Source organism: Nymphaea colorata, chromosome 1 (genome assembly GCF_008831285.2).
Source record: "Nymphaea colorata isolate Beijing-Zhang1983 chromosome 1, ASM883128v2, whole genome shotgun sequence".
Lineage (NCBI taxonomy): Eukaryota > Viridiplantae > Streptophyta > Magnoliopsida > Nymphaeales > Nymphaeaceae > Nymphaea > Nymphaea colorata.
In genome coordinates, this window is record NC_045138.2 from 23,373,127 (window position 1) to 23,436,330 (window position 63,204).

The 63,204-nt window shown below is 37.2% G+C and overlaps 1 protein-coding gene across 5 annotated transcripts; it reads left to right on the forward strand.

Moving 5' to 3' along the window:
• Window positions 1–19,309: 19,309 nt before the first annotated feature.
• Window positions 19,310–56,423, forward strand: LOC116248166 (uncharacterized). 5 transcript variants are annotated; one of them, XM_031620808.2, is made up of 19 exons: window positions 19,310–19,448; window positions 19,582–19,678; window positions 21,652–21,705; window positions 21,817–21,872; window positions 22,907–22,940; window positions 24,179–24,266; window positions 25,704–25,795; window positions 31,201–31,275; window positions 32,279–32,364; window positions 40,745–40,877; window positions 48,754–48,843; window positions 50,137–50,202; window positions 51,127–51,218; window positions 52,886–52,951; window positions 53,040–53,100; window positions 54,138–54,226; window positions 54,318–54,438; window positions 55,591–55,676; window positions 55,754–56,423. In XM_031620808.2, exons 1-18 carry the CDS (start codon window positions 19,393–19,395, stop codon window positions 55,636–55,638), a joined length of 1,404 nt encoding a protein of 467 aa, XP_031476668.1. In that variant the 5' UTR covers window positions 19,310–19,392; the 3' UTR covers window positions 55,639–55,676; window positions 55,754–56,423. The 5 variants fall into 5 exon arrangements, 4 of the variants coding, with proteins under 4 accessions (XP_031476668.1, XP_031476676.1, XP_049931684.1 ...); XM_031620833.2 differs by having other exon boundaries at window positions 19,418–19,448; window positions 21,656–21,705; XM_031620816.2 differs by lacking the exon at window positions 50,137–50,202.
• The last annotated feature ends 6,781 nt before the right edge of the window (window positions 56,424–63,204 follow it).

Here is a 63,204-nt window from a genome sequence, read left to right on the forward strand (position 1 = left end):
CACGAACAAAGCGAAAAATACACAAAGTCCAATATGAAGGAGCATAATTACAAAAGAAATATAGAGAAATCGTAATGCCGCAAAAGCTTTAGGATGACAAATAGAGAACGATGATGTCCATCCGTTCTAATAAGAGACATTTACAAAGAACGACGTTTTATTAAAACGCTTCTTTGGATGCACCCAAACATGCTGAAAAACAATGTTTTGGAGGCAAAATGGTGTTTTGACTCCAAAACAAATGTTGTTTTGAGCGTGCATCCAAACGACCCATAAAGAGTTTCTCGCGGTCACTGTCACTGTCAAGTGACTTTTGGCGGTGTGTTACCTCTTTGAGTTGTAAACAGTAGCAAACACGACACCCAAGTCAATTGGTTCACTCAAACTGAAACAAGTCAAATTTTCATGAAGAGTTGTAAACAGTATTAAACAAGACAGCCAAGTCAATTGGTTCACTCAAACTGGAAACAAGTCAAATTTTCATTTCATGATTGATGGTTTGCGTTTGATTAGGATTTTCATGCTAGGAAGATACAACAATAGCATTTTGGATTATGGAGGTTTGATTTTTTGTTCATTTCTAAGACCCCACAGATTTTTTGGATCAAATGTTTCCCTTACTGGATTTTTTCTTTTTAAAATTTCTCTGACCTTCCCTTTACCTTTAGCTGACTTCCGTGTCTCTCTCCTCCTCTTGATCTCTCTCTCTATCTCATGCTCATTCCTTCCACCATTATGCATGGCTGTCATAGGCCCCACCATCACCGACCCACATGCATGGCCATCACTGTCGGAGTCAGATAGTTGGAGGGGCACATGTTTACAAATCTATATATGTATAAAAGTAATATTAAATTTATGTAAAAATAAAGAAATTTTGAAAGAACTAATGTGGGCAACTGCCTACCTACACCAGCCCACATGTAACTACACCACTGGCCATCCACTGTGCTTACCATATTCGGCCTCCCATGAATCCCTAATGCTATCAGCCTCCTTGCAGAGGGTTTTTATTTAATTGGCTCTCTCTCACTTGTGTTATGCCTTTCTCTCCCTTCTTCTGTCTTTCCCTGCCCCTCTTTCTCAAGTATTTATTTGTCTCTGCTCCTCTTTCCTCACCACAAATTGATTGTCGCTGTGGTTGTTGCCCTCTCTTGATCTCCACTTTTTCTCTCGTTTCTTGCATCTCATCGCTGGTGATTTTTTTGTTGTATTTTGATGTCTGTTCCGCCTTTTCCATTCGAACAAGGAATGTCAAGAGAAAGCAGCTGTTGAAGTGAGAGAGAGAGAGGCTGCTATTATGGAAGGGACCACTAATGCAATGGTTTGAGAGCTTAGAGAATAAGCTCGTCAATGTTGAACCTTAATTTATCAATTTCAACAGTCATGGTGTTGATGGAGCGATCCGCTCTACTTGGGATCTAATTTGTCAAAAGATTTCATGATGGATCTAAGGAAAGTGTTGTACTAAAACTACTAAATGCAAGGGTTGTAGAGCACAGCCCAAGTGCACTCTTTTACATTTGAAAGGGACTATATATCCAACTTGTTTTAGGTAAACACAATTTTTTTGCGCAAAAGAGCAAGTGAAAATGCAGAAAACCATTGCATATAGCACTAGATGATGCAACAGGTGCATATATTTGAAGTTTTTCTAAGTTCATGTAGTTTTTTTACACTTTACTTTTATTATCTTTTAGGAGGCGTTTGATATAGCCAGTACGAAATTTTAGAATCAAAATGCTCAATTTTTAAAAAATTGAATTTATTAAACAAATAAGGTATTTTGTTTCTATAATTAGGAAACTGAAACCTCCAATATGATTCTATTGCAGTTTGAGGAGGAATTACGGTTTTGGAATTTTCACTTGAACCAAAATTCCAAATCATCAATGCATAGATGAAGGGTCAAAACATCTACATGTAGGACACAAACCGGCAAACAACTACGTGGATCTTTATTTTGTTTTCCATGTAAAATTATACACATTGCATATGTATGGTAGAGAAGTACTTTTTCAAATTTCAGTTTGGATTTATCTTTTTTTCATTTTCTGCTTGTCAAAATTCTTTTGCTATTTTATTTTAGTTAAACATTTAGGTTGTTCTGTTAAACTTTACCTTTGTGTTGCAAGAAAAGTTAAAAAAAAAAACATTATGTTTCGTGGCAAATTGTATTGAGTTCAAGGTAAGCAACTTTTCTATTGGTTCAATGTTCAAATAATGAGGAATTGTATCATAAATGAACCATTCACTAAACTTAAGAAATGAAATCAGCTTCTGATTCATTCTTCTAACGTCGATCCTTGTATTCTTTTTTGCAATTAACAAAACCATTTTATGTTTTGCCATTGTGAAACTTACAATGTAATCATGCATATATGTTTTATAGTAGCATAATTCACTTACTTTCGATAGTTAATCTTTTTTTTTAATTTATTTCTCAAAAGATAATATAACGGGCTATTTACTCTGGCAACTCCCATTCAATTGGCAAATCATACATTTAGGACCTCTGTTTCAAGTAGGAAGAGAGATTGTTCCATAATTTTGTCTTTATTCATTTGGCAAAAAAGAAATAGAATGAATTTAATTGTACTGTGGAGAAAAAGTAATAGTATATAAGTTATTTGTTTGATCAATACAAATAATGAGTAGCGACTTGATACTCTGATCTGTATATGCAGAAGAACAAAGTGAAATGACCTACATCCTTTCTAAAAGTAATGTGGACTTTATATTTATGTAACTTTTCTATCTTTAAGGGTTAACAATGTCAAAAAATGCATGTTTAATATATTGTTGGAGAGCTAACATACTCGGAAAGCTTAACCATCACTTGTACTTTAATAGATATTGGCATTTTAGTATGAAAAATTAAGAAATCACAGTACATGGTTCTAAAAATCACATCAAATTATATTCAATTTCTTCCAAATTTCGTATGTAATATATACACATAGATTATTCGACAAACAGAATTTCACATAAAAACTTGAATGTTTGCCGTATGAAATGTATTTTGGTAATGGACACAAAGTTTTTAATTTTTACAAGATTGAAGACAAATACGTACATAGTAGGGGCACCTACCTTGAAACACCAAAGCAGACTTGAGGAAAAAGAAGGTTGTTGGGAGCCTCTCATTCACCCAAAATACGCGTATAAATATAGATTGCACATGAGAATGACATCTACCATCCCACGACCTAATGACTTATTAAAAAAAGAAATTAAGCAACCTAAATTATACATTAATCACTCAATAATTACATGACTTAACTCAAGAACGTGTAAAAAGGCCTAGCTTACCCCACCCGACTCAACGTAAACCACTAAGTGCGCATGCTACATGAAGTGCATGCACATGTAACTATACATATATAAAATATTATGACTAGTTTATGAAATGATTGAGTTAACATATGAAGAAATACTAAATGCATGCTTGTGATAAAAATGCATTACATGAGATGATATGTATGATGCATGAAGGCAATGAAGACATGGTCGGCATGAATTGGAATGCTCTGACATGTGACATGATGCTAGACACAACATGATGCATGACATCATAACACGATATGACATGTGACATGGTGCAGGATACCGTCTGAGACACGTTAGTATACCTAACTAAACTCTATGCAAGTTAGTATACCCTAGCTGCATGAAAATATGCATGGTATATGACATAAACTGTGTCAGTTAACTAGGTTAATGCTTTATTATTTTATTAATTTTGATTAAACAAAGCCCGTGAGATAGAATTACTGACTTGGGCGACTGGCCACTGGCCAGGCCCTAAAAGGGTCCACATTAATGCCACAACATCATGTGGGGGCCAGCCACATGACAGATCTGAATGTGAAGGCCACAAGGAAAAACCAAAACAGGAATAGATCAGAAAAATATTTCTGCTACTTATGATGAACAATAAAATTGTGGAATTAAATTTTCTTAATGAGATGTTTGATGGGGCCGAAATTGCAGAATTCTATAATTAAGGTTCTCATTTTAATGAAACAAGAATTATGTTACCAAACAAAGGAATTGATTCTGGAATTATGGGTTTATTCTTGAATCAAAATTCCAGAATTGTGATTCTACCTAGAAGGTGGAATTATGATTCCAAAATTTTGGAATTTTTTTATCCTCTTTAGGGTACATGTCATGAAAGTTTTAATTCATAAATCCTAGAATTTTAGTTCTTGTTTTATCAACCATGGCATTTTTAATTTTGGAGTCAAAATTTCATACTACCAAATACAAAGGAAAACTTGAACTTAAATGTTTATTCCAATTCTAGTTTGAGGTGATATTTTATCTCTAGAGTTTTAATTCTATAATCAAAATTCAAGGTCGTCAAACGCTCCCTAAGCAAAGAAAATTGACTGGCAGCATTTCTTCCTCATCTACCAAATTCCTGTACACTAAAACAAATAAAAATCGAAGACAAAATAGCATGCAGGAATCAAATGTGGTGCATGCAAAGGATTAATGGGGGTGAGTAACGATGAACAATCGGCTGCACCGTATGTGCTGCACTTGAAAGTCGAGCAATAGAACGGATGGAGGTGACGAAAGAGGTGAGAAGGATCACGACCTTGACTAAGATTACCTTCCCTCACGTACCAAGATTAAAAGGCCTAAGCACCCTTGGGCTTGTGATTCAGCGACTGTTCTTCTAGTTCTTACTGTAAATCTGTCAAAATAACAACACAAAGTAAAGGAAAACACCAAAGCACAAGGTAAAATGAAAAACTCAAGAGAAAAAGATTGAGAGAGGGACACCGGCTGAGAGTACCCTCCTGTGCCGAGTAGATGAAAGACACCACCTGAGAGCATCCTCCACAAGTGGCTCTTGGAAGACAGAATAAGGAGATCATCGCCACACCCCACAAGTGACTCGTAAATGATTTTTTTTTGTTTTGTTTTTTATTTTCAAACGCCTCATAAAATTATCTTAAATTCACAAAAACATGATTTCATAAATTAAATGACCGTTTAAGACTAAAAAAACCTTTTTTTGAAAAAAAATGTTAAAAATGAAAAACCGCAAAAAAGGAGCTTTTTCACATCTTTTCCCTTTTTTTTCATTTTTTTCATGTTTTTTTTTACTGCCAAACAGTTTTGTTTTTTCATTTCTAATTTTTATTTGCTGCAAAACTACTTATTTTTTTATGTTTGTATTATTAGTTTCTGACTTATTGTATTTTTTCCTCTTTTTTAGTTTTTTAAACTTTTTAAAAATTTACTGTATTTTTCTTATATTTTTTTTTCACTTTTTTTCATGCTCATTGTATTATACCTAAGAAAAACATTTCCATTTAAAGCTCAAGAAAGTTATTTATGACTGTTGTTAGAACCCACAAACAATACCATATATATATGCTCATATATTATGCAGGGTCTTGTTTTAAGCTATAATATAATTATAAAATCTTCAATGAAGGGAGTGTCTGGGGCTTTGTTCAACTTTGGATCCATCAGTTGACTTGTTTTAACCTTTGCATTTTGATTTTGATCTATTTTTGCAGTGAGTTTGCTTCAAAACACCAAAAACTCAACATCTTCCTCATTTGTCCTTGAAATTTATACAATTCCACACATTAATTTTTATCACTAAAACAGTGTAAAAGATGTGATTTAAGTAAATCAATTCAATGATGAATGCATGAAAAAAGATAATAAAACAATATTGGTGCATTCCATGTATCATTAGTTTGCACATATTGCATTTGTAAATGAGTTTAATGTCTCTTCAGTTTGAATTTGTAAATGAGTTTAATATCACATAGTTGTGCTTCTTAGAGGTGAATTGGCATAAAGGCCCATGCGTGCATGTATGTTCTATATGTAAATGTGCATTCAATGGGCTATACTAAATGGATGTTACACATGATGATCGCAGGGTTCTTTATATGTTTATGAAATATGAAGGCTGATCACCGGTTGTAAATTTATGAACAGATGATAGGGTTGTTACTATATGAATGCTTATGACATGGTTATTAATTTGTTTACATGTGAGCAGGATATCTTCTTCCTGCAACAAGGTTGGTAACATGTGAGCAGTATTTATTAATATAATATGTGAATGCTAAGACAGGGTTATTTAAGTTGTCAATATGTAAGCAGCATTTGTTGCTATGTGAATGTTGTCCCATGGGCTGGGAATGTGAATGCACTGTGATCATGAATGAAATGTATTAATTTTTAATTATATGATTTAATGCTTATTTTTTATTTTGTATTTGTATAGTTCAAATGGGTCACAGTTACGAGTGAATAACGAGTAAAGTTAGCTCGACTCGACTCGTCAAAGCTCCACTCGAGCTCGAGTTCAAACCGAGTCTTTGGGCTCATGAGTTGCGCTTGAGTTTACATCTCGACTAGTTTACTTTTAGTGAGTCGAGTCACCAGTTTATAAAACTGGATTTGCATAAGACTCAGCTCAAGTTTGGCACTGACTCGACTCTTAAGCCACACTGGTTCACCTTTTGAATTGTGAACCGGTTCAGTCCTAATATCAAACAAAACATGGAAAAAAAAAACAAAGTAAAACATAACGCGAAAAAAGTGACTCTCCTCTATCTCAACGCCCAACGGGCCTCACTGCACACTCCTCAGTGTCTAGAAAAATCCTTGAGAAGAACGTTTGTCTCCTCTTTCAAGCCTCACCACAGAAGGCTGGAGTCGGCAGACCTCACTCAAGAAAACCCTTGTTGTCCGTTGCCGATTGCCCATCGGCTGACAGTGTCAAACAAGATCTGCTTGTTTATTCTCTGCCCAAGATGGCTGAACAACGGGGAATATGCAGTTTCCGTTTTATTCATGTACTTCTCTTTTTTAGTTCATTGATAATCCTGCATCTTAAGCCTGTGCCAAGATATTGATGAAAGTGAAAACAAAGAACTTCAAGGCATACAAGAAATGAAGAAGATCACTCCACTTCTTGGGATGAAGAATCAGACATGAAGTTCTTTGTTTTCACTTCCATCAATAAGTTCTTCTTCATTTCTTGTATGCCTTGAAGTTCTTTGTTTTCACTTTCATCAATATTTTCCTCTTTTGAATCTGAAGACAAGCTCGTCGTCTCAGTATTTAAATTTTCTTCTTCAGAAAATGGGTTCACCTGTTCAATGTAGATAGAATTTGCATTGGTCTTCTTCAATTCTAGAGCCATGCTTTGCAAATGCATATTCATTCTAACGAAGACCAAATTTGTTAATCTTGATGGTGCAAGATTGTTTCTTTTCTTCGTGTTAGAAGCATCAAATGCACTCCAATTTCTTTCATATGCGCTGCATGGTTGACTTACTTAAAATTTTGATTGCCACACTTTGAAGCACAAGAACAAAAGAACCGAACATCTCCCACCAAATCCTTAATATAATTAAAAAACAAAACAAAATTTAAAAGTATGAGTGCATAACCAATAATCAATGTTGAAAACTTAAAAAGAAAAGCTAGTAAATGAGACACTTACGTGGATGTGCAGTATGAATAACAGTCATGGCTAATCCCTCGCGAAACAATATAGGATCTTTATTATGATGTTTGATCAACTCATTAGCTATTTCAAAATAACCTTCACGAGGAACAAGTTTTTTTTGTCACTATGTCCAAACCCTCACAAACTTCTTCATCCATTTTTACCATTTTATTCCAGAATAAATGAGTATTTAAAAAAACAGCTGCAGCATGTATTGGATTGTGCAAGTTACGATTCTATCTCCTGTCAATTATTTTCCAATATGACATATATTTTTTCTTATTGTCCTTACTTGCATTCTTTATAGCTTCTTTAGCTCTATCAAGTGCCTCATACAAATATCCCACAATGGCTCCTTCTCCATCTTACCATTTTCAATATTTTCACCAATGATTCAACAAACATGATTATTTCTTTTCCCATATTCCAAAATTTTCATTTTGAATAAGATATGTAATCTCTCTTAGATGATATTTTTCCACTTCTTCTAGAAGTCTCCAATCATTGGAGGCAACCATGAACCTCAAATTTTCTTCTTGTTTTAAAATAGAATGTAAACAAATGAAATGAGAAGCAAACCTTGTTGCACCTGGCCTTTTCAACTCTTTTCCCTTTGTGTAAGTTCTCATCATATCTAAAGTTTGTTGCTTATTGTATATGAATTTGACAATTTGTCTAGCTTTTGTCATGATAGATGCTACATTTTCCGAAGTATCAATAACTTCAAGCATTAAATCAATGCAATGAGCAGCACATGATGTAGTGAAAATATCTGAATACCTTTTTTCAATGATAAGTTTTGCCTTTCTATAATTGCTTTCATTGTTTGTCACAATCTGTATAACATTTTTTTGCCCTATTTCTTCAATAGCTGAAGATAAAAATTCATAAATTCTCCATTTTTAGGAACCTTTTCTACATGTTTTGCTTTTCAAAATATCATACCTGTTGGACAACTTACCAACAAATCTATATATGATCCGCTTCTAATTGTATCCTTCCAAATATCTGACATATGTTTCAACCTCTTTCCTTGCATCATCTAGTATCCTTCTTCTCACTGTTTCACTACTTGGTGGGAATTGTCATGGGCCATGTGAAACAACAACAACAAAATTCTTGAAATCATTCAACTGAAGTAAGTTGAATGGTAGATTGTTCATAGCCATAACTTTAAAAAGGAGCCTATCAATATCATCATTTTCTTGTTTTTTGAACATGTTTGATCCTCCTCCTTTAGTCAACGAGTTTGAATTGGAAAATCTAAACATGCTCTAGTTGAACTTATTTGGTAGCTTTGCATTTTTCTCTTGTTTGTAGGCCTCTCGTTAATACCTTGACAAGCTCTTAGTGTCATTTGTTTGATATTTTATGACATATTTCTGACATATGACAACCTCATGACATTGAAGGCCTGATAAATGATACTTAAGCCGAGTGATTCCTCCTCTATAATGTTCTCCACAGAAATTGCAAACCAATTTTTCTTCTTCCTTCAATTTTGTATGTTTCCAGAATATGTCTTTGCCTTTAGGCATGATCAAAAATTCACCACCACCACCTAAACCATTCAACAAGTTAACAAATTAAGAAAGAATCAAACAAACTCGTTTAAAGGACTTGCAATTACAAAGTATATATATCTAATTAGCCTGTTACTGCACGATTCTAAGTTTCTAACATAATAAAAGTATAAAGCAGAGCTAGCTTATGTCCCAACACCATTAATGTTCGACTAACCAACAAACAAACATATTATATATTTAAGTGTAAAACAGAGCTAGCTGAACCGTTGATGCTCAACTCCCATCAGCCTCCGATTATTTCCGTCGATCGTCGACACCCGTCAACCTTCGGTGACTCCCGTCGACCCCTCTCAGCGTTCGTCCGTCCAGTGAATCCCCTCTCAACTTCAAAATTTACTTTAAAGTTTCACCCGAACGAGAAAACGAGAACGAGGATTTCGATTTTAACCTAAGCCCTCTTTTTCTACCTAAAAGTACATTTTTGCCATTATTTTAAAAACACATCTCGTGCTTTTAAAAAAAATTGTGTGATAGTTTAAAAAAAGCGAAAAACATGTATAATACGCATATAATATGCGTTGTTTATTTTTTGACATTTGAAAAAAACATGCGTCTTATTGCCATTTTATTTGCTAGACTGCTTTTTGGTGTATAATACACGTTTTTTGTGATTAGTATGTGTTTTCTGTGACAATGGTTGAAAGTAAGTATTTATTTATTATTATAGCTATTTGTTTATGATTGCTATATTTTTTTCATGTTAATGATGATCCAGAATCATGTGAATATATAGCTTTATTCAATTTGATTTTCTATTTCATATTTGGTATGTTTATTTTGTCGTTTACTATCCCTTACTCCAAAATTGTTATTTTAGTTAGAGAAAGGGTTGTTACTTATTTGATTGTTGCTATTTGTTTTTGAAGGCTTATGTGCAGCGATTAGATAACAGTAGAACAATGCTAAATCGATTAGAGTAAGAATTCTATAAAGCAAGATTGCAGGTTAACTTCTTTTCACCGTAAATTATTAATTCTAATATTTCAATTTCTAATTCATTTTTAATTCTAGCTTTCTGGTTTTTCTCATATTTAATTTGTTACATTGTCTTGTAGGTAGTAAGTGATAAATAAACAAAGAAAATTCAAGTCTCTGCCTCCTTCATTGCGAAGTTGCTGGTGGATTCATTTGGCGATTTTATGTAGTCATGGAAGCTTTTTTGCTTTATTGTGTGATGCAAGTCTTACAAACTACCATTGTTTGTTTGGTTGTAAAAAACTTGCATTGGTTAATCTATCCTTTATATTGGATATTATCACTCTTTATCCTCATTCACACAAAAACATAGACAATGACACATGCTTGTTTTACAACATTTTCTTTTATGTCACTTTAAAGATCCAGTATTACCTCATCTTGTTTTCCTCTATCCCCACAATTATTATTGCTTATTATTTGCCCTCTCTCTCTTTTATATATATATATATATATATATATATATATATATATATATATATATATATATATATATATATATATATATATAGAAGAGAGTTGTTGTCTTGCTAATATTGAACCTTAATTTTCTCCTTTTGTAGTTTTTCACGAATGGTTCTTATTCACGGATATGGTCATGCTCTTTTGGTCTGAGTTAAATGTACTAGGTTTGATTGGTGGCTGGTTGCTTGTGTGTTAAACAACTTAGAGATTGTGTCTGGTAAAGGGAATGCTTCGTTCTTTCAATATGAGCTTGACCTGGACCTTGTGAGATATGTAAGCCAAGACATTTATAAATGAAATGCATATATAGGAGATTTTTAGTTTACAACATGCAGAGAATCTAGAGATTGACGTGAATGTTGATGGATATTGATCACAGACATGGAGTTACTTTCCAAGGGAGATGGTGACCAGAAAGGTAGAACACTATAATTGTAATGGATGTGGGGTCTCAAAATGAGGTGACAAGGAGCGAGTCAGTTCAATTGCAAATTTTCATTTTGAAATATTCTACTTCGCAATTTGTGCCTTCAGGACTCCATGTTACATTTCCAAATCAAACTTCTATATCTTCTGTGCCTTTAGTAACCACATGTCATATGATGACTGATGCAGTTTGTGACACCATGTTGGTCTATGGGTCATGGAGGTTTGGTGAATCTACCTCTTATAGTTCTGTTAACCTAAAATGCTGCCACTGCCATGGTCAAAGTTAGTGTGTTGTTATGGTCTCTTTGTTATTATTTTATTTTTTCACTATCCTTGTTATAATTTTCTGTTGGGATTTCTCCCCTTTATGCATATACAAAACTAAACGTATATACCCTAAAACAGGATCATGCTCATGCTAAATTATTGAAATAAACAAAACCTTAAACTGAAGCGAAAGCATACCTGAATCCATCTGAAGTGCACGGACAGTAGATCGCGGTAGGATCTTCCACGGTAAGTGCAGTGCACGTTAGGTCTCTCTCAGATGGGGAAGAGAAAACCCTAGAAACCAAAAGCAACTGTTCTCACGACTCCAGGGACCACTACCATTATATAATGAGGACAATTATAGATTCGACCCATCAAAGAGTCCGTAATTACGTACTGGTATCTATACATTTCAAAATTACCCCATACCATCTAAAATGACGTAATATCCAAAATGCAATCACTTAAGCGGATATTTACGTTAAGACAGCTATAATGTTTGAAATTTCTTATAGACATATGCCGGCCCACCAAATGATCTTACAATCTCCCACTTTGGCCAAATATGTCTTTATACATTCAGACATTACATAAAACCTTAGAAGCTCATAACTGCTATCTTATTAAACGTCATTTTCACCAATCTCGTCCATGATCATATCAACACAGAACCAAAGCGGCTTTCGTTATAATAAAATTAGCTAAACCTTCAATGATCACAAATCTTAACATAATCAATGACATAGATCTGATATGGATGTATAGTATGAGAATTACATGCAATGTGATTACAACATGTCTATTCTCAATTGGTCCAACTTTAAAACCTTATGGAGATCAAAACACAAACACATAAACACAGAATGGAACCAAAGAACTTTAAACTTTATTCTGCAGAAAAAACTGAATATGTGTCCATGCATAAGAGCAAACAAAATACAAACTCCTACTAAATCAGCACATCATCCAATGATAACACCTCCATATGAACAACATGTTCGTGAAAGACCTTATGTGTTAAACCCTTAGTAAGCGGATCCGCAATCATAGAGTTTGTCCCAATATGCTCTAGACACCTGACCATTCTGTATCCTCTCTTTAACAGCCCAAAAAACTTAATGTCGATGTGCTTCGACTTTGACAAACTGTGGTTGATTAGAGTACATGATTGTTGAATTATTGTCACATAATAACTTTAGTGGTTTTTCTACACCATACATAATGCGCAGCCCCGTGACAAAATTCCACAATCATAAAATATGATTGGATGCCTTGTAACATGCTATGCTACTGTCTTGGCACCCAGTAAAGTCAGAATCTAAATACCCAATGATCTCCTACTGGTCTGACTTCCTGTATATGAGCATAAAACCTTTTGTTTTTTGTAAGTCCCTCAATACCCTTTTGGCTGCTTTCTAACGATCCATACCAGGATCACTTAAGTATCTGCATAACATTCTAACAATAAATGCAATATCCGGACGAGTACAAACCTGAGCATACATAAGGCTTCCCACAACATACAAATAGGAAATCCTTTCCATTTCCTTAGATTCGATTTCACATTTAGGGCACTGTTTGAGACAAAACTTGTCTCCTTTAGCAACTGGAGTATTTCCTGGTTTACAATCCTTCATGCCATATCGCTGAAGCACCTTATCAATGTAGGCCTTTTGTCATAATCCAAGAATACCCCGAGAACAATCTCGAAATATTTGGATCCCCAAAACAAAAGATGCACAACCAAGATCCTTCATGTCAAACTTTGTTGACAAAAATTTCTTAGTTTCATGCAATATGCCCACATCATTACTTGTCAGCAATATATCATTGACATATAGAACCAAAAAAATAAATTTATCCCCACTAAACTTATGGTATACACATTCATCAACCATATTGGTCTCAAAGCCAAATGAAACTATAGCTTGATGAAATTTGTAATACCACTGACGGGAAGCTTGCTTTAGCCCATAGATGGATTTCTTAAGTTTGCAGACCATTTTCTTTGCATTTCCTAAAACAAAGTTTTCTGGTTGCACCATATATATCGTTTCATCAATGTCTCCATTTAGAAACACTGTCTTTACATCCATCTGATGCAGCTCTAAGTCAAAATGAGTCACAAGTGCCATTATGGTCCTGAAAGAGTCTTTCGACGAAACTGGAGAGAAAGTCTCTGTATAATCAATGTCTTCCTTTTAGTAAAGCTCTTTGCAACAAGACGTGCCTTATACCTTTTGATGTTTCCTAATGAATCCCTCTTGGTTTTAAATATCCATTTACAACCAATGAGTTTCACATCTTCAGGCAAGGGAACAACATCCCATACGTCATTGTCCATCATGGACTTTATTTCATCACTCATGGCATCTATCCACTTATGAGATTTGGAACTCTTTATTGCTTGTTGGAAGTTAATAGGATCATCTTCCATTAAGCCCATATCAACATCATGTTCTTGAAGATAGACAAAATCATTTGAAATTGTATTTCTCCTCTCTCTAGTGGATCTCCTCAGTGGCACTTCTACTTGATTTTCTTGATGTTGTAGAGTTTGTTCTTCAGTAGGGAGATCGACATCATTGCCTTCTTCTGAATATGTTGATGAAACAATGGCAGAAATGAATACCTGACTATTGCTTACAACATCTGTATGAGTGGACTCAGGTCCCTCTTCAAAGACAATGTTTCTAACCTGATCACCTCCCCCAAACTCAATATCCTCAAAAAAATGGGCATTTCCCGTTTCAAAGAAGGACTTACTGGATGAATTATAAAACTTATAACCCATTGACCTTTCAGAATACCCAACAAAGTAACAGCTAATCGTCTTATAATCCAGTTTTCTTTCGCTTGGCCTATATGGCCTTGCTTCAGCTGGACATCCCCAAATATGAAAATGCCTTATACTAGGCGTTTTGCCTGTCCACAATTCATATAGGGTTTTTGGTACTGCTTTTGATGGCACTCTATTTAGAATATAAGTTGCAGTCTTTAATGCCTCTCCCCAGAGGGACTCTGGTAATGTAGAATGATTAATCATACTCCTTACCATATCCATAAAAGTCATGTTTCGTCTCTCAGCTACACCATTCATTCTGGGAGAACCCGGCATGGTGTATTGAGGGACTATACCGCATTCCTCTAGGTACTTAGCGAAAGGCCCTGAACGTTGTTCACCTGATCCATCAAATCTACCATAGTATTCACCACCACGGTCAGATCTAACGGCTTTAATCATTTTGCCTAATTGATTCTCAACTTCGGCTTTAAATGACTTGAAAACGTCTAAGGATTGAGACTTCTCATGAATCAAATACAGGTAGCCATAACGAGAGTAATCGTCTATGAACGTAATAAAATATTGTTGTCCATTCCAACAAGCCGTAGGGAATGAACCACAAACGTCCATATGAATCAATTCTAAGACGTCTGAAGCTCTACTTGCACCTGTTTTCTTAATGTTTATTCATTTTCCCTTTATACATTCAATGCAAACATTAAAGTCTGCAAAATCAAGGGACTCAAGAATTTCATTTGACATAAGCCTTTTATTCTCTTTTCAGAGATATGACCTAAGCGCCTATGCCATAACATAGCAGAATTCTCATTGGCCAATTGTCCTTTAGTACCACTAGACGTAACATGCAAGGTCTCATGATATGAAGCAACTGTATCAAGCAAATAGAGGTTATCGCTACTAGATAAAGAACCAGTGGCAATCAAATTTGAGTGCATAAACAACTTAAATTTACTTCCTCCAAATGAATAATAGTGACCAAATTTGTCTAATGAGGAAATAGAATCTAAATTTCGTCTAAAAGACGGCACTACATAAACTTCTGTCAAATTCAAATAACAACCAGTCTTTAACAATAACCGAAAATCTGCTATGGCTTCAACTTTTGCCTTCTTGCCATCGCTCACATAGATGAATCTTTCAGCATCATTTGGCATTCGACAATTTAGGCAGCCTTGCATAGAGACACTTATGTGAGTAGTAGCACCTGAATCTACTCACCAAGTGTTTCCGGGTACTGAAGTTAAATTAACCTCAAAACAAACCAAAGTGAGAAGTTTACTCTTCTTTTCACGTCATGCGTGAAACTTAATACAATCCTTCTTTATATGACCCTCACCCTTACAAAAGAAGCAGCCTAATAGGCATTCCTTATGCTTCTTCTGTTTCTTAACAGATGATTGGTCAACAGCAACTTCCTTAACAGTCTTTCTTTTCTTACTTATAAGAATCGAATCATTCATCTCAGTAATAGTACTCAAATTTGCAAATATCATGGAAGCAGAATTCACTGTACAAAGAACAAACCAAAGCATGCTCACAATCAATACATGTACAAAGATGAAATAACAAATATAAATGAATTTAAATACAATGGCCCAAAACCCATCACAAGGTACCGGTGCAACGTTAATATCCAATCTTTGGATTGAAATACTAACTACAAGTGGTATTCTTGATCAACAATGAATATAGATAATTAACCCTGTCAAACAACGAGCCCATCTTTGGATTGACTCATTATCCACATGGAAACCTGAAAAATTATCACATATTCATTGCCATGTATACTTAAACCTGACCAAACAACAATCCTCCTTTGGGTTGATCATTGCTCGCATGGATCAAATATACTATCATCTAATGTTCAAAACAGACAAGTTCGTACAACAGAGGTCACTTTGGCGACATATAGATACAAACTTACTCATTTCGAATAACAGACATGGCCAAAGATCAAATTCATAATCCAAACATTCATCTAAAGTACACCCACAACTTTAATGACATGCAAAAACATGATACATAAATTAAAGTTGAATAAAACATTGTCCCTACATTGAATCCAAAACTAAAATGATTCAATGAAATGGTCCCAAAAGAGTCCAAAATTTTATAAACCGGTACCAAAAAAAACGCGCTTAAGTGCGTCAAGAACCACTGAATCGGCCTTAAAAAGGCCCGTATCGTTCTTAAACCACAACTAAAACACCCACATGGCCCTAAATAGGGCTGAACCGGTCTAAAAATTGGACGAACCGGTAAAAAAGTAGACCGTATCGGTTCTAAAACCCACTGAACCGGTTAAAATAGGCTAAAATCAGTTCAAAAACTGTACGAACCGGTCTTAAAAGGTCCGAATCGGGTTCAAAATGAACGAACCGGTTCTAAAACTGAATGAACCGGTTCTATTTTTAAAAAAAAGGCCGTATGGATACGGGTCGGGTCCGATCTAAAAAATCAAACGCGGGCTGGCGGGCGAGCGGGCGATTTTTTTTTATGGATCTGGATCGGGTCTGTCAAGACCCGACCCACTGTCTCCCGCTCGACGGCACGCAGGCAGCGAGACCGCCGCTCGCCCTGCCAAGCACCGAACGGCAGGCGAACGGCGTAACCGCCTCCGGGGGGCTAGGGTGGGCGCCGGCAGGTGGTACGGCGCTGTCCGGCGACGGGGAACTCCGCCGGCGGTGGAGATATGGAGGTGGGCACCGGAATCGGGCGAAGCCCTTTCTCCCGCTCCTCTGCCCTCCTTTGTTTGTTCCTTCAAAAAATAGACAGAGAAAACGAGCAGAGGTGTGTGAGCGCCGACCATCGCCCGAACCGGCGTGCGCTGCCCGCCGTGCCGCCAAAACGGCTGGCCCCAGCCGTTGCCCCTCTCTGTCGTCGCCTCCCCTTTTGTGTCTTCTTCTTCTTTCGTGGTTGCGACAGAAGCCCGACGGCTTCTGTCGCCCACGACCACAGGCTCAACAGCCGGTGGGTCACACCGCCCCTTCCGGTGATAGTGACCTCGCTTGCCGTTTCCCCTCCCTTTGTCCCTTTCTCTGGTTGCGAAGGAAGCCGACGGCTTCCATCGCGTAGAGGTCGTCACCCCCTTTCCTGTTGTTTTTTTTTTCTTCTTTTTTTTAACTCGCAGCCAAGAACAGGAAGAATCGAACGAGAAGACGCACAACATCATCCAAAAAATTCAACGATTTAACGAAGAACATGAGCTCTGATACCAAATGTTGGAATTTCTCCCCTTCATGCATATACAAAACTAAACGTATATACCCTAAAACAGGATCATGCTCATGTTAAATCATTGAAATAAACAAAACCTTAAACTGAAGCGGAACCGTACCTGAATCCATCTGAAGTGCGCGTCAGGTCTCTCTCAGATGGGGAAGAGAAAACCCTAGAAACCAAAAACAAGTGTTCTCACGACCCAAGGACCACTACCATTATATGAGGACAATTACGGATTCGACCCATCAAAGAGTCCGTAATTGCGTACTGGCGTCTATACATTTCAAAATTACCCCATACCATCTAAAATGACGTAATATCCCAAAATGTAATCACTTAAGCGGATATTTACGTTAAGACAGCCATAATGTCTGAAATTCCTCATAAACATATGCCGGCCCACCAAATGATCTTACATTTCCTTGATTGAAATCTTAATTCATATTCTCAGAAAAATTGACAGTTTGAGAATTGAAGTTCTCTTTATTCCCGAATATATGAAGTTGAGTTTGTTTGTGTTGTGTGCTTTGGTTCGAGCCTTAAGGACCCATGCTGCAGTAATAGTTAACGTTATCGAGCTTGCTTAAACAAGATAGACGAGTTTAACAAGCTTCAACGACACTCAACAAGTTAATGAACGGCAAGTTATTGTAAAGCTTGGAAAAGAATTAAGCTATTAGCTCATTGAGCTGAGCTCGAGCTTAACATTCAACTGCCAACTCGAGCTTGGCATTGACTCATAAAATGATAAAGCTCGAGCTCAGCTCAAACTCGAGGTGAACGAAATTAAATTAAATTGGAGCTAAAACGAAAAAACTATGTGTATTGAATATTAGGGCACTGAAAACGGAGTCCATTGCACACGGAGGACAAATTCCAAGTGTTTGTAGCCACAGTGCTTTGAATATTGGGATGGTTAGATTTGTCATGGTTTTTGTAATGAAGGTTATTTACACAATAGTAGTTCTGCATTTTGCTGAAGTAACAGGGCGAGTTCGTTGCACTTTGTGCCTAGTATTACAGTTGCATTTAATGTGGCCTTTGCATGCATTATCATATTTAGAAATGAGAGCATTACCATTATATTGCATGACAAAAGCAATTGATTCCTTTTTCTTCCGACAGACCAATCAGATACGTGTGCACACGTTCAGGCTTTTCATATATAATATTTTTGAAGGACACCCACGTTTGTTTTTTGAGATATGTGAATCCACTAAAACATGGGGTTGGAAGTATGACCGGTGTGGGCAAGCGGAGAAGCTGATATGTGCGGTAAGTTCTTTTAACATAATTTTTGTTAATATATTAGTGAATAATTTCTTCAAACTTTAGGCATTCCTTAATTTACAAAAGAAACATGGAGATGGGATCTGATGCTACAAACATGGAGAACAAAAAAAAAAAAAAGATTGATTATTGAAAAAATAAAGGAAAAACATGCCAGCGGTTTGTTGATTGTATAAATAACTGTTTTTCTTCCCTTCTCCTTATTATAATAATAATACTATGACAATGAGGTTGGGCAACGGGCTGGCCTTACCCTATTCAAACTTGGGATCGAACCGGCCCATGGCACATGCCTGCCTGCTGCCCTAGCCTCAGCCCTGAGCCGGACCATCGAGGTCTATGCCTATGCCCTCCCCGTCTCGATCATTTAAAATATATACATCTAACATACATACGACATTTATAATGAAAAATATAAAAAAATATATACCAGCCCGGCCGGTACACCCTGTGGCCCCTTTTCAATGTTCAGACTAGCCTTGGCTTGAGCTCAGTACACGAAAACTCGTTTATCTGGCCCGACACCCACTCTTACTCATCGACCACTAAAAAACTCGAACTTCAACATTCAATATTTTCCTGAAGTATGATTTCAAGATTAAATGAAATTTCCCCTCTTCCACTTTTTCTAAAAAAAAAAAAAAAAATTCTCCGAAGTTTGGTGTGTAGTTAAAAAGTTAACCAAATCTGCCGCCTCCGAGTACGGAGGTGGTGCGTAGCATAGGTTTCGCTGTGGACCCCATCCCGCGGCGGGAAAGAATCGATGACCCTGAGTCTTGCCATTTCCCTCCAAAAACGTTTGTCGTTCTTGAACTCACTCTCTTCCTCGTCTCCTTCCCGTTCCCAACCTAATGGAGAATTTCGTGATTCGCGAGAGCTCGCCACCCAAAGGAAGACCGCATGCCGGGTATGTAATGCGCTCTTCTTTTTTTTCATGGGTCGTGTCTCCCAAAGGTTTCCCATACACCGCGATCCTGCCCTCCTTTTGATGTCCATTGTTTTGTGGTGGGGATGTTGTGCTCACGTCTTTGGAATTCCAGGCTGCGGTGGAAGCGGAGCATGGTCGAGATCTCGGGGTGGTGTCCGAGGAAGTATCGCCACGAACTGTCGGCTCTTTTGCATCAATCCTATTCTGAGGTGATTGCTCCTTTGGATCATTAGATTCTTTTGCGCGTTCAATTTTTCCTGTCTAATTGGTTTGGTAGATACCTTCTTTGGTAATAGCCCATTTGTAAGGCGTTAGGAAGATGAACCAAAATCAAGGGATTCTCAGCAACCTACGGATTGATAGAAGGAAATGAAATTTGTATGAATCTTGTTCTTGGTGATCTTATCTAGACCCTTTTATGCTTGTTTCTATGCTGGTTGAACTTACTACTTGGGATGTGAGATTGTGGATTTGTTAGAATCTCTGTTTTTGATAAAAGTGTTTGGACACGTTCTTTATCTGAAATGGTTTATCATTGGAGATATATTCCGGGTGGGGGGTGAGGGGGATGATCATCATATGCCTGCTTCAAGGGTTTGAGCATTTTTTAGCTATTTTGGAGAGTATTATGTTGGAGCAGTTCATAATGACATGAATATAATTATAGACATGGACATGAAACAAAACATGACGTCCATATAAAAATTGGAGCGTGGTAAAAACTATTCTTTGGATACTTTAATTTGTATGATTTGAGATTGCTATCAAGATTTTCTTTTAAATATCATAACTTTTTATTTATTTTATGTATGTATACATTCTTTTAAATGGTAAAAACTAAAATACGGACTTCCCTACACGGGTATACACATGTTAATGGTTTTTATCAAGTTTCAATAGGCACATAGACTTTTTAAATGTTCTTGATGAAATATAAACATTAAAGAACAAAGGTAGGGAAGTGATTTATGCCACTAGTGTTAAATATTCCTTCATCTAGGCTGTGAATTGTAAAGAGTACTAAATGAAAAACCACCTTTAGCATCCTCTTTGTCCTGCCTAATAAATTATGGTGGAACTGCAACTCTAGAACCTATCCATCTAAATGCTCAGAAAGATCTTGACTCTTTATAAAAGGAATGATTTGTCTTGTCCAAGTTAGACAATTTGAGCAGTTGAGTTTTTGAGACAAGTTGGTTGAAAAAATTGGAGGAAAGACCAAGTAGAATAATCCATAGCTAGAAAAGAAGTATGGCACACTGAATGAACTAAACCAAGGAATGGAGAAAATGAGTGGAACAAAAGAAAAATCAGAAAACTCAACTAGGTGGACTGGGCAAAGGGTCAGGTTGGAAGAAATAAGAAATACAAACTAGATGCAATTTAAATAGATTTCATTCAGGAGGAAATGATTCAGATTTGATTAGATAGATGCTTAGAGACAACTCAACCATGTGATAAGGGAAGAGAATATGAAATCCAAATAGAAGGGAGAAAAATATTCTAGACTTGGCAATGTTTGATTTTTTGGGTGATACCTTTTGGAAAAAAATGCAGCTTCTCAAAGATAGAGAAAGGACAAGAGACATGATATGAATTCACAGCCGCAATGTGAGGCACAAAGCCGCAATTTATTAACCTTATATGAGGGTTAATCCACACACAATAATACAGTAATACTTTTGGTTTGTAACATGTTTTACTCAAGTAACATAAACATGTAGATCTCAATCATGTTTGAGCTGGTCTCCCAATTCAGACATGTCATGTTTCAACAGTCATCCCTAACAAGGATTATCAGTGCATACAAACCCTCAGTGACGGGTTTGAGGCTTGCAGTTGCAGCCTACTGGATTACTGATATGAAGATATTTGTCTCATAAACAAATCACCTAGTAGTCATGGTTCTGCTTTTGAAACTGCTTTAAGGTTGCAACAAGCTTTGCTACTTTTAACTGCCAAGAACAACATGGTCAAATATTTCCTAATGGTCACTGCCCTATCCAAAGTTATATGATTGTCTGCTTTTCTTTACATCATTGTTATTTTTGATACCTGATATGGCTGTCTATTCAGTATTGTCAGTATTCTATTTCTTGTAGTCACCCTTGCTGTTATTTGCTTATCCTATCTATTAAATTGATATGTTTCACATCTAAATAACTTTGTTATCATGTGCAAGATAGGAGCTTTCAGCCATTCATACACAATTGGTGGACAGGTCTGTTTGACCCAGGTACTAAGATTAAAGAATCTTTTGGTTGCTACTTCTCTCCCTTTCCTACCTTCTTTATTACCTCTTCATAAAATAAAAAAATCATTTCGAAATGTTTTTTGTGGCATGCAGTTGGATTTTACATCACGCAATGTAGCAGTGGATGTTGAGCCAACCAGCATGCAAAGGTAAGTAGATAACTTTTCACTCTCATGTTTTTTTGAACTCATTCAGGCTGTATTATGCTAATCACATGCTTCCTCTTCTGCTATTTGAAAGAAGGTTGAAGCTTCTCTCATGATCACATATATCAATCTGTATGTGTCTATGGAGTTAACTAGTTAATAACTTAATAGCAAGCAGCTAAATGATCTGGTTAGTTGGTATCTACCTAGACCTAGAGTAACTTAGCTAATTGAGAAGTGACTATATATATGCATGTGTGTATATGTGTGTGTGTGTGTGTCTCTCTCTCTCTCTTATATATATACATATATAGAGTTCAGTGCCGCCGTGTGTCGGCTGTTGCCGGATGGTTAAAATATAAAAACTTGTTGCTAGAAAACAGTCACTAAATTGGTATTAGCCATGTCATGATGCGGCAACCGTTTATGGTAACTTTAGCAACAATTTATAGTTTTTTTGGTTATGAAGTTTGAAATTTAGCCATCTGGCAAATATCCGGCATGGTAGCATTGACTTTTCCTACCCACACACACACACATATGTATATCACAATTATTCAGAAAATTATTCTTTAGAATATTTTAATTTTTTGAGGTTTCTTGCGTTTTAATATCCGGCATGGTAGCATTGACTTTTCCTACCCACACACACACACACACACACACACACACACATATGCATTGACTTTTTTTAATTTTTTGAGGTTTCTTTAGAAAATTATTATGAACTTTATCCATGTTTTTATAAGAAAATAGTAGGAAACTCAAATTTTCATTTTTCCATTATTGTTCATACTTTTAAGTTCTCTAGATTTTCTTAAAAAAATTCTTGATTGATACTTGAAGAAAAACCTCACTGATAAAAACCCGAGGTCTATATATATATATATATATATATATATATATATCATGCATACTTACTACCACAATGTGCACATATGATAAACTCTAAAACCTTATTACATTGTCTTTTAATAGGTGAATGGGGTTATGTTTTTTCACCGCCTCTTTCATGTTATTGCTGTCTGTACTTGCAGGACTGGTATCTCTGGACTTGAATTTGACTCTAAGGTGAGTCTTTCTATGCTTTCAGAAAAAGAGAAAAGACCATATTATATTTCATTGCAGTTTTTTATCTCTATAATATTAAGCAGAGTAATTAGTGTACATTGCTCAATATTCTACTTTTGAATACACATCACAGGTATTGCCCTTAGGGTTTCATTAGATTGTCTCACCTGGTTGGTGGCAAGTTCCCTTTCAATTTTCTTTCCTTAGTAATCTTTGTTTCTTCTTACTGGATTAGTTTTGTTGAAGGAAAATATAATAAAAAGAGCACAATCAGTTGATAGTTGGCATCAAATGGTTAGTGTCCATTATTCCAGATGTTTAAATTTGGTTCTAAGGTGACATCATATTTTTTTCATTGTGAACATGTGATCAAGTGCAATTATGTCTTAGGAAGGCTAAAATGCAGAAATATTGAGAAATCATGTATTTCATTACAGTTCTCCAAGAATTGTAAAAGAAACATGGTTATCTACATGTTTTTTTCTTTCATTTTACCACTTTTAATTCTTCTTGTTACTTTGTCTACATGTCTGAGACTCTGAGCTTGCTTGTTTGCAGGATTATAACAGGCCCTTATAGCCATCTGTATAGCCAATAGATTTGCATTTGCAAGCTTTATCACAAAATTATTACACACAGAATTGTCTATGTGTACATAATTCATTATAATTGGAATGAGCACCAGACAATACAAAATAAGGCAGGTTATTACCTAAAACTGTCATGGGGAACCAATTTATAAGACAACTTAATGGTAAGATTTTTCTATACATAGGCCAATGAGAAAATTACTATTATGGACATTACATTCTTATAAGAGGACGATACTTTCGCTCAGCTATACTAGTTTGTTGAGGTGAATGTGGGGAAGAAAGTAGGGATGGAATGGACACACCTATACAGAAAACAGTCAAATGCCTGTGTGAGAGTTCTAACAGACAAGGCTCTTCAAGATGCTGAAAAGTCTAAGTTTTATATTATATGTGATGATTTGTAGGTTGTCATTTGCTGGTCTTTATCATACTTATAAGAGATGGAGGTCTGGTTTTCTCTTTATCTGTGAAATGGAAAAACAAAACCCAAGCTGTGAAAGGATATACAATTTAGGCTGTTTGTGGTTCTCCTAAAGCATGTCTATGGAGTTCATGATCATATATGATGAGTTTCATGGACCTTTCTCTTTTCCTTTTCTTTGATGATTTTTTTTTAATTTCAAAATATTAATTGGGCCTTTTTAGGGGATTTATGTCGCATCTATAACAAAAGCTGGATGTTTGTCTGTCCATGATTTTGAATCCCTCTATTGCCAGACAAAGGTTCTCCCAAGTAAGCAAGCATAAGTTTGATTTCTTGTCTTATTTTTTTGGGTTGTTGAATCATGTAGGTAACTGTATTGTATATATACTTTGCCTACAGGCAAATTCTACTTCAACTTTAAGGAATGCTATGTCCCAATGTTTGAGTTCTTAAATAATGCTGCTACAATTTGCCTTGAAATATGTGTATACATGTATATATGTGTGTTCATGCATGCCTGCATTTATGTGTAGATACATGTGTGTGTGTGTATGTGCACACCTTGTATGTTTCTATTCACGTATGAGTGGATGTGTGTGCTCTATATGCATTAAATCCACTTCAAAATGGCAATGTGTAAGCCTCAACACTGACTTATTTATGCTTAGTCCTCATTTTAAAGATTTCTCATATTAGCATCCTTATTCCACCGTAACAGGTTCGGTGTCTTGTTGGCTGTTGCTTAAACCACTAGTGGAGTCTGTGATTAGTACAGAGGACTAGAGAAGAGCACATTGTCTTTCTGACTTTTCTTTTTCTTAATAATCCTTCCCTTCTTATGGGCCTTCTCTAATGCTTCCTTACCTTCTTCTTAGGTGCTTTAGGCTGAGTGCAAGGTAAGTCCTCTCCTAAGTTTACAAGGCTCACACTCTCCTAAAAGAATTCACAAAACTGCAGCACAAAGGTTTCACATACAAAGCGAACAACAATTCCAACAAACTGAATATTATTAAAAAATGCTTAACAAATGCAATTAAGTACAAAAAATTAAAAGATACAAAATTGACAAAATGTATGTATACATATTTAACACCCTCTCGAAGTTTGTGTGGTAGCTTCTGAATTCTGATGACCTGTCTGAGACAGACACTCAGAAAGACGTGAGGTTTCAGAGTGTTTGTCCATAACCACCGTGTTCATTTGAAGTGGACATGATGTCTAAGACCTTATTTTCAGTATTTTTTTTAGATGATGTAAAGAAGAAAGTGAGATATATTACATGCAAAGGCATAATTTGTTAACATAACGACAAAAAGTGCCAGCATGAATAATGTGTTAAATGTATAAATAAAATTTGATCTGCTTTATACATTTCATAAATTACAAAAGTTTTATTTATTTATTTTTTATAGGGGCAATCTCATAATATATTTTTGTCCAATTATTACGGCAGATAAATGCCTGCATCTCTTTTGTTTCTTGAATTGATTAGCAGGTTATAAACAGCAAGCAACCCTGCAGGCCATTAAATACCTCAAATGCTTTTGCTCAAGCACATGCACCCAAAAAGGATTTTCCACTATTTATATTTCCCATATCTTGCCAAAATATTAATTAAAGCTTTTAGAATAATAACGTTTGTGTTTTTGTCTTTTGTTTCGTTCTCCTTTGGAAAATATCAGCTCTTTTGAGGACATTTGTATTTTAAATGGAGCTGGGCATGACCTGTTTTTTTTTTGTTAACAGGTTCGCTTGATGATGGATCAAAAGAATTGTTGCATCTATCCGTTTCTCAGCAACTTGATGGTGTCAAATGGAATCAGGCTAATGAAGATGAGGTTATTGATATTATAATTTCTTGCTTTTGATATTATAATTTCTTGCTTTCTGTTACTTGGGTATACAATATGAGAATAAGCTTTTTCTCAAAGCTTGCAATCACAATTTTTCTCCAGCTGCGTGTAATGTGTGTAAACTGCAAATGCAACCATAGTCACAGAAAATGTGTGTGTGTTTTTTTTTAAAAACGCGATAAATTAAATGGCCGTTTAAAACAAAAAAAAATACTTTTTTGAAAAAAACGTTAAAAGCGAAAAAACTTGTTTTTAACCCATTTTTAATGCGTTTTTTTTCGCATTTTTTCACTTTTTTTAACTTTTTTCATTTTTTCAGTTTCTTAATGCCAAACAGTTTTTTTGTTTCCTATTTTTTTATTTGTTGCGAATCTACTTTATCTTTTGATGTTTGTGTTATTAGTTTCTCACTTATTTTATTTTTCCCTTATTTTTAGTTTTTTAAAATTTTAAAAAATTGCCCTTATTTTTCCTGTTTTTTTTTCAAGCTCGCCATATTATACCCGAGAAAAACCTCGCCGTTTGAAACTCCGAGACGTTATTTGTGACTATGTTGTAAAGCAACTATAGACCTAATGGGGAACTGATAAAACCTATCTTTCAATTGTACCTTGAAATTGGTGAATCTAGTTAGTTCAATTCTCTTTTGTTTGACATGTTTGTCTCAATCATGCCAATTTGGTAATTAACCACTTTCATTTAAGTATCTTGGGAGTCCAGGCTTATGACTTCTTATTTGGCAATATGTTTATTATGTGATTTATGCTACTAAATGAATCCTTGCGAAACCACAAAGTGTCAGTGTCGTGCATTAGACACTGGTGTTGACACTCACATGCACCATAGCTAGGGCACATGGTTTTTGTAGCATAGAACAGTGCTTAAAAACTTGCCGAGTCAACTCGTTGACTCGCCTTGGCTCGCCCCTACTGGGTCAACTCAGTAGGGGGGCTCGGTTTAAACAAAAACTTGGTAAGACTCAATAGAACTTGCCTTGGACTTAGTTTGACTCAGCCAAGTCACGAGTCAAGGAAGACTCGCCCGAATTCTGTTGAGTTTTGTATGTAGTGTAATACAAAAAAAAAAACTAAAATGTGCAAACGGGGTTTTGATTAATAAAAGCATGTTATAAAAAAGACGAAAACCTAAACCCTCGTTTGATTCTCTTCTTCTCAACGGCAAAAGACAAGGGAGAATGACATTGAACCCTCATCTACTGTTTCCATCCATATTTCCAGCTAGAATGGAGATTCTGACGTCTGCACCCGCGTCAATAGAAAAATCGGTTTCTCTGATATGTTATTCTTGTTTTCTCACTTTATTTTCCAACCTTTCTGTTTCCGAACGATTCGGATTGATTAACTTAACTCTTTTTAGTTTTTCCGGTCACCGCCATTCCGATGTGTTCTCTCTCTCTTTCCAGTATCTCTGTGTCCTCTTTCTTTTCTCCCTCTGTTGGTTCATACTCTTATGGAAGTATTCCCAAACTTGTCGCTCTCTCTCTATGTTTTTCTCTCTGCTCTCTTTTGCAGCCTTGCTCTGCTCCTGCCCCTTTCTCTCTGACTCTTTCTCTCTATTTATCTCTCCCTCCCTCTCAGCGGGGCTCTCTTTGTTCATAGTTCTCATTCTTTTCATGTTTCAACTGAATGCATATTCTGTTTCTCGTTTATTTCTTCTAATTCTCGTCATTGTTTAATTGATACGGTTCTACTATCAACCTGCTGTCTCTCCATTTTTTTATTTTTATCATTAGTTTCAACTGATGCATATTCTGTTTCTATGACTTCATTTGACATTAATTTGACTTGTTTTTTAATCATGTAAGAAAAGTTAAGTCATTTTACATTTTTTAAAATTAAAAAACAAGTTAAATATTGTTATCCTTTTTTAAAAAAGTTAACATAACCCGGTCGAAGCCACCGAGTTGACCCGCCGAGTCACGAGTCAAGATCAGCCAAGTCGATTCCTGAGTCACTGGGTTTTAAAACCTTGGCATAGAATGACAGAAAGTCTCAAATTTGAGGAGAAAAATCAGGTCTTATCTATGGAGAGCAATGTTCTAAACCTAGTGACTTGGGATTTCACTTGTCATTGATTCGTGATGCAACATCTCAACTCAGTAAGTTAGACTAGGTTTCGTTAACTACTGTTTTTGAAAGAAAATCAATATGTAACTTATCATTTAAACATAACGAATTTTTAGGTAACTTGCTTACTTGTATAATTCAGAGATAAGTCAATTACTGTTATCAAATTCCAGCCTGCATTTCTATCAATTAACAGAAGACTCATAGATAACTTAGGTTTGGGTTCATAAGCAGTGATTATCCTATCAGATCTTGCTTTTGCTATGGCTCTTTCACAGATGTTTTGCTAGCAGCAGTGTGTCTTGATCAATGTCTTATTTTTGTCAGGGGACTAGGTCCTTTATTTGATTGAAAGTTGAAACTAACTGCAGAATAGGTAAGGGATCTATGTGGATACAAGCCAAAGGTGAGCTGCTGCTGTTGATCAGGTTTTTCACATTGCTTTGCTTTCACGGGGCAGTTGATGAAGGAGCTTGCCTAAGAAAGGTTGCTAAGCAGCACAGGGGCATTTAGCTTATAGAGCAACCTAAGGTTCAGTGGGGGCATGCAGCCCCAAAGGTGGTAGCTGATCTTTCAATAGCTCATGCAAGTCATGGCAGCAGCAGGTTGAGGGTGACACAGTAGTTCATTAATGGCAGAGACAAAGTACCCATTTTAGGTACGGGTACGGTGACACGGGTACGTGGACCTTACTGAAGTACCCATGTGACTTAGGCGGTGGGAGAAGCAATGGCGACAATACTTGTTCAACAAAAAACAAAAAATCAGAACCTCGTTCGCTTTGATACCATGTTGAAATGTAGAATCGAGTAGTGCAATAGAAATTGAAGATGAATGTAACGTGGAAACCCTCGACTTGAGGGAAGAAAAACCACGAAGGGGATAGTTCTCGCGCCCACTAGCAGCCGGTATCTCTCTCTCTCTCAATTTTTCATGCGAATGAAAAAAATGGGTTACATGATACTTAAAAGGAATACATCAAGACAACGGGTCGGGCAAGATCCAGACCCGGACCCGAACAAACATACATGTCAACAATAAGAAACTAACCATTAAGCTACTTTATACTTGCAAACTTTAACATAAGTGAGTGTCAAACATCACAATAATTAATATTGATGATAAACGACCTATGTCATACAGATGCTGCATTTTCAGTGCAGCACCCGAGTTGACACAACTTGGGTGCGGGTGTGGATGCGGGTGCGGCTCCCAAGGCCAGTCAATGAGAATTGGGTGTGGCTGACCGCACCCGACCAAGATTGTTCGATTTTGGTGCGCACCTGACTCGGGTCAAACGTGAGTCAGGTGTGGTCAATCGTGTCAGTCTACATTTGTTTGTTTTTAGTTTTTTTTTTATCATTTGTTCACAAAACAAAAGGGGATTAGGGCTTCGACTTAGTCGAAAGCCCTTCATTTGCCCTTGACGTGCCTTGCTGTTGTGCGGCGATCATCACAGTTTGCCGGCAACATGAGACCGGCGTGCTATCTTCCAACAACTGGCGGCAACCTTCAACGCATTTCTAGCACAAGGCAGCCAGCGCAAGACCATCTGGTCCATCTCCGTTTGGCGTTTAGAAGCGCTGGCTGCTGGGTCTCCACCCAAATGTGTCAGAAATCAGCTACGAGTCTGCCATCCATCTAGTCGATTTCTTGCTGCCGCTTGCGTGTTTGTCTTTCATTGCTATTTCTCTTTAATTCGATTATTGTTTTTGTCGCCTTTGTCTTTTGGGGATGATGGCTACAACTCCATTTGGCATTTGCTCATATTTGCAGTGTGTTTTACCATTTTTCAGTTCTTTTTCATAATGTTCAGGATTTAATGATTATTTTCTGAAATGTGGAATTGTTTGATCGTTGTTTTCATAGTATGCACTATACATTCTTGAGTTTGACTGTTAAAGTGTTAATGTTTTTTACCTAGATCAGTTTTTTGTTTTGCTGCAATGATGGTTATACTGTTGTTTAATGTTTACTTGCTTAGCATGTTTTTCTGACTAATTTATGTTGGGTTTTGCTGTTTTTGATAGGGTCCATAATTTGATCTGTTTTGCTGCAATGACTGTTAGCACAGAATGTTTGTGTGTGTGTGTGTGTGTATGTATAATAGTAATAATAATAATCATAAATTACCTCGCCACACCTAGTCTTTTTGGAATGTGTCTCTCTGGCACCGGCTCCGGCACCCGCACCCTGCACCTATGTGACATAGTAAACAACTAATCAACTCATTTAACATAATTTTCGTAAAACTGATCCTGCTATTGAGTTGATGCAGTGAGAGGCTGAGCGGAGCTGAGTCAGCGGAGTCATTTTTAAACATTGGTAGAGAGGAACAGGGAGGATAATTTCAAAATTGGGCTTGAAACTAGACATGTCTGTTCCAAGTGAATTAGATGTGGCCTAATCATTTCATTATATATATACTTATATAGCGCCTAAGTCACATGGATACTTCAATAAGGTCCATGTACCCGTGTTGCCATACCCGTATCGAAGGTGGATACTTGAACACACTTGGGTACTTTTTAGATCAAATCCTATCCAAACTGTTTAATTTTACATGATTTAATTTTTTCTAACCTAGTTTTCATTTTGTTTTTAGAGTTATTGTTCATTAACATGCAATGTTTTTATTTAAAATCACTTGTTTATTTAATTGTTGCTGTCATTTTGATTTTTTTGTGTGTTATTTTGCGTGTATACATATTCATATCTTGTCGTACCCTCGTACCCGCTTTTTCTAAAGTTTGTCGTGTCCGTACTCGTATTTCTGTACCCTTACCAGAGTCGTACCCGTACCCATGTGACTTAGATATAAGGTTGACAATATTCTCGATGGATAAAAATGTCGATCAATAGAGACATTATACATACCCTTTATACTAAATATGCATTTGAATGACATTTGTATTCTTGATTTTCATAAGAACAGTATTTTGCTTGATTTTTGCCTTTTTTGGTATTTTTTTTCTAATTTTCTGATTAAAAAAATATAAACTAACATCTTTTAAATCATGTTGTGTTACATATATAGGCATAGCTATTAGTCCAATTGGTGCATGTTATGTTACACACTATACAACATTGCATCTGGCTACAAAAGGTTATTTTGATGTACTTTCTCAAACTGGAAAAAAAGCATGCCTTTCGGTTAAAGATCTACTAGTTTGAAATTTAAAGGTCAAATGCTGGATTGCCTAGCTAATTGTCCTCTTGGTTATGGTGTGAAAATAAACATGTGTTGAAACTCCAGATTGTGCTTCATCTAGAGAAGTTAATCATGGTTATTCATTCTTACAGGTTGCATGTTCCTCACGCAGCAGTGACCATATTCTTTTGTTTGACATTAGCTACATTTCTTCTGAACCGTCTGATGTAAGTCTTTGGCTTTGACTTCATGGATGTATTTTGTGTTAGTGGATGGGAAAGAGATGCCTTTAGTTCTTCTTGAACAGAAGTTGGTGCTCATGCACTTGATTGAAAAAATTATTCCTTGAAGAAATAAAGTTCTTCCAAGGGCATGACGTTTTCTCATTTATGTTAATAGTAATACATACTCATTTTGGATTAGTTAACTACATGGCAGCCCCTTTTGCCAAACTCTATTCTCGACTAGAACATACTGTTATACTGTCACGTGGGCACACCTAAAAGGTAGTCACATCCGTGTGGACACAACATGACATGAGACAGGCATGAGACAATGATTGGATGCAATCATGGGTGCGCTCACTGCATTCTGTGCCCTTTCCTGTTCAATTTTGAACGATCAACTTTGATTGAGTTAAATTTTCTGTTTCTTTGCATGCTCTTTTACTGAACTATACGACTCTTACTCTTTTATAGGTTGAGAGAGAGAGAGAGAGAGAGAGAGAGAGAGAGAGAGAGATCTTCATGCATTTTAATTAAATTAGTAAGTTGTCTCACTAATCTCTTTCTTACAAATAACGTTTTTTTTACATGCTCAGTTACTTTTGCAATATTCATTCATAATGAAAAGTAAATGCTGCTCTCGTTTCTTCCTTTCCATCTATGTCAGTTGATTAAATTCGATGGCTTATTCAATGGTAATTCACTTTCTTGCATGCTCATTTATATTCAATTCAATAGCATAAAGGAAGGAGAAAGCATTCTACATGCACACACACTGTTCCTGCACCCAATTTTTTTGAGTTACTTCTTGCCCACATCCACAGCCACATTGACAACCATTTAGCTTAGCTTGAAACCATTGTAATTTCTATATCTTGAAATCACAGATTAGGGTGGAGGTTTATGTATTTATCATTCTCAATTTTTATTTTTTGGCAGTTTTTTATAATGATTTTTGAGTAGATGATTCTGACTTATTAGCTGCATTTTTTGCAATCGTGTTCAGGTGTTGAAGAAGAAGCCCACATCTCAAGGGCATAAAAAACCTAAAGGGTTATCAGATATTGTGTTCATTCCAAGCAGCAAATCAAGGTTAGCAAGTAGTGAAAGGTCCAAGTGCGTGATGGCTTTTGGCATTTTTTTTCTCTTATTATTCTGTTTTCTCTGCAAAATTAACAAATCTGCACGCTAGTTCTTGCAGTAACATGTCTTCTGCCATGTTTGTTCTCTTCTAGAAATAACTTTTTTGGGGAAACATTGTGCTGAATAGCTGATGCCTTCTCCTTTTCTAGCACGACAGGCACTGCACCTCAGAAGAACTGATAATGATTTGTTTCACTCATTTTATTAATCTTGGACATCTCTAATGTCTTCTATCTTCTCAGTATCTCAATATATATGTGTAATCTTATCGTCAGACGTATTGATCTTTAAAAAATATATATATATATATATATATATATATATATATATATATATATATATATATATATATATATATATATATATATATCTTTAAAGATCAATACGTCTGACGATAAGATTACACATTGATACAAGTGGGAGGCTGCATATCAGGCAGAGGAATGAAACAGAATGTATGTTTTAGTTTGTAATGAAGAAGCATCATAGTATTTTGTATCTCTTAATAGATAATTGTGAATGGCATGACATTGGAAAATTTAAACTAAACTATCTCAGTAAAATTGTGGCATTTGACGATCTTTCTTGTGGAATTCATTAAGTTTTAGTATCATTTTCATTTCTTAAAAAACTGATGCTGTTGAGAGAAAATGCTTTGTTCTTGTAATACAAAGCAGCTTGATTTTAGGTGTCAATCTTCTGTGTCTACAGTAAACTCAGTACTTCTCTCTCTTCCTCTCTCTTTTTCTTTTTTCTTTTGTTTGTTTGCTTACAGACTTCAAGAGCTCATCTTCCCTCATGATCCCTTTTGGTAGTGTTGGCTACCCTGGTGTTGCTGATACAAGGAAAACCCAAACACACGCACACAAAATGCCCTAATCCCCAGATTAGGTAACACCTTCCAGAGAGATTTGCCTCACAAGACTGCTATTGACAACCTCCTAAACACCTGCCCTATGTGTTTATTATATACATGTAGTTTGAGTGCATGCCTATCTTTGTGATGGACATGACCTGTAACTTGACCTGGTGACTATCAATACTCCCCCTCTTTCAACAAACACCTTGTCCTCAATGCGTGAACCCTAAAATTAGCTGCTGACTGGAAAGAGTACTACCTCAGTACAAGTTAAAGTGGGAGATCCACTGCACTAAAATTAGCTGCTGATTGGAAAGAGTACTCCCTCAGTTTCGACAAGACAAAGTAGGAGACCCACTGCAAGTGATGGGTAGCAAAATCATCATCGATGCATGCAAATCCCTTCTGTCCATCCATTCTCCTTGAAGCTGCTGTGGTGCATCATCATTAAGATTCAGTTCAATTTGCTAGTACTCTGCTGCAAGAATTACCCACTCATCCTGTGTTGGAATGAAAATCAGTCATGCATCTATTTGAGGAAGTTCATATCCTGTATTGGAATCATGCTTGCTAGCTGGAAAGATTTTGAGTTCAACTATGTGTTCAATGCAGTGAAGATTAGGATTCTCCCTGGGTAACCATCTAGTGGAGGTTGAGGTCTGGAGCCATCGCCCATGTGTTTTTGTACTTTTGTGATGTGACAGAGAGGTGGGCTCGAGAATATGTTAATCCTAGGGTACCTAAGAGCCTTGCCAATTTTCTACTCTCTCTAACTACAGAAACAATAGAATGTTCATTCCTCAGAAGTTCCATGTCTGCAATTACCTTGAGGTCATTTTTCATTGCATGTGTCCAATGTTGAGGCCACTTATTTTTTAATGGATAAACCAGGCTTCTGTAAGGTCTGAATCTGAAATTTCAAACTACAAGCAGCAAGATCCAAGAGTTCAAATGGGACAATAAAAAATTTAGTTCCGATATTTTTGAGAAATAGATATCAAAATAGAACTCACCAACCTTTTTTCACACTAACAAGAATGAACCTAGATCACCAAATAAATTGCTGGCATTAACATGACCTTCATCCCTAATTTTACTTGTAAATCAGGTCTGAACTTAATGATAGAAACACTTCAAGAATCACACTCTTGAAGATACCAGCCACTCTAAGAAACCACACAAGGAAGAACCACAAACTAGAGGTGAAAAACTTGTATTCAATCTTAAATAATACACAAAAACTGGCCTTAAAGCCTACACAAAGCAAAGGACCCAAGTCCCTTATTTATAGAAGAAAGAAAGGAAGAAGAAGAAAAAGGAGCTAGCTGTTGGGCAGCTCCAACAGCTAGATCTCTAGCCGTTGGAGCAGCCAACAGCTAGTTCCTTTAGCAAATAAAAAGAAATAAAAAAATATACAGAAAAATACACAAAAAATAAAAGGAAAATAAATATAAGAAGGCCTATGCATACATATATCTATTTATCTACAAATCATACATCAAACTGCTAGGAGTTTAAGTATGAAGTAAAGGGGTTTTGACCCCATCATATTTCGGTCTAAGACCAAGAATAAATTTATAAATTTTTCCCTTTGAATTTTTTTTCTCTTAGCACTATATCTCTTGGATGAAACCATTCGGGTTCAAATAAGGCTAGTTCATCTCATAATTGTTCCATCTTTCTAACATACTCCTAAGTAGCTTTATCTTTTTGTTGGAGACTTGCAATCTTCATTTGAAGGTTGCACATGTAAGCTACATCCTTCATAGCATGAGTTTTCTTGAGGAGTTCCCAAGCTTCATAAACAAAGTTATGTTTGGCTATTTGACTCAATTGTAGTATCAACACAAACAAGATCTATGTAATGATTTTGTGGTGTCCTATCTTCCATTCTTCTTATTTTTCTCATATTCATTCACAACTTTATCTTTTTCGATTCCATCTAGTTCATGGGTTTTCCATCCAAGGTTTTGGTTAAAACTAATTGTGGTTCACTTTTAGACCCATCAACAAGTCCCCACAATCCTTTACTTCTAATGAAGTGTTCTATGGCTCTTGTCCATTGAATATAATTAGATGAAGTAAGTTTAGGGAGACAAATGAAAGTAGTTTTCTCATTCATGATGTGAACCTTGTATAGATGTAGTTGAGTTGTTGAGGTCGCACTAAGATGAAAACATCCACAAAAACAACAAGAAGACAACTTGAGGCAATACCAAAACAGTCCACGAAATCAGTCACAAAAATTAGCAAGATAGAAACTTGTGAGAGCACCAAGAACAGCCACAAAAGTCAGCGAGATATCCACGAAAAACAGCCACCAAAGATCAACAAGAAGACAGCTCCTCTTGTGCAAAACAGCAGCCAATCCTTCTGTCAAATAGTTGGTGTGCTTCACAGTTACGAATAGGCAGCAAGGACTGATTTTTCAAGGCTTTGAAAATCAGCAAACGAAAGGCCAAACCACAATTTGATACCGTGTAAAACAGGGCTGAACTTAATGATAGAAACACTTCAAGAAGGTACCAGCCAGTCCAAGAAATCACACATGGAGAAACCTCAAACTAGAGGTGAAAAAATTGTATTCAATCTCAAATTATACACAAAAGCAGGCCTTGAAGCCCACACAAAGCAATGGATCCAAGTCCCTTATTTATAGAAGAAAGAAAGGAAGAAGGAGAAAAAAGAGCTAGCTGTTGGGCATCTCCAACGGCTAGAAATCTAGCAGTTGAGAGTAGCCAACAGCTAGTTTCTTTAGCAACTAAAAAGAAATAAAAAATATACAGAAAAATACACAAAAAATAAAAGGAAAATAAATACAAAAAGGCCTAGGCATACATACATATATTTATATATACAAATCATACATCAAACTACTAGGAGTTTAAGATATATGATAGTACATATAAAAACATATATGTGTACTTACATTTAGAGCCAATCCTTAAATTCTAACATTACTATTATCAAAATTAGAACTGCACCTGTTATCATTCTTATGTTCTTGCTGTCCATGCAAATTAAATCCATCAGGCGCACTGGAATCCACTGCCTTGACAATATCTGCTAACATTGGATAAACTGAAGCTGAATTTCCAAAATCCTAATCTTTCATTTTGTTTGTAGTGTAAGGGACAAGAGCAGCACCTTGTGCAATAGGTTCAGCATTTAAAATGGCATGGAAAATAGCAACTCTTACCCCATATCGACATCATTGGTATTACTAGGCACTTCTGAATGATTCAAGGGCATTTCTTCATTTGGAAGAAGTTTACATTGTTCATTTGGGTCATGTCTATGGCCTTGAACTTCAAGCTGAACCTTTTCTTCTGGCCCATTTCCATTAACTTCCAGTAGGTGTAACAGTTACAATATAGGAGCCACAACTTCCAGCGCTGTTAAATCTAGAATTATCAGCGAGCAAAGGAACAAAAACTCCAAGAAATTTCAGGGCAGAAACACCAGCAGCTCTTGCCACTTCAGCCTGCTCAAGCACTATTTCCTGTGCTCCAGCTTTCATTTTCTTGGCAACTTCCACTTGCATTCTTTGCAGCCCAGAGCTCGTTGATTGCCAAAATGAGTAAAGCAGTTCCGTTTTGCTGGACATTGCTCCCCCAACACCCGCCTGATTGGTAGGACAAGTTAACAATGCCACCAAAGCATGCACCGTGATTACAGAATCAAAGCTGACTATGATAAGAAGAGAAAAAGTCAGGTCACACAAACCTTGCTAGGTACCTCTTCCCAACGGTCCTTTACATTGCATTATTGTCTCTGTTGGTTGAAGTGGCCTCTGCTATGTATGTTGCAGGGAACCAACATTTTGACCTCTACTTGAGCGAGAATTCCCCACCTCTATATTTAGTTTCATCTCTACTACAAGTCTCCTGCCCTCCTTTCCAGCTGGAGCTTTTGAGTGTGGGTGCCACATTTTGTTTGACTTGCAATACTCATTGTAGGTCCTGCAATCTTTTCCCTTAACCACATCCACTGGCTGACACTCTTCTTGTGGCCTCCCTACCACCCTTTTTTTTTTGTTTTTCTTGACAATTAACTACTGCAGTTGCACATTTCCTTGGTCGATTAACATAAGCATTGGACTCATTGTTTTTGTTCAACTCTACCTTGACTGCTATGCAATCCCCATGGGCCAAATTTCTGGAAGTTCTCGCATTGACAGGTTTTTCATGGTCTGCAGCCATGGTGGTTTTCCAGGCTGCCACATCCGTTTCTTGCACCTGAACAAGGTTGTGACCTCCTTCCAACAAAACTTGCTTTAGGAGGGCTCTATAAAAAATTTTGGGGCCTCAATTCTTTGAGGGTGGCAAGGCACCATAGCTGCAGGCAACCACAATGCCTCCGACAACTAGGATCTCCTTCTTGAGCAACGATTCAATGACATCAGTCTTACTCGACACTCTTGAGCCATCGACTATAGCGGAAAATGGTCTTTTCAGATTAGAAACAACAGCAACCCAACAATCGCATTCTTTCTGTATGAGAAACCTGACAACTGAAGGCTTCAAAAATATTGTGACACTGCCTGTTGAAACATATGCAAGGTCTGCAGGTGAAGTAAATTGTTTTGGCAAAGTCAGGGTTGTTCTTTTCTTCCTCCTTATAGGACTCAACATGCTTTAGAAGCAATGCACGTCTCTTCAGAAGAGAAGGTGTCTGCTTCTCCACCTTTGCACCACTGTAGTCGATGGCTGACTCAGTAAACTCATGCCCGACTCCATGGAACTCACCATTTGGAATTGGTGCAAAATGAGTGTGAACTGCTTCACCTGCATTCCCTAAAACTCGTCCACCTCTTCTCTCTTGTTAAGTCTTACTTTTTTTATCTTCCTGAATCTCCCTCTTCATCGCTGCTACTGTCCTCTTTGATGCTCCCTTTAGGACCATTTTGTGAGTGGTAGAAGAGCTGATCTCAGGACCAGTGGTCCTCTATGTCCTCCACCTTGTTAATCTTGTTGAACCACACTTCCATCAGTCCCTTAATAATCTTCTGCCCGGTCATGAATGTTTGCATCCTCTACTCAAGGATTGCAGGATTGTTTTCAAGGTTTTGGAAGCTCTCCTCCATCTTCCTCAACGACCTAATTCTTTAACGTGTAGGAAACTTGGCTCTCATACCAGGTGGAAGTGACAGCTACCCTGGTGTCGCTGATACATTGGGAAACCCAAACGCACACAAGCAAAATGCCCTAATCCCAAAATTTGGGTAACACCTCCCAGAGGGATTTAACTCACAAGAATGCTATTGATAACCCCCTAACAGCTGCTCTGTGTGTAGATACTATATAATATATATACATGTAGTTTGGGGCACATGTATGTTTGGTGAGTGGAACCAACCTGTAACTTGACCCGGTGAGTATCACCTTTTTTATTTTTGCCTATATAAAATACCTCTTTGATGCTTAGCACCTTCTTTTCCTGACTAGAAAAGACAACTTTCTGAAAACAGGATCCACTTGAACCAATCCTCCCTTATGTCTGGTTTTGGGACATATGGGTTTCTTTCCCCACCTGAGGAGTTGACATTTCAGCTGATAGGAACAATAGCATAGGGAACTAGAAGATCTTTCGTGTGACGGTGAGAATAAACAGAATTCACCTGCCTCTGCTAATACTCAATTGCTTCTCTAAAAAGGTATCACTCACAGAAAAAGAGTTGATAAGAGAGAGAAATGGTTGGACTCATGTTTGAAGAAAGGACATAATATAAATATTAAAGTAGTGATAGATGAAAGTTGTTGCCTCGGTGTCTACATCCAAAAAATTGCAAATATCCTCAACCGAGTAATTCTTCTGAAATTCTTGTGAAAAGCAGAAAATGCTTCTCCCTTTCTCTTTCATGGGAAGATATCCCTTCTACAGCAGCTGGGCGGTGTTAGAAATTATGCATATACTTTTATGAGTGTGCGTGTGTGATATATATATATATATATCATAGTCTCAAAAAACACGTTTTTTTTCGAAAAAGAACACGTTTAAACCATGAAAATTAAGATGGCAAAAAAAGCACAGTTTTTTTGAAAAAAAATACCAAAACGAAAAAAACATGAAAATTTTATGTTTTTCCTGTTTTTCTCTTTTAAGGTACTTTTTCATGTTTTTCAATGCCAGACTTGTTGTTTCCATTTTCTAGCTTTTATTTGTTGTTATCTACTTCTTGATGGTGTCTTATTATTTTATCATTTATTTTATTTTTCTTTCGTGTTAGGATATTTTAAAAATTTATCGAAATTACCGTATTTTCCCCTTTTTTTAAGCTCATCGTATTCTGCCTGAGAAAAACCTCGCTGTTTAAAATGTGAAAATGATACTTGTGGCAATGAATATATAAAAACACACACACACATACATAACTATAACTGTATATGTTCCATCCATGTACTTATGTGCTTGTATATAGGGTTAAGTTTGTATTTCTCCTTTTTCTTTTTTTTTTTTTGAATTTATTTTTCAATTTGGTTAACATGGAATTTGACTAGATTGGAGCTAGTCACGGGACTAACTCTCTAAGAGGTTTTCTTCTTTATTTTTTTGTGGTTTGTCTATAAATTAGACAGGAAATCCCTATTGTAAATTTACTATCCTTAGCAGTCTTTCTCCTGATCTTTAATAAAGTTCTCATTCAATTGTCCATTGTGTTCTTGGTGTTCTTTGACTGAAGATTATTTTTGGCTATTAGCATCCTTATTGTTGGCAATGTTCTAGGCTGTTATCAGCCTCATTTACATAGTATCGGAGCTTTGGTTCTGATCTTTCAGCTGGTAATTCGCTTCAAATCATTGACAGATTCAAAGCTGCACTTTTCACCAGCTGTTCAGTGAAATTTCTGTGACAGAAAATGTAGATTCTTTGCTGATTTCTGGACTATAGCCGATCAAAGGTTCTGTCTGGTTTCTTTCTCCATCAAACCTTTTCTAACATCATTATAATCTGTTGATTAGAAGATCGAAAGCTCACTTGATGGAGGAATTTAAGATTTCCATTGAAGGAGAGAGTTACATTGCTCCATACAAGCTTGATGAGGCTGGTAGATTGGCTCACAAAGTTGAGTGGAGGGTTCTGCAATTATACATGCATTATTGCCTTGGAAGTGGAACATAATGGCGGCAATGAATCAGCTTTGAGAACTTGATGGCAATCACATTATTTTTCTCTATAGAATAAACCTCTTATATTTGGAAGATGCATTAGCAAGTCCATTGTCTTGCTTAACTAACATTCTTACTTACAAATGGATAGGGGTATTGAGTTGATAGTAAATTGTCTGATCTTCTCATATTTTGTCATCATCTTTATTCATGTTTAATGCTAGACGGATGCTGTTGATTTATCATGCTTTATTCTTTGGTATTGCTATTGTTGATTGCACTATGGTCTTCACTTCTTGTGCTTAAGCACTGGATGTCTTCTGTAAATATGTTGCTGATATGTCCTCATGCATCTTGTTAGAGTGGTTGCATGTGGTTTAGATGGTGTGCTATATGCCTGGGATAGAAGGATCAGTAATTTCCCATGCTTTGAGCTTAGTTCCTCATGCTGTCAAAGCCCCTTCAACAGCATACAGCTGAGTAAGGATGAACAGGTCAGTAATTTTGTTGTTTATCTTTATCATTTTGGTAGGCTTTTTTTTTTTTAAAAATGTACAATGTGCTTATCAATTTGGTACTTGTATGCGTAAGCATTTAATACAGCTATTTCTGCACATGTGAACTTCTCGGAAAACCTCTTGGAAGTTGCATAGGTGACTAATAGATGAAAATGGGTATCAGTACATATATTATTTTATGACAAAGAGACCACAAAAATCTGTGAGACGCTTGGGCTTGTTTAAATGGTATCTTGGCTTGAGGCTCTATCTCATTAGTAAATAAGACCAGCTTGAGCCTTGCTTAGTTGCACAACCCAAGCGTGGGGCAGGTGTAATGTACAAACACAAATAAAGGAATGGATTTATATCACAAACTCAAAGCTCACAAGGGTAACACTGACAAGAGCAAGCTACACAATGTGCATGAATGCACAACAAGAAACGAAGAACCTTTCAATACAGAAATGATATAGAAGAAAGGAAAAATAAAGACTTCATATATATGTGTGTGTGTGTGTGTGTGTATGAATAAGCTCATCAGAACAAAAAAATTTGTTAAGAAGAAACAAAAATCTACGCGATATGAGGGCCTTATTAAAGATGTCTATTAACTAGAACTTTGAGTAGACATATGGAACTGAATGATCTTCCTGGGAAATCCTTCATAAATATAGTGGCAGTCCATTACAAAAAGCTTGGTTTGTTTGTAAAATGTATGATTGCTGGCTATATAGATTTGATTTTTTGTTGTCAGAACAAAGTTTGGTTCGTTCTTGAAGATAAATGTTGATTTCTGTTAGAATATCTTGTATAGGGAACCGGGTCTGGATATGGACCCGGTCCCATGGGCGCGGGTACCGAGGGTGGCTCGGTACCCTAGGCGGGCCTCCCTCTTATATTATCTCACTTATTGTGTAATTGTTGATTAAGTGAAAATAACATTCTCTCTCCTAGGGTTGCGGTCTTGCCCCTAGGTTAGAGCTTCTCCGTGGTTTTTCACCTCTTACTGAGGTTTTCCACGTATATCGTGTGTTTCTTCTCCATTATCTTCTTGCGTTGCTTGTTTCTACATGGTATCAGAGCCAGCGCGTGTGGATTCTTTGGTGTGATCGTGGAGTTTCCGCCTTTTTTTTCCGCCGCCGTTGGAGTTCCTTGTTTTTCCCGCCGCCCGCCGCTGTTGACGTTTCCGCGGCCGCCGCTGTCTTTTTCCCGCCACTGCCGCTGCGTTTCCGCCGCTGGTGACCTGCGGCACCGCTGTTCTTCCGCCGCTGCTAGGGTTTCTCTCGCCGTCGCCGTCAGGGCTTCTCCTGCCGCCGCCGTCAGGCCTTAAGTCTCTTCTGCCGTGGTTCTTCCACCTTCGCCGCCGCTTGTCTTGTTTTCTCTTGGGCTGGTGCCGCGTGTCCTGGTGTTGGATATTGCCTTCATGTGGGGATTGTGATGGCAGAAGAGATGCCTTGCAAGATCGATGCTGCCTTTGACTCGGGCAGTCATACCAAGAATGAGAACTTGCCTGTTCAAGTCACCTCCATTCGGCTGAACAAAGACAACTATCTCTCTTGGTCTGCTGCACTTGAAATAGGGATTACCAGTCGCGGTCGTCTTCTCTATATCACTGGGGAGAAACCTGCACCTTCTAAAACGGATCCACAATGGGCGACTTGGGCGTTGGAAGATAGCCAAGTTAAAGTATGGATCATTAGTTCTGTTTCCGCTGATATTCAGCCCCTGATCTTGCGTAAGTCGACTGCATATGACATGTGGACTGTGCTTGCAAGGATGTATGGCCGTAAGAAGAGAGTCTTGCGCACGTACCAAATCAAACGTGGCATCTACTCCCTTAAACAGGGTGACTTGTCTGTGGCATCCTTCTTTGCAGCCCTGAAGACTAAATGGGAGGAACTGGACTATCATGTGAATGATGACTGACATTGTGGTTCTGATCATGCCCTGTACTGGGAAAAAGAATGGATGGACCGGACCTTCATTTGCCTTGGAGGATTACGTGATGAATTTGAATCCATTAGGAGCCAAATTCTAAACTGTGACGAGATTCCTGGGATTGAGGAGGTGTATGCCCGGGTAGAATATGAGGAACAACGTCGCCAAGTCATGCATATTGACTCCAGCCAGGGGAGTTCTCCCTCAGCGTTTGTTAGCCGTGCCTCTGGGACTGGACAACGTCCTGTTCGGCGTTGTAGTCATTGTAACAAGTTGGGGCATTCTGTGGATTTCTGTTGGGATATTCATCCTGAGAAGAGACTTGTTCGTGGTCGTCCTCCTTCTAGTCGGCGAGGGTCGTTTGTGCCTGACTCTAGTCAGGGTAATTCATCACATGTTGAAAAATCAAAGCTTTCCTCTGAGCAAATCAAGGAGTTGCAAGCTTATATCAGCCGGCTTTCTACTACACAAGAGGAAACTTCCAAGACCGAGGGAGCTAAGTTAGCTCAAGCTCTTGTGGCCACAAGTGATCAAGGTAATCCCTCCCATGGTGATTGGATTGTTGACAGTGGGGCTACACATCATATGACAGGGGATCCTAAGCTGTTTCAAGAATACAAATTGTCTTCAGGGCAGCAACGCGTGTCTATGGCTGATGGGTCTTCTATCTCTGTGGCTGGAAAAGAGAGTTTGTCCTTGTTAAATAAATATTGTCTGCATGATGCTCTTCATGTTCCCAATATTCCTGTGAACTTGTTATCTGTCAGCAGTATTACCAAAGAACTAAATTGTAATCTGATTTTCTCGGCTGACCATTGTTTTCTACTAGTGGACAGTTGTCAGGTGTGGAAGACCGGTCTATCATTATGCGATGGCACGAGTGTCTTGGACATCTCCCATTCCAGTTGATCAAGAAGTTGTTTCCTAGACTTTTTACATTTGTTTCCATTGACTCCTTCACATGTGAAGTGTGTCAGTTGGCTAAGCATGTCAGGGCTTCGTACCCTATTTCTTTCAATAAAACCACCCGTCCATTTGCTTTGGTTCATTCTGATGTTTGGGGTCCTTCGGGAGTACCCACGTGTCGTGGTTTTCATTATTTTATGACTCTTATTGATGACTGCTCCCGTTGTACATTCGTGTACCTGTTGAAAGAACGTAGTGACGTTCCGGTCATTGTAAAAAATTTTGTGGCTTTTGTTGAGACTCAGTTTCAGACCTCTGTTCAGGCTTTCCGCACTGATAATGCTAGAGAGTATGTCTCTCAATCTCTAGATGATTTCTTGAAGAGTAAGGGTATTCATGAAACGTCCTGTAGTTACACACCTCCCCAAAATGGCGTGGCTGAACGTAAGAATCGCCATTTATTAGATGTCACTCGGGCTATTATGTTCCATCGGCAGCTTCCTAAGCGCTACTGGGGTGATGCACTTCTCACTAGTGCCCACCTTATTAATCGTATGCCTACCCGTGTGTTGCAGGGTCATTCCCCATATTCTATGTTGTGGCCCACTCAGAATCCCTGGCCTCTTACTCCTCGGGTGTTCGGGTGTGTCTGTTTTGTTCATGACCATAGTCCCACCCTCAAGAAACTTGACCCTCGGTCTATCAAGGCTGTCTTCCTGGGGCATTCCTCCACTCAGAAGGGATACAAATGTGTTGATCCTACCACTTCTAAAGTCTATGTCTCCCGGGATGTTACTTTTCATGAGCATGAGGCGTACTTTCCTGTGAATCCTCTTCAGGGGGAGTGTCTAGGGAACAGTAGTGAAGAGTATTCGTCAAATCAATTGATTCAGTTTATGGACTTCTTGGATTACAAGGTTAGTCACAGTGTGGCAGACAGCCAGACACAGTCAGAGATGGTAGAGACAGTCACACGGACGGGGGCCTTGTTGTCAATCAGTCCACAGCTCGTGATCACTTGTTTGGCCAGGTGTACACCAGGAAGAAGACAGATGTGGTTGAGAATGTTGATATAACCAATTCCAATCTTGTGAGTTCCCCAAATGACCCAAGTCAAATCGATGAAGAGCTTCCTATAGCTTTGCGCAAGGGCACCAGGTCATGTACTTCTCATCCTATTCAGAGATTTGTCTCTTATGCGAAACTTATTAAGGATTACAAATGCTTTATTACATCCTTGTCTAAGTCTGTGATTCCCAGGTGTGTAGAAGATGCTAGAGAGGATCCTAAATGGCTACATGCCATGACAGAGGAGATGGAGGCCTTGGCGAAGAATGATACTTGGGAAGTAGTTGATATTCCCAAGGGGACTCATTTAGTTGGTTCCAAGTGGGTGTTCAATGTGAAATACAAACAGGATGGCACCGTGGAGAGGTATAAGGCTCGTCTTGTTGCAAAGGGGTTCAGCAAAAAATATGGTATTGATTACCTTGAAACCTTTGCCCCTGTTGCTAAACTGAAAACTGTGAGGGTCATCTTAGCACTTGCAGTGCAAAAGAAGTGGAGCATGGATCAGCTTGATGTCAAGAATGCCTTCTTGAACGGCTATCTACAAGAAGAGGTCTACATGAGCATGCCTCCTGGATATGTTCAAAGCGGAAAATGTTGTCATCTCAAGAAAGCCTTGTATGGGTTAAAGCAGTCTCCTAGAGCATGGTTTGAAAGGCTGAGGATAGTAATGAAGACTAATGGATACAAACAGGAAAATGGTGATCACACCTTATTCATTAAGCAGAGAAATGGCCTGGTGAGTCTTCTTCTTGTGTATGTTGATGATATGATAGTCACAGGTGACGATGAAGAAGAAAAAAGGAAGATGAAGGAAAGGTTAGCTGCCGAATTTGATCTTAAAGATTTGGGTAAACTAAGGTACTTTCTGGGAATCGAGATTGCTCGGTCAGAGACAGGGCTTGTTATGAGCCAAAGAAAATACACTCTAGATCTTTTAAAGGAGACAGACAAACTTGGATGTAGGCCATTTCTAACTCCAATGGAGTCTGGTACAAAGATAAGCATCAAAACTGGCAACATCCTTGATGAGGAAGGAAAAGGGAGGTATCAGAGGCTGGTTGGTAAGCTCATTTATCTTACTCTTACTCGCCCTAATATTATGTATGCTGTGAATGCGTTGAGTCAGTTTATGCATGCTCCTACTGATTGTCACTGGAAGAGTGCAGAAAGAGTGTTGGGGTACCTAAAGAATGACCCAGGGAAAGGATTACTCTATACTCAGCAAGACCAACTTAATATTGAAGGATACTCTGACGCAGATTGGGCAGAATGCACTGATACTAGGAGGTCTACCACAGGGTACTGCATCTTTCTAGGGGGTAACCTGGTTGTATGGAGAAGTAAAAGGCAAGAAGTTTGCTCTAGATCCAGTGCTGAGGCTGAATACAGGGCTGTGGCTATGGGAGTTACAGAAATGCTATGGTTAAAGATTCTCCTAGCGGATATTGGAGTTGAAACGGAAGAAAAGATGAAGATGTACTGTGACAACAAGTCTGCGATTAACCTTGCAAACAATCCCGTCCTTCATGACAGAACTAAACATGTGGAGATTGATCGCCATTTCATACGGGAACGTATAGATTCCAAGGAGTTCATCCTGCCGTACATGAAGTCTGAAGATCAAATTGCCGATGTTTTGACCAAAGCCTTATGTACATCTCAATTCGAGAAAAATGTGAGCAAGCTTGGCATGTTTGACATGTATGCCAAGCTTGAAGGGGAGTGTTAGAATATCTTGTATAGGGAACCGGGTCTGGATATGGACCCGGTCCCATGGGCGCGGGTACCGAGGGTGGCTCGGTACCCTAGGCGGGCCTCCCTCTTATATTATCTCACTTATTGTGTAATTGTTGATTAAGTGAAAATAACATTCTCTCTCCTAGGGTTGCGGTCTTGCCCCTAGGTTAGAGCTTCTCCGTGGTTTTTCACCTCTTACTGAGGTTTTCCACGTATATCGTGTGTTTCTTCTCTATTATCTTCTTGCGTTGCTTGTTTCTACAATTTCATTCAGAAGACTTTTTATCAAAGAAATCTTCATCATAAGTTGGACTTGTTGAAATAACTAGTAGCATGAATAACATGGGCTGGTTTAGTAATACATTGATACGACAGTTTCCCAACAAGTTAGTAATGAGTAGGATTAGAAAACTTTTCCGACATCAATTTTTGTCTTTGCTCCAAAAGTTTCAGGGATATCAATTTTGTTACCATCAAATATCTCAAATGCCATTTGCTGAAAATTTTATCTTTGAAGAAAAGTATCTTTTATAATGGACAACCTTAATACAAGAAAATAAGTTGGATAACCCAAATCAGACAGGTTTTTTTTCAGAGGCTTTTTAAGTCACTTATTCCATCTATATCACTTCTTGAAATGATCAAGCCATCAACACAAAGTAACAAAATGATGCTCCTGCATGGGCATGAACTAGCTTTTGTGGAGGGAGGGTAGTCCTTTTATATAGACATGAAATAGCTTTTGGAGGCTATCGAACAGCTACAAGTGAAGGTTTCGAGCCTGCAGAGCAGCTTAAAAGGAAATAACGAAATAATACGGCAAAAAAGAAAAGAAAAATACAGAAGCAAAAAAGAATATGGAAATGATAAAAAAGAAAGAGTTAGTACAATGCAGACCTAATATATTTTCTCACCAAATGTGTGTGTATATATATTATATACACACAAATTCACATGATACACATGATCGAGAGATTATGTGTATCACTTTCAAGTTTCAACATGCATAAATAATCATTTTATTTAAGAAGGAAAATGCTAATTTTCCTTCTTTTGTGTATTCTTTGTATTTCTCTCTTTCCTGTCAACACCAGACATATAGTTGAGTCGATCTACATTTTGTTTAAGATCAGATGATGAAGTGGTTGCTATATGTGCGGTCCGACCATGGACAATATTTTAGATATCAGGGCAAGGCTCTTCCAACAGAAAGACTTGTAGTACTTTGAGGCATGATCATAGTGACCGGTATGCTTCAATGAATGCATTAGAACTTCATCAAAATCATTTAGTTGATTCAGAGGAATGAAAGATCATTTATTGCCAAATATTCAGCTGCTAAATTGAAGATCTTTTTGGGAGCCATAATGAGGAGCAATACGAGGGTCTGATTAGGTTTTAAGAAGTATCTAAGATTTTCCTGTCACCTTATTTATTTCTTTATCTGTTTGGGAGATACAAGGTAGGAATGCAAAATGGAAGCAGAGATAATGAGTGGAAGTAGACCATTTCAGCTGAATGCTGCAGAGGATATTATTCACAAACTCATCCCATCTCCATCTTCCATCTTATTTCCCACCCAACACAAAGCCTAAATTTCTTGCAAAATCGCAGGGGCTGAACATGATAAGTTATAAGCTGATCTCTCTGTGTGTGAATTCATTGTTCATCAAGTTGCTGGCTTGCTGCTCATCTTGTTGGTAATGAGCTTTTCTGGGAACTTTGGAATTCATAGCTATATTTAGATATAGAGATCATCAAGAATAAATTTGTAGTTTAGGCTGCGCTAATTTTCCATGGTACGATATGTTACTTTTTTTACTCACTTCTTGGTCATCACTTTTGATACTTCTGCAATGATCTATGGGAATTTCACCATAATGGATTCCCACATATGAAAAATGCTAGTGACATGGAATTGATGACTGTGTGCATGAGATCACTTCTCTAGCTAATGAAATGCTTTTGCAATGCCTCAATGTTAGACATTTTCCCCCAATGTATAGGCAGTCCTTGTTAGGTGCTGAAGGTGGTAACTGGATTCGAAATGCCATACTTCGTCAACAAGTTCAAAGAGCTCTATGCTCATTGTGACAATTTTTTTGGTTCCAGAAGTTATCTGGTTGATCTGTGGCCTCATTGAATGCTTTACATATAATTCAATGCTTATCAAACATGCCATTGATTCTTTTTCCTTCTCTTTTTTCCCTTATTTCAGGTCATCTTTGCAGCAAGTGAAAATGGGTGCATCTGTTTGTGGGACCTGCGGGGTGGGAAAACATCTGCTGCCTTCTTGTCTAACAAAGAGGTTAGATTTTTGTGTTCATGTGGCATGCACATGTTTGTGTGTGCATATGTATGTGTAGGGGTTTCTGGTGCACTGCCATGATCTCCTAGTCCAAGCTATAGTCTTGAAAACAAAAGATATGGTGCATCAGATTTTTCATTCTAACTCCACACATTACTGCACTTTTTTTTAAAAAATGGGGTATTATGACAGGCAAAGTCAATGCATAAGTTATGCCTTTGATGAGATTGCTAGTTCCTTTAGAGGATTAAGTGGTGCACATGTTAGATGCATGCATATTTATATTTAGGCTTTTTGACATGTCTTTTTTGTATATTCAAAGATTAGATATTCTCTTAAGGTTATTTCCTTGATCAAACTAAAATTGCATTTGAGATTATTGATGACCAGGAATTACTGGTGTTAAAACCTGTGAAACTCCTGAAATAGTAGGAGAAAAATTAAAAATCGAATTAAAAATCGATGATGGTGTGCCTCTGATGTCACTCTGTACAGACAACTTATTGGATCCTTGATGGATCTTAACATTACTGTGTGTGCTATTCTCATGCTGTACATGTTGTAAGCCAAATTCAGCTACTTCAACAGCAGTTCATATGACTGCAGTTTTTTGGATTATTAGATAAAGAAATATTTTTATGTTTGCCTTGGTCCCAGACCTGTCTGACCTACTGTTAGCTTTGCTAAAGCAGTACTCAATGGGGGTGGCATAGCACAGCCCTCACTGATGTGAGTGACTGGACACCACATCTCGACCGAAGCAGTTGATCGCCCTCGTGCAGTACCCAAACCTGTTGATCTATGAATGACGGATTGCTTTTTTGTTAGCCCTTGAAGCTTTCCTCGAGGCTCTTCGGGGCTATATTAACTATATATGAACTATAGAAAGTTCTTGGGCGTCTTTCCCTCTCTCTTTCTTTTCCGGTAACCGGTGAGCTACAGCGATGGTACTCTCCAGTGGGTCTTGATCAACGTCTAATTGCTTTCATAAACCTGACTGGATCCCATCCCGGCTGGCTATCCGAAGCAGATTGTCAGTACTGGGCTGGGTGGGCGAGGCTGGGGATTTTCTTTCTTTCGGCCCAACGTCACTTTGACGTCATGAGCACTGAAAAGCTGAATTTAATTTCCTAAATGACTCTGATTAGGGAAGTGACCCAAATGGCTATCACTCCTGTTCTTTTTTTGTTTTCAAGAGAATTACTAATTTCTTCGAGGTGCAATAACAACAAAAGGTGCCTTTGACGGAAAGAGAGAATCTGATGACCCATTTTTCTGGTTCTTGGAAAACAGGTGTATCACCCTCCCTTGTCAATTGTCAAACTAGCTTCTGCACTTGAGAAAATATGTCCATTGAAGGTACAATGGTCTAAACAGTTTCCTTGGTAAATTTTTGTTCTTTATGTTATGCCTTTTGATGTGATGTTTGGTTCTATTTTCTTTTGCTAAAAGCAATTCAATGAATTGCTTTCCATGATGAACGGTTCTCTGGATGAAAACTTTATTTTCTATCATACACTGTGTGCTCTTGTTGTTCAGCCCTCTGTTTGTTGTTGCCACTAGGTGGTTTTCAGATCCTGCTGTTGCATCTTCATGGTCTAGTTGTTATTTGGCTTGGAGACTCTTATAGTGTGCACATGCTATTGTTATTCCAATTAAGAGATTTTAGCATTAATCCTGTGATTTGCCTCATATATTCCAGTTATCTATACGCTGGGCAATCGCCTTAAGCATTTTCTACTAGTAAATCAGACACAATTTGACATATGGTCAGATTCACTGACTTGTCCAGCTATGTTAGGACCTTAGGATGAATCAATAGGCTTTTGCCCCTTTTGGATATGAGGTGGAGTTTCTGTAAATAATATTAGAAGGGAACATCAATCTTAAACAAGCCTTTATTTTTTCTTTCCCATAATAACAAATTGACATTTGAACTTGTGTTAATTGTTACTGCTGAGTGTCTTATTAAGCTTGTAAAATCACATATTTAATTCAAAAAAGTTTCCTTCTAAGTACTAAAGACTATGGTTTCTTCTGCTTTTCTAACTGCTGTTAAGCCATACCAAATACCTAGTCTGGAAAAAGTTTTGAACAGGCCATTTCTCTTCCCTGCTTTTCCACCTTTGGTAGCTCCTGATAGTGCTCACAACAGAGATGCAGTTATCCACTTAATCATCTCTTGTTCCTTTGAGAATGAAAAGCAAAAGGCACATATTTTGGTGAAAGCTGTTAGAAATCAATACTACATTTTAGCTAACTTTGATTTTTGCACTCATGCAGGAGCAATCAGAAATTTTCTCATGGGGAATTCAATCAATCAGCCTTGACCCATCTTGTTCATATCAATTGGCATTCCATCTTGATGATGGCTGGTATCTTCAATACATGGCCATCATGCACGTGTATATGTATATGTATATATATATATTTTGATCCTTGCACGGAATGGAACAGAATCATTATATGCCTGGTAACTGACTTAAGACTATATGAGAAGATTCATGCATGCCTCCAGGTTGAACCATGGATTATATTTTTAAATGTTGGCATCTTATGATTACTTGAAGTTTGAGAATAAGATTCAGTTGTTAATCTGATCCGGAACCATTATGCAGGTTCACATCTTAGTTTAGCATGTCTGGGGCTTGAAAAGAATCCGACTCAATCACATGTAACCTCTGATACATGGGTGCGCTTGTGCACCTGAATTGTCAGTGTCGACTCGCCTGGACATGGGCACGGGTACAGACATGCCTTTGACATTTCAGGTGCATAGGCATACCCATGTATTGCTGTATCTGTAATTATATGTTCAATATACAACATAGAATTTATATATTCAATACATTACAATATAATTATATGCATTGTATTGGATTGTAATCTTAATGAATGTATTTTTCCATATTGTGTGTGTGTGTGTGTGTATATATATATATAACGTCTCGGAGTTTTATAGCCAGCCGTACCCATGTACCTGTGATTTTGAATTTTGTCTGCACCCGTACCCATGTGACATAGCATGTAACTATCCAGGCTTAAGCTGGGAATCTAGTCAACCAAGATCTGGTTAGGTTGGACTCAGAAAAATCTGGGTTCAAACCAAGCTTGAATTATTGACATACCTAACAGCAGCTGATTACTCATCAAACATCTGAATAACATTGTCTAGAGATGGAGCCCATGAAGTAGGAGTGTTTGTTGCATTGATGGGCTTTCCTTTTGGTGGGTACACTTCATATAGAGCTGGAAATGCTGTACTTTCATTTTATAGGTACCTAGTAGTATGTGTACTTACTACTTAATGGAAGAATAATGATTAATGGTACACATTCGACGTTTTGGGAATGCTGGTTGGATGCTAAAGTCTTTTTAATTAATAACACCAAGAGTCCTTCGTTCATTTGCTTGGAGGCTGTGGATAAACCAGAATAGTTTTGATCAACATCAGTTAGCCTTATAGGTTTGCAAACATAATCTTGTTGAAGCTTGTATTTCATGTTTTTGGTGAATAAACATGAGTATGTTGTACAGGGCAGGAAAACGTTCCATGAAGAGCTTATAATCTTGTCATGGGCGTTATTGTGTATGGGAATCAATTTATCTGAATTATCAATTTTTCATAAGCTTTACATCCCAAATGTTTGCAAGCTTGTTGATAAACAGGGAACCACTGGTTGTGGTTTGATGGACCAAAAAGAATGTATGGATAACAAATATTTTCTATCACTATAACAATTATTATGAATTTTCACTATCAGAGCAGAAATTTCAATTTCAAAGGCTTATGGACCATAGGTGTAGTTTGAGTTAAAATATTCCCTCTGAAATCTTTGATCTGTAAATAATTTCCTTTCCTCTTATTTCATCACATATGTATGCGGACTCAAAGGAAGTAAAAAATCTTATGAAACTGAGAATTTCAAGCTCTTTGAGAATTATGATGCCTTCCAGTCTTGCTGTTACTGCTATGTTCTACATAACTTATGATTTACGTGTCAAGTTGCTCGCATAAACTCTGGTATTATTCTTTCCATAGGTCTGGAGTGTTAAATTTGAATACTTTAGAGGTGACTCACATTCATTGCCCTCCCCCAGCATGGCTGTAAGTTATGCATACATAATTTGCCTTCCTTTGTTCAGTTTTAGATATCATGTGCTATATATGCTCACTTAGGTAGTATTGGTAGCAGGGATGGCACAGCAAGCAATTACTTTTCAAGGAGAAAACCATCATATCTGCCAGCGTTATCGGTGTGGTTGGAGGCTCTAATACTCTTTGTTATGTTTATGTCAGGCTACCACTATGTGACTAGCATAAAATTCATAAATCTTGAGCTGTGTCCCTGTCAAGACTAATTTACATGCTCCTTTTGTGGTTTATGTAGTTATAAGGATTACATGTTGTGTGGGCAGTTGACCTCGCTTGGGGACTGGGCAACTTGTCAGTCCCCCCACTAAAGATATATCATTACACATATGAATAATATACAGAGCACAACTAAATGATCTAACAGCATGTAACATACTACACTAGCCTAAAACAGAAAAGAAATGAAGTTTAAATGCTTGCATAGATACACCACACATATATAGCGAGTGAATGATGACTCTGGCTATCCAGAGTCACCCGGCCATCTGATTAAGACTGTCCGTTTGAAACAGATGAATGGTTGAGAGAAAAACAAGGAGAAAAATATATAGACTAATACTAGATGACAAAAATGTCCATCACATTTTTCTCCTTATTTTTCTTATAACTGTCTGTCATGATAGATGGCCCTGATTAGATGGCTGAGTGACTCTAAGTATATATACTTATATGCTAACAACTGTATTTAAGGACCCAAAATGTTACCAATATATTATACTAAGTAATCACTGTTTCATTAAGAAATGTAAGGACATGCTTACTTTGATATCAACTGCACAACAAATACAATACCTAGTGTGGCAAGGGGGAGGAGTTGTGATCCCTTATATATATATATATATATATATATATATATATAAACACACACACCAAGCATAAAGGTGTTTGACTATGCCTAGTTACACTAAGTGAGAGAGCATAGACATGCTAGTCATTGTGGTAGTGAAGTTAGACTAGAAAATGTAGGTGAGTTTTGACTGCATAGATCATGGGAGACAATCCTTTGCCTTAAAAAAGGTGCATTTATGTGTGATTCTTACATTATTTTTTGTCATCCAAACTGTTGTTGTCATCAAGCAAAAGAATTGTCTGCAGACAAGAATTGGGTTTGTTGGTAAATTGTACTGCCACTGTGCAGATCTATGCTGTTCCATCTTCATGTGAGAATGGGATTCATTTACTGGATTTTTATCCAGATGCAAGTGCAGCTTCTCATGTAGATTTTGAGTGAGTTCTGCTTGTACTTCAATTTGAAGTTTGTTGTAGCTCGATGTTTTTCTTTTCATGCTAACCGTTTTCTTTTTCTATTTTTGTGAAGTGATAACACAGAGTCAGGAGCTCAAAGTTGCCATGTTCACAACACTTTTGTGTCTCTTTCTGGCCTTGTTACTGCCTGTGCTGCTCATCCTTTGAATGCCACAATCTTAGCTGGAACAATGGTACATCCATCCCATATAAATGGCTTGCTGGAGGCTTTCATATCCATGTAGTTCACGAGTGAAGCTCACTCTTCATCATTGTTTTCAATCATAATGCTTTGTGATCATTCTTTGTTGCTTCACCTGGCTGTTCTTATGCATGTGGCCATTTAAACTGAGCCATTTTCTTTAAATTTTTGTGCATGATGCATTTTTTCTCGAATATCTGAAGTCTCATGAATTTCTCATTGCTTCCAGTCTGTAAAGTTACAGTCTTAAGAAACACTAATTTTCAGTCATTAAGGCATATCGAAATAGGGACATCATATGAGTGATCACTTACCAGCCAATCTGGATATTTTTATGAAAGCCACGTTAGATTTCTGAGAGGTGGATATTTTTATGAAAGCCACGTAAGTTGACTGGGTTGTATTTGAATGGGGAGTAGGTAACATGCTATGTATGCATCAAGTAATTTAAAGACATTACTTAAGACACTATGTTAGATGCTGCTTCCACAGGTCGTTGATTACATTCAAATTGGGCACTTTATCTATAACATATGCTGACACGTGGTTTGTAATATCCTTTGCCATTTGGCTTAGAAGAAGAACTCAATTTTTAGTCTTTCATTGGCCAAAATAATGAGATCACTTTACCCTTGTTAGCCAAATTCAACTACTACATCATACAGGTGTTGGTTGCAGGTGGGGTGTGAGAGTGGCATTTTTCATGACAACATGGGCATGGTTGCATATATATATATATATATATATATATATATATATATATATATATATATATATATATAAATGCCAAAAATTAACATTAACAATTAATAAATATGATTCAATCAATGGTTCAACCACAAAAAATGGTTGGTTTTGACGCCTCCACTTGAGTTGTCACTCAAGTGCAAGAACTGTTATGATGAGTCCATGTGACCTAGACTAAAATGACCAAGCACTTTGTGAAGCATGACTTGCAGAAGGTGGCAAAATGTAATGCTAAAAGGCTATTATTAAGCTGGTATTTATTAACTGGTCATATGAAGCTAAAATTATAGCAACCACTGTGCTGATAAGCTTTTTAGTTTCATAGTGCTACCATGTTTATCTTCTCTCACAATGTTTCATGACCAAGGCTTTTACTGGATAGCGCCATTTTTTGCAGGAATCTTCATTGATAATGGTTTCTCAGAAACTGGGGTCATGTGACTGAATGTTGTGCACAGGCGTATGAAGGATAACAAACTTCAGGTAAACTAGTTTCCATTTGCCATGGTCCTGGAGTCATAATATGAGTCTACTTAGCAAGGCTTACTGATACATTTCAGGAAAACCCCTATATGGTCAATGGGCCAAGGTCTCAATGCTCAAACTCTCAACTGATTCGAAGCACTATATTGCTGGTCATCCTTTAAAGATTTGCCTTTATAGATTGAGGCCATGAAGTGCTCAAATCTATGAAAAGAGAGGAAAGGTTCCTACTTTTTCTGGTGGAATTGCCTTGTACTGCTAGGTCACCTCTGCATATCCGGGTCAGATGAACTATGCCATTTTGTGAGCTGTGCCTTTCGTTGCAATCCTGCATGAAGCTCTTTGCCTGGACCAGCTCAAGTGAAAAAGATGCATTTTGTTTGGATTTAGTCTGTGGGTTCATTTCTTTGTGTGGGAGCAGAAAAATACCATGGTAAATGGTAATTGATTGAGACTATGCCTAGAGCCCTAGACCCATATACAAGATCGTAACTAACATTGAAGTGGTGGATAGCACGGCCCACTTACCAACAACCATGTCTGCTAAGCTGATGCTGATGATACTTTAATAACGTCTAATTGGAGTTTTGGCTGCTCAGCTAATTTTGTTCACTAGCATGGTCCACTCTTCAACTGCATATGCTGTCCACATGGACTTGTTTGATGTATAAATAAACTATAAAATGCTTAGCATCTTTTGACTGAACTACATGGGTTTGTTAACTTTATTTAGATCTGCTAAAGGTTTTGCCTGAATTCCAAGTTCTCACTTCTATGACAAGGCTAGAACCTCATATCAATCTGAAAAAGGTTAGGCTTGAACTCTTAAAGAAAACTTAACCCTGGATTAAACCCATATTTGCTCGCACTTTGAGAGATTAAAGTAAGATGCCCGCTAAAGGCATTAATAAAAAATGATTGAAATTACTGGAGATTGCTTGAGGCAATGATTGCCTCAAGTGCCAATTCATGACCAAGTTTGGCATATCGTTTTGTCCAGTTTCTAATTCCAGGACAAGAATGATTTGCCATGTTAGATATACTTGTGATATGCTTGCTTTTCTCCAAGGGTGTGACTGAATTGGGCGGCCTGCTTATGTTGCAGGTTGGGACTTCCTAACATTTTCAGTTGGGATGGCTTGCCACCAACCCTGATCCACCTATCTGATATGCTGTGACTTGTGTTGCAGTATGAGTAGAGCAGTAAGTGCAACCACAGAATCATCTAATGCTTGTGCACCTCTCCTTTCTTCCCTGCCTGCCTTTCTGCCTCCCTCCCTCTCTAACACATTGGGCCATGACTCTCAAGGAAGCAGTTGTAGTTCAGCTCTCAAGCGGATCACCCTCCAAGGTATTTTTGACCGCCAGGAAAGCAGATATAGTTTAATTCTCATGTTAGCCACCCACCAAGGTGCTTCCTCTTGTTAGAAGCCATGTCGTCTATCAAGTCGGGATCTGCAAAAATGAACTGCAGCTTATATATTTAATTGTCATCAACAGTTTGTCTTTTGCACATATAGATAATGAATTTTTTCCGTGGGATTGATGAACAAACAAGAGAATCTTTGATAGCAGCTACTACTGAAAATTGAAAACAAACGATCGAGCCAAAAACTCTCGGTTGTCATTAAAATTTGTTTTCAATATGACAATGATTGGGGGTACCTTTGCTCAGATGCTGGGTAGGGGCTTAATCGGTATTCTGTATACAGTGGCAAGGTGGCTTATTGCAAGCATGCCTTAAATATGGAAAGACTAAGACAATCGACAATTGCTCCTTAGCTTAATGAAATGGAGTTTGAGCCCTAAAAATTAAAGTAAGGTTACGCCTCGTCGATCTTCAATGTTCAAGTGAAATTTTAGATTCTTGCATCTTCTTTAAAAAGTTATCGTGTTGGAGTTTCTATGTCGTTTGCAGATTAGAGAATAGGTGAAGCTTTCCCTTTGAGTTGTTGGTAGAGTGGGCTGGGTTTTGGGGCTTCCAAATTGCTATTTGGCAATTTACGTCATCCTTGACCCTTCCTTCTGTGCGGTTGTGTGCTAGGCCTTTCCCTCATGTTTTCGGTTTTCCTCACGCGTTTTCCTGTTCCCTTTTCTAGTATCTGTATGTATACTGTCATGGGCTTGTGTTTTTGGTTATTTCCAGTCTGAGTTAAAGTTAGGCGGAGCAGGTTATCTATTATGGCTAAGCATGTGTTATAGTTTATAAATGACCAAAATGGCATAGACATTCTTCTTTTAAGGGCAAAAATGAAAATCTAATTTTTTTTATTTCGCTTTGCAATATTACAAAAATATTTTTCGGGTTAGGCCGTAGGAACATGGTTTCCCATGTTGGCAGCATAACACATAGATTGGCTTGATCGAATGTTAGAGTGCTGCTCCAAGATTCGGCCAACTTAAATTTTTTCCAAGCAAAGTACAAGCTTGTCTTTTTAAGATTAGGAAAAAAAATGTTTGCTTGCACTTGGAAAAAAAAAGAAGTTTGCCTGCCTTCCTCTCATGCACGGTTGATGCACTCATTTGCTTTGTCTCTGTGCTACCATTTTAGCTTGATTTGGTGTTTGGTTGCGCTTAAGGCAGAAATCTGGCTGGCTCACTCCAATTAAAATTAAAAAATACATTTTTAATATAAATAATGTATAAATATAATTAATCATATAATTATATATTATATAAATCAATAGAAATAATATTAAAAATTAGTTATTGAGCCGAATCAGGCTGAGTCGGCCCAACCTGGGCTGGCCTGACGACTTGTTGGTCCGGCCCTTTACCTAATTTTCAGACTCAAGTCGGCCGGACAGGTACCTGGTCTGATGCCCAGCCGATTTGTTCAGCTAGGCCAGACCGTTGATCAAAATCAATCTCAAACATTAAGTGAACTTGTGTCTCATCCTTTGGACATTAATTTTTTTCGGTGAATGAATTATGCTTAGTAATATTTTGCCACCATTAGCCTTTAAGGTTTATGTTCCCTCTTTCTTTGAACCCCATTTCGACATACTGGCATTTCAGGCCTTCTTGGCAGCCTTATTTTCAGTTTTCTGTCTCCATTAGCAGTGGTGAACTAGAGATAAACAGTCCTATGTATAATCTATCGAAGTTGGACTACTCTTCTTGTTGATTGACTGGCGTAGCGGTAAGTATTGAACTAGTATGTCTACTAATGTGCATTTTTATCAATCAATTATTTGGGCATATCGACATATTTTTTGGTATGCCAGTCAATGATGCTCTCGACATAATTCTATAAATGTTAATTTTTTCTCATAAATTCAATCATATTCCCCACTTATAATAGCCGCTTTGTTCATCTTACATTTTTTTTTTTGGGGCGTTGGCCCTTGAAGCTCCATTGCTTTCTCTTTGTCACTTATTTGATAATCCCTCTAAAGTGTTATGGGGTCTAATCTTCCCTTGGTCTTCTCATATTTTTATGTGGGGCTTCCTCGATTTCTTTAATAGGACTATAATATTACCCTGAAAATGAAGAGTTTCCAGTCTTCTTCAAGACAGAACATACTGTCATAATGAAATGAAGACTAAAGGTCCAAAGTCCATAGTCACAAATATTATCATTAACACGCTTTCAACCGCAAGGTTTTCTTGGTTAGTTTTCAACGAAGTTGAAGTTTCAGGGAAATCATTGGGAAAGTTAGCCCATTTTTTACAAAAGAAAAAAAAATCCTAAACTAAAATAAATGAAAAAATAACAAAAAACATAAAACAAATCTAGATAAAATGTTAAAAATGATCTTTTCATAATGACAGAAATGAAGATGAATAACTTATCTTAAATTTTAAGCTTTAAAGAAATAATAACATGAAAATAATAGAATAAAAACGTAAAAAATTAACATGACATTGCGTTTTTTTGTTCATTTTCATCGTTTTTATCATGCCTCCTTTTGAAAAAAGATATATTTTCGTTACTAGGGTCCGAATTAACATAGTTTTGCTTGGTATCTGGTTTGTAGGTTCATTCAAATAGTAAAAAAGAAAGGGATTTAATGCTTGGGGCCCAAGCATTGAAGTCGACGCTAAGGTGTCCAAATGTCGACAATACCCTAGACATTAAGATAGGTGAAGCTCCATTTCCCTCCCGCCTCCCCCAAAAAGAAACGACAAAAATAAAGAGGTAAAAAAAAATCACCATTTAGATAATGACTAAAAAGCCCTTCATTTTTTTAGAATGACGAAAAAGCCCTCCAGGGAGGGAGGCTCATAAGAATCGACCATCGATTTCAACGGTCAAGCCCAACATCGACGGCGTGAGACCTTCAGAGGAGATCGTAAGACCAATTCTTCTGCAAAGCTATGTTTGGACGAACAGGCCATGTAGTTATAAGCAAGTCAATTCCTTAGATGTTTAAAATGCGGTTGTTTTTTTTTATTACTTAGGCTGATTGAACTTCTTAAATTGTCATATGTCATTAAACTTAGGTTGATTCTCACAGAAACGCTATATCGATGATGAAATTTCCATTTCAAGAGCCTAAGACAAATACTTGATTATGCATGGTGATAACTATTATAATTTCATTTTAGAACTATATGGTATTAATGGAATGAGAATATCTAAAGTTCCTCCTTGTGTCTTTTCTAAAATTTGTGTGTGCGTGTGTGTGTGAGTGTGTGTGTGAATGTGTGTGAGAGAGAGAGAGAGAGAACCTCATTTATAAGCCTCACATAATGTTAGGTGGGCATAAAGTCGAGTGCATAATTGGTTGGGTAGACATTTCAGTAACGGCTCTATGAAAATGTTCCAGATCATAATACGCTAAATATAAAATGAAGGGTTGGAGCAAATAGCAGTTCACGCGAACAATGAAACAATGATATTTAGTGACTTGCAGTTTTTTTTTTTTTTGCTTTCTCCAAATTCATACTTTCCTTTTCACATTCTTCAAATCTATCCTCCACTTTTACTTGCATAATCCCGCCCTTGATGTTGTAAACCACTGAGTTGATTAGAACATGCCCAAAAGGCAGCCTTGCCCTTAATTCGTGGGTAAGTTTAGACATAAATGCATGAAGTGTTATTTATCATATCCGAAAATAAATGATAAAAAATACGAAAGCCTATCTTGAATAATTCTTTTTTTATTAATCGTAATAATTTGATCCCATATATATATATATATATATATATATATATATATATATATATATATATATATATATATAATAAGCTGGTCAATTATAAAGTAGCATTTGATACACCTCTCTCTCGCCCTCAATAATTTTCTTTATTAATTGTAATAGTTTGAATATTATAGACATATCTCTCTTTCTCTAATAGGTGGACCAGTCGTAAACTAAAACTATACATGGATGAATTATTTTGTACATCTCTCTCTCTCTCTCTCTCTCTCTCTCCCGTTAATAACTGTATTTATTAATGTATTGTATAACTATGATGTATATCTATGACCTATAATTAGTGAAAGGCATGTAGAAGGAAGTTCATGTGGAACGGCTTGGATGTTGAAGCATCAGTCATTAGTCTTTATTCCTCAGCAATTTCACTGAATAAGAACAAGTAGCTACTTGGAATCATCTTACACCATCCATTCGAAGGAAATCTGGTGATTAAGTTACAAATATAAAAAACAATTTGTTTTTTCAACATCCAAAATACCCGTAAAAAAAAAACAAGGAATTTCATTTAGGGAAAGTCATTTGCTTCTCTCACACACACACACACACACACATCTTTTGAATGGCATTTCGAACTCTTAAAAAAAAACAGTTTGTCTTCCATATTTGTAACTGAATATCTATTTGATCTCTTTGAATCAACGGCTTAGGTGATTCTTGTCAAGTCGTGTGTATAGGAGGGTCTGTTATTTGTTAACTGAAAAGTAATTAAGAGAAGAGTTTAAATTAATCTAGCAATGATGGGATGGTGCTATATTTGAGAAATTAGATGTGTGTGAAGTCAACCATTTCCCAAGAAAAATTATAAAGTCGTAGGAAGCCACCATTGCTGCTTTCCCGACCAGTTAAGAAGCTTCCTAGCTGTAATATTTTTGGCGTTGAAGATCAAACAAATTGAGACCCTTATGGATTAAATAAGTAAAAGCTATTTTTAAAGCTACCCGTCAGCATTTCGCCTGGAGATGCCCCTTGTTGCAATGACCACAAAAACTTGTGAAAATTTTCAAGTAAATAAGGTACACATTCTGAAATTGATTTTTTTTATTAATTATGAATTATCCAAAAGGCTGATGCTGGTCTAGCCTTTTCCGACGAACTACTGCCAGAAACTAACACAAGAAAAAAACATTTTAAAGGGAGTTATCACAATGCACCGCCGCCGACATCATGATTAAGAAAGAATATATATATATATATATATCCGATAAAATGAAAATGCATAACAAAATTTAAGGACAAAAAGTCTCTAAATACAAAAAACAAAACCGCAAAAACAAAATAAAAGAATTAAATATACAAGACAACAACAAAACAATACAGCAGAATAAAAAGGGTGAAGAGAGAGTTGATAACCATATAGCAAAATAAACATCACCCTACACAAGACACGCCATAGAATCCGGCGATGAGGATATGCTCTCAAAAATCTTGTTGTTGCGCTCCTTTTAAATGCGCTACCAAGATGATATAAGTCACAGTCTCCAAACACGACTCTAGGAAAAAAGCAAGTGAGGGGACAGACAGTAAAGAAAAAAAAGGAGAATGGAGGGCAGGTTTGAAAGACTATGAATAAAAGAAGACCATACAGTACTATAAAATAAAAAACATGAGGTAAAAAGGTGAACCTGAAACTCAGTCGCGGCGAGGCAAAATAGACACTAGTTAGCTAAACTAATCCAAAAACGTTATAGGTAGTCAAATGTATTGATGTAACCAACAAGAAGAAGCCAAACAAAAACAATGACACAAGGAGAAGAGCCAACAGACTGAAGGGACTAAGGTAAGAGCAACACAAAGGAACAATCAAAGGAAGCCAAGTAGCAAAAAGAAAAAGTGAATCCACGAAAAGGGCGAAAGAGGCCAGGATGGGAGGGGGGAGCGAGCGATGAGAAGTCAGCAAGACGAAAAAAAAAAAAGAGTGGTAGAAAGTAAGCCATAACAAAAGTGAGGAAGAGATGTGAGAGGGAAATATGCCAATCACTAAAGGATGATAGGTCATATTTGGAACATAAGAAAAGAGTGAGGGAGGAATGCTATGCCAATCACTAAAGGATGATAGGTCATATTTGGAACATAAGAAAAGAGTGAGGGAGGAATGCTCAGTTGTCAGACGCCACCACCAAGAACATAAAAAGGACTCACACACCCGACTAAGGTTGATAATTCCAACACCTCCAAGATGACGCAGAATGACAACTATGTCATAGCATACAAGGCAATCTGAAGGTCGATCACCATCTCAAAGAAAGCTACGAATGATCTTATCAAACATTCTCAAGACAACCACAAGAGGTCAAAAGAATGCAAGAGCATGGAAGTGGACAGACGCAAGACAATGCTTAACAAAAGTAATATGATTTGCAAA

Bases quoted from the DNA above. Each gene is read 5' to 3' on its own strand.
- LOC116248166 (XM_031620808.2), top strand. From the start codon at position 19,393: ATGGAGAATTTCGTGATTCGCGAGAGCTCGCCACCCAAAGGAAGACCG. The intron at 24,267-25,703 runs GTAAGCAAGCAT...TTTTGTTAACAG, and splicing joins CCAGACAAAGGTTCTCCCAA to GTTCGCTTGATGATGGATCA. The intron at 51,219-52,885 runs GTATCTTCAATA...TTCTTTCCATAG, and splicing joins TTCCATCTTGATGATGGCTG to GTCTGGAGTGTTAAATTTGA.